Source organism: Ictalurus furcatus, chromosome 24 (assembly GCF_023375685.1).
Source record: "Ictalurus furcatus strain D&B chromosome 24, Billie_1.0, whole genome shotgun sequence".
NCBI lineage: Eukaryota > Metazoa > Chordata > Actinopteri > Siluriformes > Ictaluridae > Ictalurus > Ictalurus furcatus.
In genome coordinates this window covers 11,994,653-12,066,741 of record NC_071278.1, presented here as the reverse complement: position 1 = coordinate 12,066,741, position 72,089 = coordinate 11,994,653, and the positions used below count along the sequence as shown (strand labels likewise).

The following is a 72,089-nucleotide window of genomic DNA, read 5'->3' as shown; positions in this document are numbered from 1 at the left end:
TGACATTAAAAAAAACTTTTCTGAATTTTAATTATCTGGTGTTAGAGTCTCACATCACTACGGCCACCCCACACTTGTCCACCCCTGCCCATACCCAATAGGTAACCCCCACTGCCCACCCCATTTAAAATGCCTCTGGCAATCACTGGGAAGATTGTGATACTCTATATTGTCTACTACATAGGATCCCACTACTGGTCCAGGAGTACTCTCTACCATGCACATTTTAGTGTTTTCACTACACTCAGCACTAACAGGCTGACTTCAAGGCCTGTTAATTGGCTGATTATTTGAATCAGTAGTCTTGGATGTATGGAAAACACTACAAAATATAGGACACTGGGTACACTGGGTACTCCAGGACCAGCAATAGGATCCTATGTAGTAGATAATATACAGAGATCTTCCAAGTGATTGCCTGCTGAGAGGCCTTTAGACTGGGGTGCGCAAGGGTCAGGGCATGGAACTAGTGTGGGGTGGCCATAACACAGTGATACATTAATACTAAATCATTAAATGTCTAAATGCTATAGTTTAATGCATTTCATGTTTCAGCCTGATACAGTTCTGAAATCCTCAAGGTGTTGACTATCTAAATGGGAAGGTAAATGCATAGCCTGTTTGTTAAGGCCCCCTAGGAGTGTAGATGCCTTTGTCCACCCTTTGACAATTGTGTAAAAATAGCTTTCATATAAAGCTATACAAAAAGCTGCATGACATCTTTCAAAGTAATAAATTGTCTATCTGCATTTCAGCTTTTCCTGTCTCTTTGTTGTGGAGCACTCAATAACTGCACAGATGTGAGGCCTTGGGATTTGTTTACAGCCTGCCAGAACTCTCGACATAATGTGGCCAAGTATTTCAGATATCACAAACCAAATACTTTTACTATCAAAGAATCGTGTTCCAACAAGGCAACAATAAAATACAGCTGACAGGTAAAAACAACAGTTTTATAGTTTATTTAGTTTATTAAGGGAATTGAAATGTTTTAAAACCATGTTCTATTTTGGTACATGTCTGTCCTTTCATTTAAGTGAGCAGTCTTTGGTATGCATTTTGGGACAGTAAAACTTGCATTTAATTATCTATCTTTCTATCTGTCTGTCTGTCTGTCTGTCTATCTATCTATCTATCTGTTGGCCTGTCTGTTTGTCTATCTATCCATCTATCTGTCTGCCTGCCTGTCTGTCTGTCTATCTATCTATCTGTCTATCTGTCTCACTGTCTATCTGTATGTCTATGTATCTGTCTGTCTGTCTGTCTATCTATCTGTCTCTCTGTCTGTCTGTCTGTCTAATACTTGTCTAATGTAATTATCTAATCTATCTTATACTTCCCTAATGTTCCTCCTCACATCTTTAACAAGAGATATGTTTATGTCTTCTTTTCATTCAGATTGATTTTTATGTCATTTTCACTGTTCTATTACAGTTTTTCTCAGTTGCTTTGGTGCATTTCTCAGATCAGAACTGAAATTTTCAAAATTATTTGTTCAAACTCCACATAATCCAGACACTTGTGCACATCATAAAAGCGATTTCTCATTCTTTTAAACAAATTGCAAATGCTTTGGTACATTCAATTACAGGGTACATGCAATTGATTATGTGCAAGTTTCTGCTGTTTCCTACATTATCAAGTGCTCATGTCATGTTGATCAAAATATATTATACTGGTTCTCTGTTGAATAGTCTTACCCCAAAAACATCTAGGCTTTAGTTCACTGAATAAGTCATAAAATGCAAAACGGTTGAACCAGTTGTCATAATTTGTGAAGCAAGATTTTCTATACATTTGTATTGACTTGTTTTTGGAAATGTGTCCTGAACTGATGAATTGCTCTCAGGTGAATCTTGACCTTCCTTAATGAAAGGGGAATGTGTGAAGCATTAGATCAACCAATGATCAACCAGTTCTCTAAAATAGCTCAGAGGTGCGTCTCATGAACCTTCAATTAGCAAGTGTATATAGACAGAGCACAACAGAACGTTACAATTTTTGACAATCGAAGAACAAGGAAACGAACAGGGTCAACAACCGTGAAGAAGGAGAAGGAATAGAAGAAGAAGGAGGAGGAGGAGAAGAAGGGTAAATGGACTGCACTTATATAGCACTTTTATCCAAAGTGCTTTACACTGTGTCTCATTCACCCACACACCAATCGTAACAGAGCTGCCATGCAAGGTGCTAACTTGCCATTGGGAGCAACATGGGGTTCAGTGTCTTGCCCAAAGACACTTTGGCATGTGGAGTCATGTGGACCGGGAACCGAACCGCCAACTCTATGATTAGTGGACAACCCACGCTACCACCTGAGCCACAGTGAAGAAGAAGAAGAAGAAGAAGAAGAAGAAGGCGGCGGCGGCGGAGGCGGCGGCGGCGGCTTGTGGAAGGGTGGGGAGGCAAAACAGAGGAAGAGGTAGAAGAGGCCAAGGACATAGGCATAATAAAATAAGAGCCACTTTTGTGGACCATGTTCTTACAGGTTATTTTAATTGGTTTAATGCAATTTTCACAAGCAAGTGGTCAATTTTCAAAACTCTTAATACTAATCTCATAACAGATAATTAAAAATGCACTTTTTCAAACATTTCAGTATATTTTCAATTATGTTAGTACAAAACACAAAATCACAAAGTACATTACATTACATTTATTCATTTAGCAGACACTTTTATCCAAAGCGACTTACAGATGAGAAAATACAAGCAAAGCGATATATCAAGCAGAGAACAATACAAGTAGTGCTACCATACAAGATCCATTAATTTAGTTCCAGAAGAAGCAAAGTGTCCAGAGTAGAGGTGTAAGAGCAATTTTTCATTTATTCATTTATTTATTTATTTATTTATTTATTTATTATTTTAATGAGTTGGTTAGGTGTTTATGGACGAGGTGAGTCTTTAGCTGTTTTTTGAAGATGGTGAGAGATTCTGTGCTCCGGATTGAGGTTGGAAGTTCATTCCACCACTGAGGAACAGTTAGTTTGAAGGTGCTGGAAAGGGACCTTGTACCACACTGAGTAGGAACTACTAAGTGTCGGTTGCTAATCGAGTGCAGATTGCGTGAGGGAACGTAAGCCTTCAAGAGAGAGTTGAGGTAGGAGGGTGCTGATTCAGACAAGGTCTTGTAGGTGAGCATCAAGGCCTTGAATTTGATGCGGGCGGCTACAGGAAGCCAGTGGAGGGAGATGAAGAAGGGTGTGACATGTGTTCTCTTGGGCTGGTTGAAGATGAGGCATGCTGCAGCATTCTGAATCATCTGAAGGGGTTTGATGGAGCTGGCTGGGAGGCCCAAAAGTAGTGAGTTGCAGTAGTCCAGTTTTGAGATAACAAGAGCCTGGATTAGTATCTGTGTAGCCTGTTCGGTGAGGTAGGGTCTGATTTTCTTGATGTACAGGATGAACCTACAGGACCATGCAGTTGTTGAAATGTGGTCTGTAAAGGTCAAGCTGTTATCAAGAATCACCCCAAGGTTCCTGGCCGTCCTGGTTGGCTTGAGTGTGGTTGAGCTGAGCTGTACAGTGAGGTTGTGGTTGATTGAGGGACAGGCTGGGATGGCTCAGATTTTGCCAGGTTGAGCTTAAGATGGTGTTCCCTCAACCAGACTGAGATGTCCGATAGGCAAGCGAAGATGCGTGCAGAGACGGATGGATCGTCAGGCTGGAAGGACAAATAGAGCTGGGTGTTGTCAGCATAGCAATGATATGAGAAGCCATGCGACTCAATCACCTGCCCTAGAGATGTAGTGTAGATAGAAAAGAGGACTGGACCCAGAACTGACCCATGTGGAACGCCAGTTGTGAGTTGCTGAGTTTCAGAAATACCTCCCCTCCATGATACCTTGAAGGATCTGCCAGAGAGATAGGATTCCACACAGCGCAGAACTGTTCCAGTGATGCCCAGGCTGGAGAGAGTTGACAGGAGGATCTGATGGTTCACAGTGTCGAAAGCAGCAGAGAGGTAGAAGTATTCTTTTCACTACAAATAATAAGTGTTTCCTCTATACAGGGCTCTACAGTAACAATTTTTTTAGGAACACTTGTGCTCCTAATTACAAAAATTTAGGAACACAGTCAAAAATTTAGGAGCATGATTGAAATTCAGTTTTTGTTGTTGTTGTTGTTGTTGTTGTTTTTTAGAGATGGTAACGTTAATGTGCTACAATATAACACAAGTAGGCATGAGAAAACTTGAGCTTGTCAATTATGACAGAATTTAGGAACATAGTATGAGCCATGACCAATTAATTTACCTTCTGCTAAACTAAATTTAATATTTTCAGTTAATTTTACAGACTGTATGCAAAACAACAACCGTTAACCTGTTCCAGCTTGTAAACAAATACAATAAACCTCAATGCTCAGTATTTGAAGTCTGCTCCTCTTAAATATATTTAAAGCTACACTATTAGCAATTTTCTAAGCGATTTGCTCCGCGTACAATGTGTATATATCTGAATAATCTCACATAGGATATGATTGGGTGAGTTCATTTATCCACCAGATGCAAAGTGCTTTAGTTTAATGGTGTTCATTACTGATACTCTGATTTTTACAGCTGATTTTTACAGCTGATACCGATTTCTTGTCATATTGAGCGACCGAAACCGATCCAGATACCAATATTTTTTTGTTTAAGCTTTAATCAGGAGGTCTGTCATAAACAGTTAAATTAAGCTCTCCGCTCATGGTCACTGTTAATTGAATTTAAAAAATAGCAATGAGAAATACTGTTGGTTAATTGATAAATAAACAGCATAAAATATTTATTTTTTAAATATCTTAGAGGAATATCTTCTATAAAGAGGTCTAATTAAAAGTAGACTAACACAAACATGATCCATATTAGGAAAAAGGCTAATAGCCTTCTAAGGAAATAGTTTACTAAGCTTAATGTCAAATTGATATTAAATGCAACCCATAGTAATTAAACATTATTTCATTTCTCATTTTATTTATATTTTATGAATTTATTATAATATCCTTCTTATATTAAATGATTTATTTATAAATAAGCACATTTTCTCTCTTTACATTTTACTAGTTTTTTTGTTTATCATTTTTATATTGGTTCCCCAGTACAGTGTTGCCATGTCTGCTGATAATATTGAGTTATTTGGGGGATTAAATCAAAACATGAAAATTGGAGTTGATTTTTCTAGTGATATCTAGCAACTGTGAGTTTAAACGAAGTGAATGCGCTGTCTATTAGAGTTGGTGAAGGGAGAGAGACAGCGTACTGTATGTTTACAGTGTGAGGAATTATTTAATAAAGAAGTCTGAATTACACCCACCTTGTAGCGTTAGCATTATTATTAATTTACTGGCACCCAATGCTGCTGTGTCACAGTTGCAGGTTCAGGTCATTTTGCGGAATCAATAAAAGATGGCGATTTGTGAAATCGGCAAGTTGAGAGAAGCAAATGATGGACAGTGTTACTCGTCATCAAATGGCTTCTTTGCAGTATTTGCACACTTGTTCGGTTGACTGAGGTGTAGATGCATTTTGGAGTTGTAGATTTTATTCTGATTGTATTATTCAACTTCGAACAGGTCACTCACACCGGTGCGACTATATATTTTTTCACAGTCAAATGGTCGCACTGTAGAGGCCTGCTATATAAATGTTTCATTCACAGTAACTGTTTTTCATAATACTATTACTATCAAACAGTTAATTTGCATCTCTTCTCATTCAGTTGAATACATTTGTCTATAATTTAATCCAACTGAACTTAATGGTTAATCAGTTAATTATTTGGTATGTCTATAGATTTTCAACTGGTCTGATCATTGTGTGTTGGTGTGTTGGTAAGGTATAAACTACAAACTGCTTTAAGAGCTTTCAATCAGGATAGACCAATCATAAATCCCAATTATTACTAATTTCTTTCACCTGGTGATCACAATTTAATACCGTATAAGTAGAACTGTGTGTGAGACATGGGCCTCGACAAAGAAGTAGACATGGGCCCTGACAAAGAGGTGGGTATGGGCCCCGACAAAGAGGTGGGCATGGCCCTAGACAAAGAGGTGGGCATGGGCCTAGACAAAGGTGGTCATCAGAGGAATATAAGCAGAAGGCATCGTACTGTCATCTCAAATGAAGTCCGGGCCATGTGAAAATTTATGGCCAAATGTTGAGGACAGGCTTGATGTTAATTAATTTGAGATGATCTCCATTTACAGAAAATTGTTTACATTTATTTTTTTTCACAATGCAACCACAGTATTGTTGAGAAAATACTGTAAAATGAAATATTTTTCCTGCATAAGTGACTTTTTATTTTGTTTTATCATGTGTATTTACTTGTTGTATAAATGTTTTTATTATGGCTTTTGTCAGTTTGGTTGGATAATGTAAGTGTAACATCTATCGTGATGACTGTGTGCACTGCATTACAGTACAGTAACATTCATTCAGAACCAAGGGTGATTTGAAATGTGTATCTTGCATTGTTTTCTGTTGAATTAACTGACTGTTAAAAATATTTAATGGAAAGATCATCCTGTTGTGTTTTGGTGATTACAATAAATGTTCTCAATAATGTTAATGTTACAATAATCTTGTGTTTTGAAATAATGACTTTGTGGGGAAAAAATGTGTATAACTGTAATGAAAACATGAGATCAGGTTTTGAAAGAATAACTAGCTGTGTTACAAGTGTGATCAATTTGGAGTTTTATACTGAGTTTTGAAAAATTACTACTTACGTGTGAAAATAGTACCAAAGCAAAAAAAAAAAAAAAAAAAACCCAACTGTAATAATGTCCTTAAAATGGCCAAGGCTAGTCGAAGGCTGTGGCCGAATGTTGGGAAAACATCCGTGTTCTCAATCATTCAAACATTTTGTAGACAGAACAGGTATGTAATCCAACAATGTGCACTGTACTGTAACACTGTATACTTACTGTAATGCTTCATATCACAGAAGTCCACTTGCATTTTACAGTATACAGTAAATATACTTTATACAGATACATACTGTAACACAAACACACACACAAATGGAACTATGGAATTATGTTATGATAGAAAAGCCAAAACAATTCAAAATAATTTAATATTTTAGCATCTTCAAAGTAGACCCCTTTTGGCCTAGAATTTCCAGAAATGTATTCTTGACATTTTCTCAACCGATTTCTTGAGGAATCCACCTGAGATGCTTTCTAAACTGTATTAAAGGAGTTCCCACCTACGCTGGACACTTATTGGCTGCTTTTCAGAATATTTTGCTCCAAAATTTTTTTGTAAATAAAATGTTAGTTTTCTAATGAAAGAAATGAATACATTGGCGCAATTATATTTTTGTCTATGACACCGATTTCAAACATTTAATCATACACCTTCAGATCAAAAGCTTTTTAAGTTCATGAGAAACTTTTCAGTTGAGCGTCTCCACACTTTTGACCGGTAGTGTGTATGTGTGTGTGTGTGTGTGTGTATATATATATATATATATATATATATATATATATATATATATATATATATATATATATATATATATATATATATATATATTTGCACAGTGTCATATTTTTTGAGATCTCTTGAAAATCCTTAAATCTTAAAAATCATTATCAAAACCGTAGCCATAGTTTACATCAGGAATCATACTGATAGAGTACACTGTTACATTGGCTAAGCATTTTGACGATCTTGTTCGTGAACAATGACAGAAGGACTTGTCATTCTGATGGCACTGATATGTTCATTTGCATAAATACTTCTGAGAGATGAACTAAAGATTTTGAGTGAGTTACAGGCTTTTGCAGGTAATGTCGTTGTTACACGTTTTTACACGTTGTGTGGTGCTGTTTGTACAAATTGTTTAGAGAAATGCACATACTGGTTTGCGAATATTAACGATGATCTGAGAAATGCACCGAAGTGACTGAGAAAAACTGTAAAAATAAATAAATAAATAAATAAATAAATAAGGTAGCACAGATGGTATGGTCAGATGCGCTGCTTATATCTCTGTGTCCTTTAATCTCCCCTTGTTGTGTGTGCACTCTTTCATGGCAGGCCCAGGCTTCAGTCTTACAGCCTGAAGGGAGGAATAAACAAGCACCTCTGGGAGAGTGGGAGACAGCTCAGAAAGGGAGGGGTGAGCTGCAGAATAACAGAATAAAGATGTGGAGAAGAGTCCGAGAGGAGCTCAGCTTTGGATCGAAACCTGAGCTTGGTGCTAAGGTTTGCTATCTCTGAGTAGAAGAAATGGAGAGTAAGTGAAATATGTTTTTTTTTGTTTTTGTTTGGAGAATGTTTTACAGAGTCAGGCATTTTGTATATGCATGACACACTAGCCGTACAAACAGCTCATACTGTATATGCATACACGTACACAGTTCCTGAGGGGACAGGAACAAAAAACAACTATTGGGATGAGTTGGTTGGTTTGTTGGAATGTACGTACAAGTTTAGACTAAATATCAGACTCGAACTCCTGAGAGACAGCAGCCAAAGTGACTGTTATACTCACTTTTCTTTTTATATACACCGTCTATTTATAACTTTTCTAATCATAAGTATATACGGTGGCCAGACTTGCTCTAAGAAGAAGTATATATGAGTTCAACTCATTGTGTTTCACGTTCTATAGTAAATAAATCCAGAGGTTGCATCATATGAGAACATTCTGCTGCTGGAAATGCTTTTTGAAGTGCCGAACATTAGTAAATGAATCATTTATCAAAATAAATAAATAAATAAACAAATTAAAATCACATTTGAAAGAAATATCTTATGAATACATGAATACATTTGTTTTTCTCAGAGTTCTTAGTTGTCAAAGTCAATAAAGAAAATCTTGTTCGCCCACTTTATCCAGCCATCATGGGGTATGGACTAGACGGTAAGTTGATGCATTTGTAATGCTATGCAAGATTGATTTGGAGAACTGCGCATCCTTGTCCTTCCTTTGATTTCAAATCAATGCTGCACCATAACCTTAGAACCATTCCCCAGCCTTGGTATACCTCTTAACAAGTCGGTTTAATTCACACGATACTCAGCTGTGTTGTTGTTGTTGTCTGCTTTGAGTGAAAATGTAAATTATGTAAAAAAAAGATCCTACATACTTCCTTGTGAACAATGCGTATGTGTAAACAAAGGGAGGTGGGAAACAAACAAGTTATCTTCAATAGCCCACAGATAAATTTCAAGACAGTGCCTTTTCCGGAACCTGCACAGATTGATTAATTAGCTCTTAGATCTTTGAGGTGAAAGGAGCTGATAATGATCAGGAAACAAAGACATTTTTGAGTAATAACATTGGTTGTTGTAGACTGTGATGTGTCATTGATATTACGTGAGAACTGAATGCTTTCCCTGGAACCCCCATGTTTCCTCAGCATGCGCCAAGCTTTTCCCCCCATTTTAAAACTCCTTTGGTGTCACGTCACATTAAACCCTTGAATTTGATAAGTTATCTCCCTAGCTATCACATTTTCTGTAGAATGTTTTATCATATTAGTTTATTCCAGGTTTAGCATTTTTCTTTGCCAGAATAGGTGAGAGGCATACACACATATCAGCGATTTAATCCTCCTGATTTGGCATCTTTATGAAAATGAACGGAGTATAATTTACTTGACTGTATATTGCCTTGGTTGGGGTTATCAAAGTGATTCATGAAAGAAAAAATTATATCATTTAAGTCGATTTGTATCTTGATTTAGGTTTTAGTCATTTGTACCAGAAGTTAAACGGATAATGAGTCAAACACAAAAACAGAGTCTCGTCTCAGACCATGATTTGTGTTCGATAATAGTGGCGCGAAATGGAAAGAAAAGAAAAAAAGCTAGTAAAAGTACTCATGTAATTTTCTTTTTTGCTTGGTTCATTTTTTATGAACTTGCTTGCTTGCAACACATTGGTGCCTTGTGTTTGCTTTTAATTGCCAAGCGATTATGAAAACTGAGAGCCACATTGTCCTGGCTTTGCAAACTTGAAACAAATGAAACATAGTTTGTAAATTAGGTTTTAGATTAAGAGTATTATTTCAGATTGGATCTCTGATGATAAATAATATATATCTCATTAGAAACGATATATTTATATGAATAATAAAATAAATATTTATAAAAATATATGTTTCTAATACACATTCCTTAAATATTTTATTGACACGAGCTGTCGTACTTTAATATGTATGTTTTCTCTCTCGGCTAGTACAGAATGTCCCCACCAGCCCCCAAAACCCCAGGATCCTGACAGATGAGCCCTTAACTCCGGTGTGTGTGGTATGGAGCCACTGAGACTAGAGGCCAGCTGCTATTTTATCCAATGATTTTCCTTTTTTTCTTCTTCTTCTTTCCAATAGTCACTGTTTTTGTACACGCAGCGTGCGGGATCCTAACTGCCTCTTTGGTAGCCCTCCATCGCCAGCCAATGCGATCCTAAATGCAGCGGGACGAGTGGTCCGGCGAACAACACAAAGTGTGTATGGCGAATTTGCTTAAAGTGCGGTAGCGTCTACGCAAATGCAAGTGGCAGGCAACACCAAGGATGTTTTGAATGGAAAATCGGGCATTGTGGTAAGAGTTTGCTGCCTCTGACCCTGGCTGCTAGCAGACAAGCAAGTGTGAAATCTGTATGAAAGGTAAGCAGCTGATAACATTACCCAACAAAGGCAATATCATCTTCCCCCCTCCACATTTTTTCTTTCCACCATTCTCATCTGTCTCCGCCGATCTTTTTTTTTTTTTTACTGCTCTTTTCCTCTGTATTCGCTCTTCAGTTTCGCTTTGCCATTCTTAGTTATTTTCCATTTTAATTGAACTGCACTCTAGCAACAAATAACAAATGGAAATTGGCGTTCGGTAAACACTGTTGTAGGAAGGACCGGTGTTCTACTGGCAGTGTGCTTCTCTTTTTTTTTTCCTTCTTTTTTTCGTTTTGTTCTCCTGCTCAGGATGGACTGCACTGGCATCGCACAGCTGTCCTTTCATTTTCAAAGCTTGTTTGATTTTTCTAACCGTCGTTCCCCCTCCCGAGTCTCATCTCACACTGTGATCACATCCAGCTCTGCGTCCTAATGTTTACTGAGCAATTAGGAGCAAATTCACTTGTGCCTGTGGGGTCTGTTGCCATAGTTACAATAGGGTTTTCAAGGTCTATCATCTGGTCCTCAGCGTCCACCAATCAGCTGCGAGCGCTGAAGCTCTCAACGTAAAGTAAAGATGCACATCTTTCACCAACACAGTAGTAAGGAATTGAAACAGATCCACGAGTATTACAAAGTACTCTGAAGTGGCAAGTAGGCAACTGCGTCCAGTCATGGCGGATCTTGGAAATCACGGCGGAGGAGACACCCAGCAGGAGAGGCAGGTGAGAGCATCGTCCATTTTGAGACTTAGCTAAGACTACTCCATGAAACAAGACTGAGACTGGGCTAACAAGATTAGCATTAAGCGCCAAACACTATAATTGGGCACGGGATGATGAATTTGGTTATGGCCGCACGGACGGTGACTGTGCGAAAGAATGGACGCAAAACAAAATGAAGCTTGGCTGTACTTCAAAACAATTTGGGTCAAAGGCTTCTTAGATCGATTCGTTTTTTGGAAACCGCGATCAAAGAGCTCCAGCAGGGCTCCTGTTCAGTTCTGATACATTTTTCCCCCCCTTGTAATTTGCGAAAAATGAGGACCGATTGAGGAAATTTAATTTGATCAGTCAGAGTACATCTATGTCTTCGTCTTTTGTGTGCAGAGCTCTGTGTGTATATAAAATTGGCCTAGATTAATCATAGCACTCTAAATCTCATTACATGGAACATCTGAGAAAATGGCATCTTCAAACACCTCTTTGGATGGGAAGGGGGGAGGTGGGGCTTTAAATTCAGGCCTTCATCAGATCAAAGGCCTCAGATCGGGGATGAATTTTTGTTTTTCGCCGGATATGTTTGGAATCGAGCATGCTCAGAAAATAAGCGCCATGGTGAGGCGTAAGCAGCCAAAACTCCGCATTCACGCCGCCCTCCTATCGAGCGGCCCAGGAGCCTGTCAATACGGTGATATGATTTCAGTACGAAAAGAGGACCTCCCTTCAATAACAGTCTTAAAAGGGGGCTAGAGTTGAAAGCAGAAGAAAGAAAGGGACGATGGAGGGAAGAGGCGGATCGCCAGCTGAATCCAGCCAATATTAAAGATGGCGGCTGGGCATGCCGCAGACTGCGTAGCACTGGACCCAATCTGTGGAAAGACAATTGGAATAGTCTTGGCTTCAGTATAGGTACCACACACAGCGCTGACCCCACACGAATATGGTAGGTGCACCATTTGTGTAATATTTCACCACCACGTGTAATACCTGCTGTTACTTCTTCTCGCTCTGAAATATATTTCTTGCTTTCTCTATTTTTTTTTTACCTTTCTTCTCTTTTATTTATGGCTTAAATTTTTGTGTCAACATGTAGTCTCGCGTCTGTTACAACCCTCTTTCTTTCATTTTCTTTCTTTTTTTTAACGCTAGCACATCAATTGTTTTGACTGCTTTAAGCAGGCTACCATTTCAAACTGGAAATAAGGACAATCTTTTGTGTTTTTTTCCTCTCTGTGCTCTCTGTGCTCTCTGCGTGTTGTTCAATTTAACAATATAAATCTTTCATCCGTTTATCTGTTGCTAGATATATCTCTGTGTTCTCCAAACTAGCAAAATGGGGGAGAAAAATGCTTTTTTTTGTGCTTTTCTTTATGCATATGGTAACATTAATCACTGGTTTCAGTATTAAGTAAACTCCAGGCGGCAAATCATTTAATCCTCTGTGCCTAATCCACTTGGTGGATTGTTAGCCACGATATATTCAGCAATGACAAAAGATATCAGCAGGACTCCAAAATACACTTTGACAGGCTTTCGGTACCTCTTCTCCCAAGACTCTCGAACACTTAAAAGAGCAGCTTATCAATACACCAAAGACACCCTCTCTTTATGATGTCCCAATCACTGAAAATAGCTCCACTATTATTCAACAGACTGGGCTTTTCTCTCAGCTTCAAAGAGCTCTGAAAACTATCATCATATTTTTTTTTTCTCTTCTTTGTCTTATTCATTTCTATGTCTCACAAATCTATGTATTTTCTTTAATTATTAAAAGTGTTAGTTGTTTTGTTTCTGCTATATATTATACTGTTAATGGGACATTTAATCGACTTTGACTTGTTTGAGGGTTTGACAATTTTTTCATACATATCAAAAGAACTGCGCTCAGTTTTAACATCTAAATGGGCTTTTGTCAACTGATCATGCCCCTCGAAAGATAAGCCCGCTTTAAGCACAGACTACAAGGAGGCCTAAATCTGGACTGGCAGCTGTAACAAAAAACCAACATAGAAGGATTCTGAGAGAAGAGAATGTGTTTTCCTGTCAAGGGGAATTTTATCATGACATCAGAATGAATTCCTTAGCAGTTTTTAGTTCGGTGATATTAATTATTTATACTGAAAAGAACAGGAAAACAAAACTAAAAGATGAAAGGTGCATCATGTCTATATTATATCATATTATATTGTATTATATTATAATGCATCCAAACTTGCAGTGTGTTGCAAATGAATAAAAGTATAAGAGAAAGAAAGAAAGTAAGAAGGAAACTTGTACCACCTGACCTGTGCAACTAACTAAATGCCTATACAAATAAATATAAAACCAGTAGTGTTTCCCAATAATGTTTTTAGTTGGTCATGTTTACTGTTAATTATTATTATTATTTTTGTTGTTATTGTTATTATTATTGTTGTTGCCGTTATTATTATTGTTATTATTGTTGTTGTTATTATTATATTTGTTTTGTTGTTGTAATAGTTATTTATTGTTGTTGTTTTTGTTGTTATTATTATTAATATTGTTGTTTTGTTGTTGTAGTAGTTATTATTGTTGTTGTTTTGTTGTTATTGTACTGTTTCCCAAATGTTTTAGTTGGTCATGTTTATAAACTGTTTTTTAAAAATTATTATTATTATTATTATTATGATTATTATGATTATTATGATTATTATTATGATTATTATGATTATTATTGTGACAGCACTTGTTGCTTTAAAAAGAACCGACTGAATCAACCCAGCAAATGGCAAACTGTCTCTATGATTAGAGACCAAAGGAACACCTGCAGACCCCAGTGCTTTTCTTCAGAGTCTCATTCATCCAACATGGCTGTCATCACCTTTTTATTGAACATGTGAGGCGCATATTAATCTGTCACAGCTCCTGAAATGGTTTAAGACCGAGTCAACACGCACCAAACTCACTGACATGCTGATGAGAGATGGAAATGTGCTTCGTCTCATGTTTTTTTTTTTTTTTTTTACAGTTGACATTCTTTTATGCAACTTCATCTAGTCTTACAGTGTCAGTGTGGCAATGACGCTGTCGCAAGTGAATACATTTGCAGTAACTAATTAAGTTAATTAAAGCGGATGGAAAATAGTCATAATTAATGGTCAAAATGCATAATCAGGTAATGTGAAGCTGAAAAACAGGTTTAGACAGGATGTAATGTAGTATATCCTTACTAACATAACATAAGGACAATTAGGGAGATAGCTCTATACAGAATGTATGTTGATCATTCTGACGTGACATCAGAGTGGCATGAAGTAATGCTAAGCAATCTAACGCTGCATTCGACTAAAGGTTGTAACTCCTCATTTCTGCCCTCCGACTAGGAAAAAACAAAAAAAAAAACGCTCCATTAACTCAGAATTCCTACTCAGGACGGTTTCCTCAACCCTGAGATCAGCAAGTGACCTCAAATCAACATGGCTGGTCACAGCATCACCAGTAAACAAAGTAGCACTTCTTACCTTTAAATGAGTTCTACTGTATATACAAGTAATTTCTGTAGATCAGTGAACATACATATTCGCTATACAGTTCACTGTTCTGAGGAGGAAAATATACATCACTCATAACAGCTAGTTTGTTGGTAACAAAAGACGAACATGAAGGCGTCCATGTTTTTTTAAAATCTGACTTTATAGCTTGTCTTCACTGAGTTTCAATACAACATAAAACACAGAGTTCCCACTTTCCGATGTAAGCTGAATGCGGCATGCAGTAATTTCTGTCTTCCAAATAGCTTCTCCTATCCCATTTACATTTTACATTTACAGCATTTACAGAGGTAACATCTCACTACAGTAGTTAAATAAATAAAAATAATTAAAAAGATAGTTAAGGAACTAATTGCATGCTTATATAGTATGTGATACATGATATCGCTTACATTACTATTACTATCACTATAACTATTATATGTTGTTACACCCAAACACAGGTGATCTCAGGTGAGGAAATGCTTACCTAAAAACATATTTAGGACGTTCCATTGTGGTAATTAGGTTTTAATGAGATTTGGGTTCTGGGCATAGCAATTTTAACATTTAATATATAACCGCATGTTAACAAAAATGCTAGAGATTCAGTTGATATCTGAAAATATGACTGGGATTTAAAAGTAATTTCTAATACTGTTTTTTAATGAAAAAATCGTTGTGTTGTCTGTGTGTTTTTCTTACTATAATAACCTCCCAACAGAGTTTTAAGACGATGTAAAGTGGTATTGTTAGTCCAGGTCCTAGTGAACCAGTATCAGGATGCATTGTATTTATTGATAGAGACTTCAAAGCACTTCTGTAAATCGCTCTGGATAAGGACGTCTGCCAAATGCCGTAAATGTAAATATAAATGTACTGTTATTAACCTTTGGTCTTCATCCCAAAGCTGTAAAAATCTGATAATTTTGGTGAATCAGCAACCCTAACTTTTATCCGAGGATCGTACATATGACAGAACCTTTCCGAATCACGGAAATAAGACACATTCAGTTATGGGAATAATTAACAGCGCTAGTTAATGTGTATCCTTAAAAGTCTAAAAATAAATAAATAATAATTTCACTCTCTTTAAATCACTTGATTTCCTTCATATCCTGAAATGACTTATTTACATTTGTTCTAGTACTGGTACAAAGTCCAGTACAAAGTTAGTTTCTCAGAAACCTTTACCAGAAATGCACTTTTGTTTTTATTTTCAGTTTTGATTCCTGCTTGTGCAAGCATAACACATCACAAGTATATATAAATAATGTAATAAAGGTTATTGTAATGTGTTTAATTGCACTGTAATCGAGCAGATGACATCATAGGTAACTGAATTTATTGGCCTGCTGTCATGCCCCAGGTCACGTACCACTGCATTCCTGTTTTATGGAGCAGCCTGTCTTTGGAAAATCGCTTCTGCTGATAAAGACGTACCAAAGTGCTATAGCTGATTCATCGGACAAAACCTTTGGCATTATGTGTAATGAATTACATGTGTGGAGTGTTTATTGTTAACCCTTTACTGTCTCATTACAAATCCTTATACAGGATGTCTGAAAAGTCAGTAAAGAATGAGAGTAATGCTACATATACTTTTGTATTTATGCTCTACATGTTCACCCTTACACTTATGCATTTTCTCAGCTGATGTATGTATTTATGTTTTTGGGGGATTTTGCTCAACATATTCCCATTCCTGACTTTTCAGACACCCTGTAAATTTATGAACAATCTTTGACCTCAGCCAGGTACTATACAAAAGACACGATTCTTCTTCTTTCTCTTCCTCTTCATATTATTATTATTATTATTATTATTATTATTATTACTAGCTTTTCAGGCAGCTTATTGGTTATATGTGAGAAATTAATGTAGTTAAAAAAATTATAAGAATTACTTTCAATTTGAGTAAAGGTACATGGTTTCTCCAGTTGTTTGTGTGTAATGTTTATTTCATACACATAATTTTTGCCCATGCTTTTGAACGTGTAAATAATTATGGCATTGATTGTATATGCATATAGATTTCTATATTTCTATACATATTTAAGGACTATTTTAATATTTCAGTTGTTGGTCATAGCATTTATATCATTTGTTGTAAAATATGTAATTTAATATTTGAGATATACTGTATTATTTCCTGAGCCGTCAATATGAGTGAACCAGAATGAATGAACAGGTACTTATACTGAAATTGCACCTGCCACATCATTTGTCTAGATGTTGCAAGGCCACTCAACAGGTATCTGATTGGCAACTACAGCTGCCAGTCGTGATCTCTGTCAAATCTGCTGATAAATAGTTTCTTCTGATACTGTGGATTGGAAGAACAAAGCAAGAACAGTGTTAAATGCAACCATGTGGCTATCCTTGGGATATTCTTAAGCCAAATGACTTTCAAAGGGCATAATTCTTGCTAAGCTCCTGCCCAAAACAGTGCTTTGTAAGAGCTCCAGTGTTAAAGATTAATTTGGGTTTTGAACAATGACCAAATACTTCTCCAATCTGTGCGATCTTGCCAAACCACCGACTTTGTTCCAAATGCCTCCATTTTCTCTTTTCCCTCTTGATTGTTTCCAAGTGGTTGGTCAGAGTCCTTGCCCTGAGTTAGTATGCACTCGTGGCCATGTGTTGGCTCGCACTGGGGGGCCCAGTGATCAAAGCCAGGCCTCAGGAAGGGCAAGGATAGGGTTGTGTTTGCAGCTGCTGATGCCATCTGATTTGAATGCTGGCCGAGTGGACCTTATGCTATTCAGTGGGCCAAATATGGAAGGCCTGATACTCTGTGGAGGGTTTGCAAACCTGTCACTATCACAAGATGAGTCCTGTGTTTTGTTTTGTACGTTACATACTAGAATATAGCTTGGCATATGTGGTGCTGCTCAAGACAGAACAGTATCGTTATAGAATACATACATCAGGAAGTAATGCTGCATATAGAAAAACAAAATCACAAAATTTTGCGTATATGATTTTATGATTTTGCGTATAGGCAAGTACCCTAGAAATGCAGAAATGAGTATTCAGTGAAATATGGTGAGCATAAAGCTAATGTAGACATATGTCAAATGCATGGACATAGTACACACTGACACAATGATAAAATGGGAACGGTAAAAAAGCTATACAAAGTAAAATCAACCGTACTGGAGTGTCTCCAGATACTCCAATTTTCTATGATTTTTGAGAAACCTATATATAAGGGATGTGCATTCATTTTTTCAGCTGTACTTAAATGCTCTAGATTTATGCCCTCTGTGTTCTCTCTCTCTCTCTCTCTCTCTCTCTCTATATGTGTGTGTATATATATATATATATATATATATATATATATATATATATATATATATATATATATATATATATATATATTATGTGTGTGTGTGTGAGTGTGTGAAAACTATGGATTATTACTCTTGAGTGTTCGAGCAAACTCACTGGTCCTAGATGTGCCAAACACTTTTGTGAAACTTTACTACAGCATGCAGGAGCAGGATAGTATATATGGCTCACATCTTTAATTCATTTCTCAACACTTCTACCTCCAGCATGAAGTAAAACAAACATGTATTAGCTTTAGAATTTGCTTTTGAAACCACCATATTAACACAAGCTCAAAAATACACTCAAAAAGACAAATATTGTTATTTATTCCACAGCACTGGCTGAATTCCTGAATCTGATTGGTCAGAAGGAGTGCATTATTTTTGTATAACAGCACGGCTCTTACGTGAACGGTTTCTATTAATGGACTCGTTCTAATATGATACTGTGTCTATAGTAACAGCTCATACACAGGGACGTGTATGGCAGATGCTCCACATAATCTAAAACTAATAATAAATGGATTTTAAAAAGTACTGTTGTTTAAAGTAAAATGTATAATTATTGACGTGGAGATTTAAAAAAAATATAAAAATTTATTAGAAGACATTTATTTAACATTTATGGAAGGAGGCTCAGGTGTCAGGGCTTTATAACAATGACAGTGCTTTGTAAAGTTTCCCAGCATGGGAAAGTCTTCAGGGCAGAGAAGTTTACTGGTTTCTGGTTCCTCTGTAAAATGATAAACAGGGTTTTTTTAAAATTTGTTTTTAGAGAGAGAGAGGGGGGGAGAGAGAGAGAGAGGCTGGTGAGGGAATGATTGTTTATCAGTTCGTACAGGATTTCGCAGGGTTTTTTGTGATTGTTGCGGCCAAAATTGCTGGATTTTGCTGAGACTTTTTTTTTTTTTAAATGTGCGATGCAATTTGTTAAGTTTTATGTGCTTTTTTTTGCTGAAAACTACTTGAGTTGGTGACATTGCAATTAAAATTGGTCTTTCGCAGTGATGTTTGTTGGTAATTGAGACCTTTTTTGCTGTACTCATGTTTGACGCACATGAATTGAAGATGGCTTCGGCTGAATGCGTGTTGTGATGACGTCACATGATTATTCACGTGATCATTTTGAAAAATTACAAGCTATTCCAAATATTGTGGTGTTTGCTTGATTTTGTGTTCATTTCTACGTTAATTGCGAAATCCTGGAGGGACTGGTTTATCACAACTATAACGTAAGCGAGAACAAGAACTACCTTGTCTCTCGGACGTTCCAACCTTAACTATAAACTGTTAAAATGCGCAACTTTTCGTTAATGTCATTAATAATTTAAACATTGTAATCATTGGCAAATTGCTGTGGTATGAGTGGAATAACACATTCCAGACCGTACGGATATACAAAAATAATCCACTTTGGAATTATGTCACGCATTATGATGCGAAACGTTGCATTATAATCACACGTTCTGTTGTGTGATATTCCTTACAAAATAAAATGCTCAGATTCACTGCATTCCCCTGACCTCCTGACTACAAACTGTACAAACTAAATCATAAACAATGCTTCTACAAACTGACTTCACATAACTGACTTTAAACTAAAACACTCTCATTTTAGTGAGTAATCCTTATTCTCAATGATAAATACCCCCCTTTAGGGGGGCCTTTGCAGTAAAGCAAACCCTCTGTTGCCAGGTTATATATAGATGCTTTAACGGTTCTCCCATAAGGACAAACTCAGGACCACTTTAAGGGTGCTAGAACCTATTTTCCAAACAATATTTAACAAAATTACAAAAACATGTGCAAACGTGCTATTTAACTACTATAAGACTGTAAAATCCCCATGAGTGCACTTTATATCAGAATCCTACAGCTTCCTAGAGCTTGTCGATATACAGTATATTAATATGATAGAAAGTGTTTACTACAAAAATATGTTTGGAATAGAGAATATAACATATATATGTATTTACAATGCATGTGCGGTTATAATGAATATTCTTAAGGTATTTCACATGATCTGTTACTTTCCAGACATCAAAACACTCATTCATATCTCTGTTTCAGATACGAATGGATACAATAAACTACCAGGAATGGCACAATTCTCTGTGGACAGTAAACTTTCTAACTGGGAGAATGCAGAAGATGCCATCTTTACTGGCACTTGATCTCATCACTGGACTAGAAATGGTTTCTTTTGCCAGTGAATTTACATTCGGGGGAAGCCTGCCAATGCAAGACAGAAGCATCAACTTCCCCCAGGTGAGGTATTTTACATTCAATTTTATAGATGCAAGCTTTTAAATATCACTAGATTGCGTGAATTATGTTGTTTGAACACTACCCCAACCCTCATGTTTAGATACGGCTCTTTCGGTCACTCTTTCTACAGCTACTGTATCTAGTAATAGTTTGTTTCTAGAATTTGTGTCACTTTTATAGTAACAACTCACATATTCTTTAACCAAGACAATTGTTGGTATGGGGAAGCTTTCTGTTTATTTCCAGAAGGAGTTTCAGTGTGCTATTATCAGCGCTTTGTAACAGTCAGTAACTTTTCCGCTATGGTAGAGACTTCAGGACGGAGATTTATGTGCGTTCCTGTTTCTCTGTAACATAAAAAGCTGTTTTTTTTATTAACTTCAAGAGGGCAAAATAAAGAGGTTGGTGAGAGAAGGACTGTTTATAGCTACTCTAACATAACTGATAACAGGAACTAACTTATCTCACAGACACTTCACAACCTTAAACGTAACTATAAGCGGTTAAAAATTGCCATGCATTGTTTGTTAACAAATTAAAAATTGAACTGTTGGTAAATTACTATGGTTTATAATCTCTATATATGTGAAAACTATGGATTATTACTCTTGAAGGTTTGTTGAAAGTTACTGGTCCTGATTGGTCCACTGGACACTTTTGTGAAACAGAATAAGAGGACGGAAAGCCCAACTTGGGCATGACATTATAGGAAAATAATAGGAAAATAATCTACTACAGGGTAGTAACAGTAACTCCACTTTGTGTTAGGCCTCATCACATCACCCAGTAGTGGATTATTTTCCTAAAACAGTATGCCCTGTTGTGGTAACATCTTTGGAGCTGTCGATATTGATGTTGTGTCTTTATCTGTAGGCCAGAGAAAGTAGAAGTTTTATGCCACAAGATGCTGCCACTTAGCTAGCTCACCAATGCCACCGCTGTAAATTTTGAATGCATATATATCTTCTAAATGCGAATTTTGGGATTGTTTTGAAGCTCAATAGCTTATAGATAACCTTAAGGCTAACGTATTCGTACTAAAAGCCACAAAACTTCAATTTTGATTTCATGGGGACCTTAAGGCCAGGTTTCCCAACTTGGGGTTTGTGTTCCCCTAGAGGATTGTGCTGGAATTGCAGGGGGTTCATAAGATCAATAGAAAATTATAAGATATTTCACAAACTGAGAAGTAACAAGCTTTAACTGCCAGGTTTCGCCCTTTATTACAAAAAAAAATCACTTAATCTTAGCCTCGTTAAAGTCTCAAAGGTTACTTAAGGCAAATAATTTAGGCTGAAGGGTTTCTTCTGACAAAAACATTTGGGAATCTTTGGTTTAACTCTTCTACGCATAGTGTTCAAACTTGTCAATTTAAAGCGTTTTTTTTTTGTTTTTTTTTGTTTGTTTTTTAGGAAAATAAAAGAATTAAATCACTTCCAAATCACTTAACTGAAATGTTAAATTTAACATTTAAATCTCAGGACTCCACTGAACCTTTTTTAAAAGCTTTTTTTATTATTGAAGTTTTTAACATCTTAACTGCATCAATTTTGTGCATGTCTAGAGTATTGCTGCATTTTCTTTACAGATTATATTTTGGCCATAAACTTTAGAATTATAGTTTTGAATTGAAATAAACCAAAGTTTTAAACTAAACTTTAATAGTTTTGACTTAAATGTTCACAATTTCTGTTTATAAATACATTGGATTTTTTTTATTTTTATTTAATGTGTAATGTTTTAACATTTCTTTTTTTTAAACTCATGGTATTTCTACACTTGGGCAGTTCTTTCTTTCTTTAGTTATTAAATATGTGACATTTTAAAAAATGTCAAACTTCATATATCATGCAATTTCAAGTAATAATAATAATAATAATAATAATAATAATAATAAAGAAAGAATCTGGATATATTTTTTCATAAATTTATGAATGAAAGGGTTAAGGTGTCTAGAAATTTTTAAGGTTGTTTGTACCGTGAAAGCTGTTAGCAAGCGTGTGGCTTCCTTGTGGTAAATAACTTTCCGATTAATGAGATATGATTTTGCATGTGGCTGTTTCAGCTAAAATGGCTGTAAGGTCGATGTAGTGGACTTGGGTGATATCTAATGCCAGGAAAACTGAGGCTAACAGTTGAGAAATGCTCCAGTTGCAGACTGCAGTTTTCAGATGAGCTAATCTGTTAAAGTCATAAAGCGAAAGAACGACATTCTGCATTCCCCACGTCTTTGATCTTTTCACTATAAGGGCACGAGATTGCTTGCTTGATTATATCCAGGTGTTGAGTAATAACTTATGCAGGTTCAGAGCACACAGAAGAGAGAAGCCCTCATTCTCAAGGATCACTAAATGTTTCAAAGCACCTGAAACACTTCTAGGCTCACGGTGAACTTTGACATACATCACAGAAGACCTTAAATTACTAACTTGCAAATATGTACAAAATAAGCAAAGACCTGTTTTAGGTGTGAGCTGAAGATAATCTTTTTATTCTCTGCTCACCCATAGCTATCCTTTTTGTATGTATGGGAATAACAGATTAACAACAAATCATCTTTTATGGCAAATTACATGTTTGTGCACATATATCGTGTTTGTTGTTGTTTTAAGGTCTAAAACCAGGAAAACCCATTAAAAGACATGCAGGCGGCCTAGGCTATGATACATAGCATGAACTAATATAACAGCACTCCTAGTTCTACTTCTTTTTTTTTTTTACACTGTAGATATCCAACTGCTGGTATTAAACTTTACACATTACATCTTGAACATTAACCATTTCAATGAGTAAAAGATTAATACAACAGGTATTATGCACAGTGGGTCATACTGTCACCTCCTCACAGCTCCAGTCTCCCCGGTTTGATCCTGAACTCAGGTTTAATTTCTACATGGGTTTTTTTATGGGTTCACCGGTTTCCTCCAACCTAAATTGTTTTGCAAAATTGGCCCTAGGTGCAAATGAGTTTGCACGTGGTGCATCCCATTCACGAGTTGGTCCCCATTTCCTGTTATTTATATTCACAGCATTTGGCAGACTTATTTAGACGTATGTTTATCTCAGTAAGCAGCTGAGGGTTTGGGGCCTTGCTCAAAAGCCCAGCAGTGGCAGTGCTGCGATTTGAACTCAAAAGCTCCCAATCAGTAGACCAATGTTGAGCTACCAATGACTTACATGACCCTGATGTTGGGTGAGGAGGCCTGAGGTGCAGTCGGTGTTCCAGTTCATCCCAAAGGTGTTCAGTGGAGTTGGGGTCAGGGCTCTCGAGTTCTTCCACTCCAACCTTCTCAAACCAAGTCTTCATGGAGCTCACTTTGTGTACAGGGGCATCGTCATGCTGGAACAGCTTTGGGCTTCTTAGCATATAAAGACATCCTATATACAATACAATCATATACAATACAATTGCCTTACAAAAGGCAAGTCCGGCATACTGTATGGGTGTAAAGGGCAGTCAGCCGTCCACAAACGGTCTTATAGTATATAATATAGGCTACTTACGCTAAAGTCACAGACAGTTCTCACTTCCACTCTCAGATTCTGTCACACTGCTACACAGGTTTCATGTGAAAGGTGCATAGTGTACCTTTAAAGCTTTGTATACAGTTATATACTGTGCAGTTAATTTGTATCTTGCACTGTATAAACATTTACATGTGCAAGATACAAATTAAAGGCACAAAAGGTACAGGTTTATGCATGTATTTATTTATTTATTTATTTTAGACTGTATGTGAGCAATGGATCGTTTTTATTAGGATGAGAATACATTTGTGAATATTTGAGTGTGTTTAAAGGATGGGTTTAAACACACTCAAATATCACACACACACACACACACACACACACTTTCCTTCTTATTCCTTTTTTCTCTCTCCAGGCAGCAGTGTGATTTGTGAACGCGCGCGGCGCTACACATCACTCGCTCTTATACACACACACACACACACACACACACACGGATTGAGGCACAGGAGTGAGAGCCTGCTATGGAAAGGTGGAGAACGCACTGTTTCCTTTGTTATTTTTAAAGTCCGACGCTCGCACCTATGACACGTTTCGCATGTAGCTGCACATCGCCGCGCGGTTCCCGATGCGCTCCAACACGCAAAGTGGCTTCGCACAGGTACAGATACAGAGCACTTTTTCTTCTTCTTCTCTTTCCTTCCTTCCTTCCTCCCTCCCTCCCTGGCTCAGGAGCTCGGGGTTTTGCGCTAGCGAGAGATGAAATGTGCTGTGCTTGAATTGTATTCGAGGTTTTAATCGAGGCGTATCTTTATTTTTTTTTTATTCTGGTCGACGCGCACAGGGAACGTGAACGCAAACACGTTCATGCGTTTTTTTTTAAGACGCGCCGGATTAAATGTTGAAATCAATGTTTTAAAGTTGCACACACTTAGTCGCTCGACTGCGGAAGGGCCTGTGTGTGTGTGTGTGTGTGTGTGTGGAGAGTTTGTTTCTCCTCTTCCCCTCCCCCATCAATTACTGTGCTTGTGGAGACTCCGAGGCCAAAGACATGAATGCAGTGAATGTGGGTCTCACTTCAAAGCGACTGGGAGCTGGGAGGGGAGCGCAGGGAGTGCTGTAATGTCGTCGGGGAACAGAGCAACAAAGTATCGGGAGTCTTTTAAGGAAATAAAATAATAATAGTAATAACCCTCCTACCACCAGACGCACTGTGTGTCTGTCTGTATCTCACTCGCTCTGGAGCTGGAGTCGTGTTTTCATATTAACGCGTCCGCGTTCACGTCACTTTACACGCGAAACAAGAATCCAAAAAAGAATCATATCAAGTTAACGAGCTAGCTAGCTAACCGTGTTAGCCGGTTAGCCACATTAGCAGCCTCGGCTAAGAGCTCGAATGCTTGTAGTAGTTTGAGAGATAGCAAGCTGGTCTGTTTTTTCCATTTCCCCCTTTTCTTTCTTTAAAAAAAATAAATGATAATAAAAAAAAAATAATAAACCCGCGTTACCCAAGCTATAACCAACAGAACCGTTGAAATAACTCCTGAGATGAAGCTAGCTTGTTTTGTTTGTTGCTAATTTAGCTAGCAGTCTGGCTAGTTTCGCACCTGAAATTCAAACACGTATTGTTTGGACAGTTATAATACTATAATCTAACCGTCCACCTTAAATTTCTATATGAATACTGTACAACAGATAGAAAAAATATTATAATAATAACACGCCATTTTGTTGGGATTCTGGTGCTCTGTGTGTAAGGCTAGTTCATTTGAAGCTTTTTTTTTTGGTCCCAGGAAGTTTTATTCTCTGCCTTGATATGATCAGGTCTTCTCAGCTTGCAGGTAGTGCTGCAGTAGTTTTGAAAAGTGGTAGATCTTGAAAGGAAAGGAAAGTGTACCTAGTAGTTGCATATCAGATAGAGCTCTTTGAACCCAAGCTTCAGAGATCAGATACGGATCTAACCATCGTGAGGTGTCTGAAGACTGGTTTAAAACTTCAAATAGTCTTTTTTTTTTGTTGTTTTACAAAGCAAGGAGCAACTTCAGGATGATCACAATTGGAGCAGTTTATGACAAGGAACTTAAGGAGTGTCAGTGTGTGTGATTTCTCTGTATCTAATCTTCCCCAAGTGTAACAGTTTTGATATAAGAACACCACTTCTTTGAGGTGTGAACCTTAAATAACTACATCTGTAATCTAGACTATCGCTCACACATTGTTGTGTTCTGATTGGTCTGGATGTTGCCACGTTACACAAAAAAGGTAATCCCTGTTTACAGGCTGCTGGAGACAAGAAACCGGGTTCAAGGTGAATAAAACCAGATGATAAACGATTAATCTTGCACGCAATTGTTCGAAAGTCTTGTGTGTTTCAGTATGGCTCCCGACGTCTGTTGGCTTTGTTTAAATGGTTTTGTTATATGTTTCCTGATAACCGTCTCCGTCTTATCTCTTAACGTTTATTACGCACAGCCCATTGAATGCTTGATTAAGATACCGCGTTGCACACGTTATAAATAATGTCGTGCCATGGCTTGTCATTTTTCAAGACAATTTTAACAACTTTCTGTAAGTGGTTCGGGGGTTATTTTTACTATTGATTTTTTAAAAAAAATCTTTCTTCTGTTTTCACTTGTTTTTTTGTTTTAGGAGGAATTATTTCACAGTGGCATTAGAGGAAGTCTGGATCTGATCGTTCCGGAGCGTGGGCTGAGCTGGGAACGGGTGGTGCGTGGACGTAGTAAGGATGAGTGTGAAAGAGAAGGCTTACCTGGCGGACATTGGGGGCAGCTTCACTGAGGATGCGCCCCGTCCCCCGGTCCCGGGTGAGGAGGGTGAGCTGGTGTCTGGTGATGTGCGCCCGTACAGCTTGGGCTTCTACTCCATCAAGAGCGAGAGCCTAAGGTGTGAGGCCTCCATAGCCACGCCGAGACGACCCGACCTGGACCTGGGCTATGAGCCCGAGGGCAGCGCGTCACCCACACCACCCTATCTGAAATGGGCAGAGTCGCTGCATTCACTGCTGGACGACCAGGATGGAATCCACTTGTTTCGCACCTTCCTCAAGCAGGAGGACTGCGCCGACGTGCTGGATTTCTGGTTCGCCTGCAGCGGCTTCCGTAAGCAGGACAACGGTGAGGGGAACGAGGAGAAGAAGCTGAAGCTGGCCAAGGCCATCTACAAGAAGTACATCCTGGACAGCAACGGGATTGTGTCGCGCCAGATCAAGCCGGCCACCAAGAGCTTCATCAAGGACTGTGTAATGAAGCTGCACATCGATCCCGCCATGTTCGACCAGGCCCAGACGGAGATTCAGGCCGTGATGGAGGAGAACACGTATCCTTTGTTCCTCAAATCTGACATTTATTTGGAATACACCAGGACAGGCGGTGAGAGCCCCAAGCTGTACAGCGATCAAAGCTCGGTATCGGGGAACGGCAAGGTGCTACCCGGATACTTACCGACGCTGAACGAGGATGAAGAGTGGAGGTGCGAGCAAGAGACAGAGGAAAACAGCGAGAGCGACCCGACTCCCAGCAAGCGGCTCACCCAGAAGCTTCTCTTGGAGACGGCACCTCAACGGGCAACTAACGGCAAGAGATACCAGGACAGCCGTGAGTACAGGTAAGCACAGAAGGCTTTCAGTTCTCCAGGTCGTTTTCAAGTCGAGTCCATTTAAAAAAAAAATTTTTTTTTTACTGGCTTCTCATTTATCTGTATATCTTGCCTCCACAATCACAGCGCGTTTAGTACACAGATGATAGTCGTGATCGTAGAGTCAAGGGCGCGCCGGTTTTGTGTAAGCTTTAAAGGCCTACCGATTAGTAGCTTTCAGTTATTTGATATAACGCTGGAACCAGCGGCGAGAGTTTTTATGCAGTTCCTCAGCTGAGTGGCGAAGCGTCTTAAGAAATGATACTGCCTCGACTTAATACAACCAGACACAGGTAAGCGCTGCTTTGAGACCCTTCTTTCTCTTTCTCCCCTTCTGCCTTATCCCCAGTGAAAACACTGCCTGAGGAAGCACATGAAACGAGAGGTGGAGTTTAGCACAGCCCTCCTGAGGAGATGTGAGGAATGCACGTTCGCATGGGTAGAAAACTAAAGCCTTCTTTTTTTTTTTAATCCACTGTAACGGCAAGTGGATATCACCCGGGGCCGAATGGCTTGGTTCTGTGCTGACGTGGAATCAGTGTGTTTTTCAGGATAAGGGAAAAAGTAGCGATGAATTACGCGGATCAGTGAAAGCGTCTGTTGTATGTAGTGTTTTGCAGGAGTTGTTGCGGTCACGCTACAGTTCGATCGGAATATTGTGTTTATACATGCTAATATAAGCAGTAAAAGATGATGGATTAAGCATGGCAGAAATGTACAAGTAAAACCGATCTCCTCCAGAACCCGAATGGTTCTGCTGCGTTGAGCAGTCGTCTGAGGAACGCATGCTCAGCGGTTTCCAAGTGTTCGGTGTCAACCTGTCGGAACTGAAGACGGTGCCGGGATCGTTTCTCTGCATGCTCCGAGCCGTTGGCCGTCCAGCGGGCTACCTGTGAGCCAGGGCATCCATGCAGTGACTGGGTTGCATTGATTGCGCTGCTGCCTGCTGTGAGCGGATGCAGATGGGCGCTCTTTGTGTTCTCTCTGCCCAGGTGTCTTATGAATGGCAGCCTGTTATTCCAGAATAAAGGTTTCCCGTAGAATAGCTTGACGTGTATTCCCTTTTGGCAGCGCAAGCCAGGTTTAACGCTGGAGGAGAAAAGGAAAATGTGTCAAGGAGTGAAGTTAAAGCATGTTAAGCTTTTCCAATGCTTGTGTGTGTATCTCCTTCCCAACATTCTTCAACAGACTTACCATATATATAACGAGAGAATAAAAACACTCTGAAACTGAACACTGTGGACTCGCTGTAAAAAAAAAAATTAACATGGTCTTCAAATAATCAGCAGTCTTTAACAGTGTTTTGTCAGCCTTCCAGGATTTTCCAATCGCAGAAATTAACGCAAAATCGAACAAACTCTGCAATATTCGCTTGCAAGTTTTCAAAATTACCGCAGATTCTGGCGAAGACGCATCATGTGATGCATCGCTACGTGCGTTCAGCCAAAGCTTCGATTCACGTGCGTCGAACATGAGTGCAGCTAAAAGGTTTCATTTACCAACAAACATCACCGCGAAAGACCGTGCAATTGTAATTTCGGCAATTCAAGTAGTTTTCCAGGCAAAAGCAATAATTATTAAGAAAACCGCCACGATATCTAGCGTTTTTGGCTGTAACGATCACAAAAACAATTCAGTGAAATCCTGTACGGACTGATTTCTAAGCTTCATTTAATGGAATCGAGGTTAATGAATGCACTGCCAGACTTTTCATTTATGTTCGCCATTCTGGCACAAACCTCTCGTGTGGGCGGAGCTTAACAGAGATTTACTCTCATTGGCTAGTGAGCTACCTCACAGACTTGTCTGTCCATGTGAGCGACGTGAGATCTGCAGCAGAAAGTTGTGCGAGAGCTGTGCAGAGGAGTACAAAGCCTTTTCTACTCATGATTAAAAAAGGAGCAGGAGTTGAACTTATTTAGAGCATGACGTGGGAGGCAGGCTTGAGGCGTAAAAAAAAATTAATAATTCAAACACCAAACCCACCTACATAACTGTAGGACTAATCTTTCACTAATGCACTCAATCACTATAAAAAGTTTTCAAAAAAAGGGTTAATTTGTGTAGATATATGGATAGTTGTATACTAGTTTACTATGTAGTTTGGTTTTTTTAATTAATTATTATTTTAAATACGAGTTTTCTCATCGCGCTGCATGTATAAGAAATGTATAAGATTATGTAAGAAATCTTAGCAATAGTTTCCTGTATTCTAGCCCCAGAGGGATTAACACCCTCACAGTGTGGTAATTTTGCTGCTCCAGGACACTCGCTGGTTAAGTCCCAGTCTCTGTGTTTTTGAGCAAGAAAAGTCTGCCGGAGTTCAGCTCCTCGGCACTGCCAGTGCACCCAGCGTCCGTGAAAACAACACGCAGACAAACCCGAGCACGCACGTGATGAGAAAACTATCGTTAATCGCTCTCCAACACATCAGGACATTCTGTGTGAGGTAGCTCACACAACACATCAGGACATTCTGCTGTTCTGTGTGAGGTAGCTTTAAGAGGGTTTAAAAGCTTTGTACTTCTGGACCGTATTACTGATGTTTTGTACGACGCCACGGTTTAAAAAAAACAAACAAACCAAGAATAATGTAATTTCAGGAAGATAGTAGCAATGTTTTGAGAATAGTCTTAATTAAATATATATATATATTTTTTAAAATTGTAACATATTTCTTTACTTTCATTGCTCTGATATGCACCAGTTTGTCATATTGTTGTATTATGACTTTATTCTTGAAATATTGCAGCTTTTTTTTCTTGTAACTTTTATCACAAAAAATTCTCATATTTATTCTCATATTATGACTCTTTTTCCCCTTTATTTTTCTTAAAGTATTACCACTTTATTCTTGAAGTCCTGTATTTTTATTTTTAAATGGTGGCCCTCAAATTCACTTGTAGTTTGAAACGCCTCTGACTGTATAAGTTTATCTTGAATGGCACATTGTCATCAGAACAGGCTGATTTACTTACAGCGACGTGTAAAAAAAAAAAAAAAAAAAAAAAAAACCAACAACAAAAAACGCTACTTCTTTTGTTCAAACTATTGATCTTGGACGTTGACAAAAGTAGTTGAATATGAATTTTGTATCTTTTGAATTACTGTATATAAATGTCTAACTAATTTATTTAATAAATATACATTTGCCAATTTGTTTTTCATTTGAACTTGCTAGATTAGGGTTAGTATACTAATCCTTTTGAATGTAAGATTCATGACCAGAATCATGACGACAGTAGAAAGTTTTAAAGAGAAACTGTATACTTGTCGGTAGGGATGGGCGATATGGACTTAAAACTATATTGCGATATTTTCTGGTGTTTATTGTGATAACGATATTAGTGATGATATAAATATAGTACCGTGCGCCACTGCTTCTAGCTACAAGTGATAGCTGTGATCTTGAGAGCCTCAGAAACCCAAACATTGCTCTAAAAGTAAACCTGATTTTTTGTAACCAAACCAGATCCAGATTGCAGAGGTACAGTAGCTCCTCGTTTAGTGATAAACTCCTCCTCGGCTTCACGTCTGCCTTCTGCCGTACTTGTTTTCACTCTGCATGTGAGCTGAGAACGGGTCGCAGACCGTCGCACACAGAAATACATCTTCAACTAGGCTTTATAGTTATCACAGGAATACTCATTCTTATCGTGGGGAGAATTTCTACCGGGATATCGCCCATCCCTACTTGTCAGTATGTTTAAATATACATTTTTTCAATTTGTTTTTTCGTTCGAACTTGCTAGGGGTAAAATTGGAAAATTTGAGTTACAGTTTTAAAAATAAAAAATCAGAACCTTAAGAAGTACAAATTCAAATCACAGATATGCAGATTTTATGCAAATCAGGTGAAAAGTGACGTATCCAGCTTTCAGAGCAGATCAGCAAATGAATCAGTTTTTTGTTCTCTAATTAAAATGCTTTGTTCTTTTCACATAGCTAGTTTTCTACAGTGATGTTGAACACTCGATGCCCAGCGTAAGTTGTAATGTGTCAACATAAGGGACTCTGATATTCTTAAACCACAGAAACATGCTTTGTCTACAATGGCCTCTAGACATCGTGTTTTTAATCGGCGCGTAACGCGTGTTTGAGGTTGTTTTTCAGATGATTATTTCATTTTGCCAATGTGTTTGGCTTGAAATACAAAAAGACACCGCGTTCATTTTTAAACAGCCTTTTAGGGTCACCCATCAGGTTTTCTTATACATCTGAGCGTTTATGTGCTTGACAAGAAGCTACATGCAGCCAGTGAATAAATGAATAAACAAGCCTAATGAAACTGTGGTAACGATGCACTAGTGCGGGAGTTCCCAACCGTGGGCTTGCTTGGTTTTACAAACCGGGGTCGCGAGAGAAACTCCTGTCCAATCTCCTCTTCTGTTTCATTCATTTATTTTACAAGTTAATATTAAAATATCTAAGACTGATTTTGTGCGCAAATCTTTTGAAATTCAGAGAAGCCATATTTAAATGAAGAGTTTTAGTCTTGGCCAAATTCTCTTCCATCTTCCTCCTCTATACAAACTAGTGTTATGTCTCAAATCACTTACTTGTGTACTGTTCTAGGCTGTTGTTGAGTACTAAATACTAACAACTATTTTGAACACCTCTCATGTTGCCTTCCAATCTACCGGCATGGTCTGTGTACCTGCGGTTTGGATTTTCTAGATACTTCTGAATGTAAGGTTCATGATGACAGCAGAAAGTTTTAAAGGGAAACAGAGTTGTCAGTATGTTTTTAATGTCGCTGCGCAATCGCTGAACGGTTTACAGTTTTGACTCGGAAACATAACAGACAGGGATGTTTTGGCTCTGATGTGAAATCACGTGAATTTCGCTTTTAAATCTTGTACCAGATGTACATAACGCATGCCGTGAACATGTGAACAATGCCGCTTGTGTCATCACTGGTTGTGCGTCAAATATAAAGAGACTCCGCTATGTCGTGCCAGATCGTATCATACCACCTCCCTGTGGATTATCTTCTAGTAACCCCACAACACTCCCTGGCTCTGGTACGTCAGTTCAGGGAATGTTCCTTTGGTTTTTCATCATTTTCTTTACAAATATATACATTACTGACATAATGAAGTGTTCTCATGCAGTTCTAAATGATAAATCTGAAATAAAATAAAAAAAAAGTAGGTTGATCAAGGCAGAAAATTCATCCTGTCCACTTGGGGTCATTAACCCCCCCAAATTTTTGGAACCCCTGCTCTTGAGTGGGTTTTTACATGCTATAGTTTAGAGCTGCAACAACTAATTGCTAATAATCGATGATGAAAATCGTTGTCAGTGAATCTCATTATCGATTGGTTGGTCTGCACGTGGCACAGGATGCGTTTACTCACGTTACTTCTCTTCCGAAAACATGCTTAGGAGAGTAAATACTAAAGTTGTGTCCCAAATGAAGTACTATACACTTACACTATGCACTGTGTACGCTACCATCTAGTGTAAGGATTTTAGAAAGGTAATATAGTCTCAAAAGGAACACTAGCGGTTTTTTTACTAACCAGAAGTATAAGCCACTTCCTTGTCGATGGCGCATGACGTCATACGCACGTAATGCGATGCCGAATAATCGGCCAACTGATCAATTATGAAAATAATCGTTAGTTGCAGCCCTAGTATAGTTACAAAACAAGTGAATGTGCACATAGCATCGTTCATGCGGTCAGATTCTGCAAACCTGACGTACTTGAAGGTTCATTACGGTTTAAAGGGGTTGTGCTGAGCATTACTGCTTACTGATCTCTGCATCAGAATATTGCCAGACCTGGCTTTTATTTTCGACGTTTTTAGCTGAAAAGCGATTTCAGTATTCAAATACTGGCACCTCAGATGGTTGAGTAATGACTTTTATGTATGAACAGCAGAATAAAAAACAACCACCCAACAATGACAGATAAACGTCATCCACAGCTCAGAATACACAGCATGTTTTGGTTCACTTCTTTTCTTCAGGATCGAGTCTCTTTCTCACTGCTGTTGAACCGTGGTGGAGCTCAATTGCAACCGTATCAAGACAAGCTCATGATGATGGTCTCGGACTGGATGTTTTAATCCGCACCGAGTCAGATTGCTGTGTTCTCACCTACACATATGAACCGCAGCGAAGAGGAAAACACACCATGGTTCGATTCAAACGGGACTAACTATGTTCTAAACTTGCAAAAATCTGGATTTGTATACTTGAAAGCATGTTTAAAATCTCTTAACTGAAGCTGCAGTATATCTGTGCCACATAAAATGAAGACAGCGTTGTTGTCATGGCGTGCACGTTTGAGGTGCTGGAAAAGGCTTTGCGAGTGGGTGGATTTTACTTTAATGCTGCATTGGGAAGCGGGCAGATATGCAGCTTTTTTGGACGAGAGAGGGAGAGAGAGAGTGAGAATACTTTTACAATAACATTGAGTGTAACTATGTTAAAGTCTCCATCAGGAGTTTTTAAACTACATTAGAGATAAATCAGGTACTTTTTAGGCTTGTGAGATCGTGTGTAATATGCCATCGTCGTATCATGCGTCAGTTAACTGTAGTATCGTGTATGATTTTGAAGGGGGCGTGGCCAGACATGCGTAACGCTCGTCATGTACACGTAATGTCATTACAGCGGGGGAAAGAAAAAACAGGAAGATGGATACAAGTCAGCTGTAGTTTTTGGTAGCATTTAAATTATTATTATTTTTTTATTAATTAATTGTCTGATAACAAGGTCTTGCAAATCTGAAGTAAATAAACAAGTTATTTAGCTGTATCTAAACTGCATCAGAGACAGATTGCTTGGTGTTCTGCTCAGACAGCAGGCCAGAAAAGAGGAGAAAAGGAAGCATTATGAAATGCAACACAATTTATTTTTGTTGCTATTAAAACTGAAGGCATGGAATTTTTCCCGATTTCAATTGACTTGATGGCAGTCGCAGTAGTTAGAATTTATCAGCGATTCATGATTCTACTCGTCCCAAGCCTAGTACTTTAAGTTTGCAGAACGAGCCTATGCCTATATTGCACCACGAACGATGTGGCATGCAAGATTTTTTTTTTACCCTAGACACGGCTCGATTTAGTAAATATAATGTACGGAATCTGTACGTACCATACGTAGTGAAGGTTTTTTTTAATCAAATGAGATTTGAGCTCATATGCTCTGCACTTTCTACAAACTTAGAATTACGACCTGATGCCAGCGTGCGCACACTGCTTCAGCCTGAAACATTTAGTAAAAGCTTCAGTATTTCTGCTCATTATTTGTCTGGAAAACACAAACACGTGTGCCACAGACAAGAGGAAAGTTGATCATTCTACACTACAGACATTTCCTCTCTTTCTCTTCGAGGTTAACGGAATATCCGTTTGCTAATCCTCAGGATTAAAGTACACCTATTATGGTTTTTCAATTATTACCTTTCATGTAGTGTGTTATAGAGCTGTTTGTGAATGTAAAAACGTCTGCAAAGTTTCAAAAATCAAAGCACATGACAAACGGAGTTATTGACTCCCAAAAGAAGGAACCGATTCTGAACAGCTGAAACGAGTCGTTAGTGATTCCAGACTTTACTTCTTGTATTAACCTACATAGGTTTGTAACAAAAAGCCCTGCCTCTGGTCTTCATCGGCTGCTCACTGACAGCGGTAGACCAGTCAGAACAGACTGGGACATCTGACCAATCAGAGCAGAGTATGTTCTCTGAAAGGAGGAGTTTAGAATGAATACTTTAGAACGCATCATTTAATGAGTCGTTTGCGATGCTGGGGTTAAAAAATGTAATGCTGCAGTTTAAATGAGCAAATTAAAGTGTTTTTGACCTTGGATGCATGTAAATCTATTGTATGAAACCTTTAAAACAAAATTAGGCACGTTTCAAAACCATAATAGGTGCTCTTTAATAATAGTCAGAAGGTGCATCCCTGGTTCGTATCTACTCATCGAAATTCCATCCGAGTGTCTGATCAGAGATTCATTGGAATGTGTTCGCATATTTGACGTTTATTTGCGTTGTGCACGTGAAGAAATGGTAAATCCCCCACTGTTTAAACTTCCTGCGTTTATTTATTATTTACAGCATTAGTTGCATTTTGGGAGGGATGGGGGGAATAGTTTGTACTGCTGCAAGCCTATTTGATGAATGTTCCAGAGCTCAAGAAGGTGCAGTTCCAGTGGTGTGGTGCTCAGGTGTTCTCCAGCAGGACTCGATCAACCTTCTGAAATTTGCTGGAACGTTCAGTAATCGCGAAATCGTAATTTGAGCTGATGTAATTAGTATGAACGTTTGTCTCGTTCCTCCACCTTTTACTTTACTGTTATGCCTTCTGATAAATCGATCATCGGGAGCTCCAGAGTTGCTCACAAATTGGGAAGACAACGAGAGTATAATTAATTTCGTAGTATAAGGAGATGCAAAAAATTTTTTATAATTGTTTGGAAGATGAAGTTTGGGAAATGGATGTCTCAAATGCACGTCGAATGTCTGTCTGGTGATGCTTTGAGGTTTTTTTTTGTTTGTTTTTTTTTAAGCGCTGCCAAGGGAGCCTCCCTTAAATAATTGCAAAAAGAGAACCTAATTGATTTTTATGTGGAGACTGAGGGATGATACTGATGCTCTTGTCTGTGGGTTTTATGAGCTGCCGTTTGGTAAGGAATCGAACACAGTGGCAAGCAGCTCGATGTTGCTTAAGGCAGGGGTGCATCTCTCGACAGACTCTGTGAATATTGACATGCCTGCTGCTCAAATCATTAGAAGGCTGAGAGCTGGGAATAATCACTGGAGGCCACAGTAAACTCGACTCTGCTCTGCTCCCCTCCCCATCGCCGCCTCTCACAAGTCTCTCACAAGTCCTAGCGCAAGGCTCATAACAAATTCCTTCAATATAACGTCTACAGTTCACACGGCATGCGGCTATTCCCCTTGTACCGTGCTGGAATGGAGACAAGGTTTCATATCATCGATCAATAAAATACAAGGAGCCGAAAAACACGGGACATTCCACAGCAGCTCCTGTGATAAGACGCTTTATTAGCTATCGCGTTACAGTAATATTGATAGCAGTATTTGGTTATGAATTAGGCTTGGACAATAACGCACTGTTCTGTTATCAATAGTTACATTGTTGTTATAAATCCATTGACAGTCTGTCTTGGCTGAGCATCATGGCTAACCTACTATTAGTTAATTATTTATAAGGATCATTTTTATAATTTGATTCCTGTTAAGCCGTAATCGGCGACTACTTCAATTATATAGTAACTAGGGCAACATCTAACAATTTATAACCCTATCATATGGTTAAAAAAGCCCAGTGATAACCGATTTACTTCACACCCCCCCCCCCCCCCCCCCCCCCGGGTCAGACCCCTTGCCCCACCCACAGTGATTATCTATTGACAGCAGGGTTGTCATGGAAACCTATTTTCTCACTGATCACACCCGGTTCCTGCCCTGCGCTCGTCTTCACCTTGACCACGTTTCGAAAGTGTGTATGTCTATATCTCTATGTATATAGATGTGCGTATTATGGGGGGGAATAACCTCACAAATAACCTCAGATGAAGAAAAAAAACACAACACATTTCATTACTTAGTCATTTAATGTTTTCAAGTAAACCACCATTCACTAACAGGGTGAGGAAAAAATAAGTACATGCTATAATTCATTAACGTTAGAACCACCTGTAGCGACAATAACTTGAAGTGAACATTTTCTGTAGGAGTTTCAGTATCTTGCATTGTTTTGGAGAAATTTTGGCCCACTCTTTACAACGTTGCTTCAGTTCATTGATGTTTGAGGGCATTTGTTTGTGCAAAGCTCTCTTAAGATCCAACCACAGCATCTCAGTGGGTTGAGGTCTGGATTTTGACTTGGCCATTCCAACACCTTGATTTTTTTCTTCTTTAGCCATTCAGATGTCGATTTGTTGCTGTGCTTGGGATTATTGCCCTGTTCCATAACCCAGTTTCATCTCAGTGTAAATTGCTGGACAGATTTGTCTCAAAAATATTCTGGTATAGAGTGGAGTTCATCATTGACTAAGTTTCCCAGGTCCTTTGACTGCAAAACAAGCTCAGATCACAGTTGGTATGGGGTATTTGTGGTGATACCTTTGCGTTTGGTTTATTACACTGTACATGATGACCAAACATCTCTGCCTTGGTTTCATCAGTCCAAAGGATATTGTTCCAGAACTTTTGTGGTTGGCTCAGATGCAATTTTACAAACCTAAGCCATGCTGCCATGTTCTTTGTCCAAACCACACTTCCATGGAAGCCATACTTCAGTTCAGTCTTTTTCTGATTGTGCTGTCATGAACATAAACATTTCATATGCTTACAGAGGCTTGTAGGTCACATGATATAGGTCTTGAGGTTTTCTTTATATCTCCGAGTTGGGATGTGACTGTGAGGGTGTGTGGGGGGTGTTTTCTCCACTCGCTTATGAATGGCCATGCGCTTTTCACTTTCGAGTTAGCAGCAGTTCGGGGCGGCAATTGCTTGATTGTTTGGTGGGTTCATTATTATTGTTAATGAAAAACACAACAACTACAAAATCGTACAATGCCAAACTCGCTTATATTAAACGTAGAACTTTTGAAACCAAATTTCCCACCATCGTCTTGTCAGTCAACTCACCTCACTCCCGTCACGTGATAAATGCGATGTGACTCCTGCTGATCTGTGCTGCGACTCAGAATCATTCGGCTCATACTTAATCGAGTAGATGTGTTCAGTTTTTAATTGTAGCATCTGTTCTCTAACTGAACTAAATGATTTTTATTACTATAAAAAGATCAAATGACTTGGGGTGGTGCCGCGGTGGGCAAGTGAGGTAATCGGTGTGTGGCCCGAACAACATTTATCACAGCAAGCCTAATCTCTGAGCGTTAAACAGTCTGATTTCGGACTGAATTTGCTGGGATGCCCACTCCAGTCCGTACAGGACTGTGGGGCCAAAAATGCTTGATTTAGCTGCAGCTTTTTTTTTTCTTCCCCCCTCAAATTTTGTAATGCAATTTGTGGAGTTTTTTTTGTGGGTTTGTTTGTTTATTTATTTATTTATTTTCAGAAAGCTACTAGAATTGCGACAGTGCAATCGCACAAAAGTCTTTCACAGTGATGTTTGTTGGCAAATGAGACCTTTTAGTTGTACTCATGTTCACCACACATGAATCAATGAAGGCTTTGATTGAACATGCATTGTGATGACGTCGTGTGACGCTTCTTGGCCCAGATCTGCAGTAATTATGAAAAATCGCAAGAGTTTGCTCGATTTCGCGTTCGTTTCTGCGATTGCAAGATCCTGGAGGGACTGCCACTCTTGGGATGATTGGCAACTGTATTGAAGGCTCTCCATTTGTAATCTTTGTGAGTCGTTCTCACTGTAGAACGGTGAAGTTCACTTTGTTTGGAGATGGCCTTATAACCCTTCCCAGATTGATCAGCAACAATTGCTTCTCTGATGTCCTGGCTAATGTCCTTTCTTCTAGGCATGATGTAGACACATCCTGAGTGCTCCAGGACACCAAAGTGCCAAAAGTTCGGTTTTTATAGAGATAGGCACATGATTAACTAACCTTGTGCATTTCATTAGTAACACCTGGCTACTAATTACAGTCTTAATGATTGTGGAAGTAGGAACGGTGTACTTATTGGTTTACAAACGACTGAACACGGTCTCAAATTAGTGTGTAGTTTGCATAACCAGCAAATATTTTCTCGGTCATGAAGCCATGCGGATTTATTCTCTTCCTTTTATTTGGCTATTTGGTCATTTTAATCATAATTAGTGTCCGCTGTCAGTGTTCTGTAGTGTTGTACAGTAGAATAGGTATTTGAATCCGTTAGCCAGTAAACTATTTTCAACCCAGCAGCGTTGAGGAGAATAGCTACATCGTGAAATGTTTGTATATATGCATGCTGGGCTATGTGAAGAAAAGAATTTCACTGTGCTATAATGTATTTGTGACCAATAAAGTCTCAATCATTATTATTATTATTATTATTATTATTATTATTATTATTATTGTTGTTATAATTTTAAGGTATGCTGTGTGTAAGTCGCCATTCTGCTTTCTGTTTTCAGCGAAGGCGATGGGAGTCGATTCCGCACGTCGATAATGATTCATCATGTGCAAAAATGGCAAGCACAATGTATTCAGCATCTAATTATTTCAGTTAGTGAGACAGCCAGTGGATATTGACGTTTATGTTGAAATACGTCGAGTGGTTGGAATTGAATAAATGTCTCGCAATGAATGGATTCCATTTGGTCAAACAAACATGTGGTGTGTGCATTTGCATTAAAGGAATGCATTTTTAACAGACACGGGAGGAGAATAATAAGTACAACAATACAGCATCTTCATACAGTATGTGTGTGTAATTTAAATAGAGATGCCTGAACGTTACCAAAAACGTTGCATGTCAACCATACGTTCTTCTACTCGGACGTTGAAGTTGTTCAGTTAAATGTAAACGCAGCTCCTCGCTTAATTACTAATCAGTGTGCACAGTAAATGTAAAAATGACTAAACATCGTGCTGAAGGGTTTCTGTTGCAGTGTTGAGAGATCGATCTGCTCAGTGCAGTGGTTTATTAGTCCTTACAAAGCCAGAAAAATCTTATCAAAACACGCTCTCCAGCTCTAAAATTGCACATATACCTGACCAACTAAACCACAGATGACAACTCTGCAATGCTTATTACGATGGGAAATCCATGCAGGGTTAAAATAAAGACTTCCTGGTGCTGTAAATGATCCCAGAAATTCCTCTTGTGGTTGTTGTGAGCATCTGGGCCTACTCTGAATGATTTTATTTTGTCTTTACAGACTTTTCAAATGTGAAATTTGAATTAAGGACTTGTTATGAACTATTACACACCCACGCTTGCATAATAAATTGACAGCCATGACACGTAACAGTGATTGTTGTTAGTATGGCACAGTATACACATTTGATACCTGCTTTAATTATTGGTCTGGCTTACTGTCGAGTGTAGACATCAGTGTATTTGTGTAGTAAATAAAGTAGTAAGCCCTAGTGTCAGTAATTATTTACAAGTTGTGTATTTGCCTTAGTGCTTTATTTAATATTGGGATATTCTGCATATATAAAACCCCTGTGAGTCAATCAGTACTTAGGGTTGGGCAATATACCGATATAATATTGATCTCGTGATAAATGATGACTGATCTACTTTTCTGAGATATTCTTAGTATGGTGATGTATTTAAAAAAATTATTACAAATTAAATGGTACTAAATGGATGCCGTTAGATTGGACTCTTTTGTAGGCATTAAAGAAAAGTATCATCAAACTCAGTTTAACTTTAAAAAAAAAATTTTAGTACTGTTTTACAGACAGTTTGTTAGCTAAATCATATATCGTGATACTCATCATGTATCGCAAAAATGTCTTCACGTATCGTGGTGATATTTGTGTCTCAGCCCAGCCCTAGACCTAGGTTAAAGGTGAAGTGTAAGGGGTTTCAAACCTTTTTTTAAAAAAAAACTAAGGTAGTTGCAAATTCAAAATCCTGAATAATTTCCACTAGAGTACACGTTAAATTCAGGAGTATCTTCTGGACGTCTTAATTCCAGGTTATAGCTGAAGCTGACCTTCATTTGAGACATCGCTTGTACATGTTGTCAGACATGAATTCCATGCGTCTGCATAGTGCAGTACCAACATAACATGGCTCACGGAGGCAGTATAGCACTATGTGACACTGTGTCTCTAACTAAATAAGCAAACTAGCGTTGTGTCTCAAATCACACACTTGCATACAATTCTGGACCGTTATTAAGTACTAGCACTACAGTACTAGTAGGGCTGCAACTAATGATTATGTTCATAATCGATTAGTTGAATGATATAAAACTAACTGTTTGTCGAATTTATTTTTATATATATATATATATATATATATATATATATATAAAATATATTATATAAATAAATAACGGCCTTGTTAGTAATATAGATGCATCTCAAAAAAAAATTTATATTGTGGAAAACTTGATTTTTTTCCACCCTAATTTAATTCAGAAAGTGGAACTTTCATATTTTATGGCTTCATTACACATAAAGTGAAATATTTCAAGCCTTTTTTGTTTTAATCTTGATGATTACGGCCTACAGCTCATGGAAATCAAAAATCCAATATCTCAAAATATTAGAATAAAGAATTTGTAATACAGAAATGTCGACCTTCTGAAAAGCATGTTCATTTATGCACTCAATACTCGGTTAGTAAATAAAGCTAGTGTTCCATTTGAGACGATATTAGCTTTCTTAAATTCATACACTAGACAGTAGAGTACATAGTGCATCGTATAAGTGTATAGTACTTCATTTGGGACACAGCTTTAGTATTTCCTCTCCGATGTGTTTGGAAAATTAATCGGTTTTTGCTGCTCATTGCATCTTGGGAGCCCTGGTTAATCTGTGCAACTTTAAAATAGATGAACACGTGGTGTTAATATTCTCAGCAAATAATGTAGACTTTTATGAACTAATCATAATGTATGTTTATAGCCGTAGTGTTTTCAGGTTGATGTCAGGTCGAACGTTTGTGGGAATTATCATTGTAACCGGCAGATGAACTGGTTTAGCTTTTGGAATGGATCCAAACAGGAGCAAGGTCACAGCAAGGTCGAGTGTCCTGAAGTAGTTTTTCTTCAATGACTTCCCTCCTGTTTTGAATAATATTTTCAGGGTATTTCAGGTTTACAAATGACAAACTAGAAGGACTAGGCTTTGACACCGTTGCCATGAAGTTCTACACATTTTTATAGTTTTTATTGAGTTCCTTCCCAGTATTTCATTGGAAGTGGAAATCTTTTCCAAACTGAGGATTTAATCCTAACAAACATTCCAGACGTATTCTACCTTGATCTGAAATTGCTTTGTGTGCATGACTGTAAAGCTGTAGGTTTTTCCGAAAACTCATCATCTCTTCTCTCTGTTCCATCTTGTAGACACGGGCCGTGGAGGGAGCCGTTCAACCCTTACTACGTCAACACCGGCTATGCGATGGCACCCGCCACCAGTGCCAATGACAGCGAGCAGCAGAGCATGTCCAGTGACGCAGACACCCTCTCCCTAACAGACAGCAGTGTGTATGTAAACACACACACACATACACGCAGAGTCATCCTCACAAGTACACGAGCATAGAGCTGTAAATTAGTCAGATCGTCTGGGTTTCCCTTCCTCTCGGAGCGGTATTGCTTGGAGTGCCACAAGAATCGCAATACCCCTCATCAACCGTAGCGAATTTCCCACGATGGCCATTTGAAGCTGCGGCCGATCTCGAAGCAGCATCTCCGGCACTTCTGTGGGACCAGGAACGATGCAGGCTTCCTCTGAGGTGGCCCCCGTCTGCTCATTACCCACCCTAGAGAAAGCCTCAAAATGTCATTACTTATGCTAATTATAGAGCTTACAGTTGAGCTGCAACTCAGCTTCTGTAGTCTATAATTTGAAGGCATTCCTTTAAATGATCTTTCCTGAACTTAAAAGGTCGGTCCCCTACATTGTATGGAACATGTGGAGATTTGTGAAAGGACTGAAAATGAAATCCTGACATCAGATCAGTCTTTAAAGGGATCCTGACCACATGCAAATAATGTAGGTTGATTATATTTGCCTCGGCAGTATGATGGTGAATTTGGGGGGCAATTAAATGCAACACAGCAATTTTTTTTCCATTATCAATCTGTATTGTAACTTTAAAAAAAAATAATAAAAAATTTTACCCTTTGAACCTAACCAATCAGCTAGTTTTTTGTAACCACGGGCCTTCATTGCAGAACATATGCTATCGTTTAGCGCTCCTGATTTCCTCCATCTAGGCAGGAAGTATGTTTCCATTTAGGGAGGTGAGCGAGGACATGGAAATGCAGCCGGAGAATTGCATAGACACAGGGAATGCGATAAGTTCAGAGATAGCACCGGGAAACCGTGTTAACAGAAACATGAAAAGCAGGGAAGAAACGTGTGTCTGAAGTGGGTTAGATTAGAGGCTGTAGAGGTGCGGAGACACAGCAGGACACAGTGTACCCAGTGGGATTAAAGCTTCCCCACGGCCATGGCACAGAGGGTCCCATATCCACTCAGCTAAAGGAATGGCAAGGTGCTGCTTTCACGATTCAGACAGGCGTGCTCTCGTCACAGGGGGAAAAAATCATTCTGACTCTGCTTTGTGCACGCCTGTCGAATTTGAATGTATTCTTAGCATTAAAATGTGTGCAAGACTTGCTTTGCTTTCACAGTTTGTATTCGAATGTGTGACGCGTGATTGAGGTGTACTACTTGGTCAACTGATTTCCGTTAACTGTGTTTTTTGTTTTCAGTTGCTTTAAATTGTTTGCTTGTTTATGTATTTATTTATTTATTTATGAGGAAGCAGTTCCGGCTGTGGTGGTGATGTAGTATTAGTTGTAGTGGTAATAGTAGTAGTAGTAATAGAAGTAGTAGTAATAGTAATGGTAGTGGTGGTGGTGGTGGTAATAATAGTAGTAGTGGTGGTGGTGGTAGTAGTAGTAATATTGGTGATAGTAGTAATAGTGGTGATAGTAGTAGTGGTAGTAATAGTGGTGGTAGTAGTAGTGGTAATAGTAGTAGTAGTAATATTGGTGATAGTAGTGGTAATAGTAGTAATAATAGTGGTGATAGTAGTGGTGGTAATAATAGTGGTGGTGGTGGTGGTAGTAGTAGTAATATTGGTGATAGTAGTAGTAATAGTGGTGATAGTAGTAATGGTAGTGGTAGTAATAGTGGTAGTAGTAGTGATATTGGTGATAGTAGTAGTAATATTGGTGATGGTAATAGTAATAGTGGTGATAGTAGTGGTAATAGTAGTAGTAGTAGTAATATTGGTGATAGTAATAGTGGTGATAGTAGTGGTAATAGTAGTAATAATAGTGGTGATAGTAGTGGTGGTAATAATAATAGTAGTGGTGGTGGTGGTAGTAGTAGTAATAGTGGTGATGGTAGTGGTAGTAATAGTGGTAGTAGTAGTGATAATAGTAGTAGTAGTAATATTGGTGATAGTAGTAATATTGGTTTTGGTAATAGTAATAGTGGTGATAGTAGTGGTAATAGTAGTAATAATAGTGGTGATAGTAGTGGTGGTAATAGTAGTAGTAGTAATATTGGTGATGGTAATAGTAATAGTGGTGGTGGTAGTAGTAGTAATAGTGGTGATAGTAGTAATGGTAGTGGTAATAGTAGTAGTAGTAGTAGTAGTAGTAATATTGGTTATAGTAGTGATAGTAGTGGTAATAGTAGTAATAGTAGTGATAGTGGTAGTAGTAGTAGTAGTAATATTGGTGATAGTGGTAGTAATAGTGGTTATAGTAGTGGTAATAGTAATAATAGTGGTGATAGTAGTGGTGGTAGTGGTAATAGTAGTAGTAGTAATATTGGTTATAGTAGTGATAGTAGTGGTAATAGTAGTAATAATAGTGGTGATAGTGGTAGTAGTAGTGGTAATAGTAGTAGTAGTAATAGTAATAGTGGTGATAGTAGTGGTGGTGGTGGTGGTAGTAGTAGTAATATTGGTGATAGTAGTGGTAATAGTAGTAATAATAGTGGTGATAGTGGTAGTAGTAGTGGTAATAGTAGTAGTAATATTGGTGATAGTAGTAGTAGTAATAGTGGTGATAGTAGTGGTAATAGTAGTAATAATAGTGGTGATAGTAGTAGTAATAATAGTGGTGGTAGTAGTAGTACTAGTGATAGTGGTAGTAATAGTAGTAGTAGTATATTAATCCTACTGTATTTCTGTGTCAGGGTGTAGTGCAATATTAATAGTATTAATAGTGCTTATTAATATTTTATAGACTAACTCAAAACTCCTTGTTTGTCCCTCGTTAGAGACGGAGTCCCTCCCTATAGATACCGTAAACAGTCTCGACGTGAAATGCACGAAAGTGCCAAAGCTAACGGGCGAGTGCCACTACCTCATATTCCTGTAAGTACCCTTTAAACATGACTCTCCATACACTGCAGCCATTTTACCTTTTGCTCTCCCTCCACCTGTCTGTCTCTCCCATGCACAAACACCTCTTTCCTTTCTTACTTTCTTTTTTTTTTTTTTTAAACTGCGCCTCTGCCTATCATTTTGTGGTGTGCCTCCCCCCCCCCCCTCATTTTTCTTGACATTCTCCTTTCTGTCTTCTCCCTGCCTCTCCTGAAATGAATGTGCATTCTTAAGATGCACAGTGGTGTCTAGTGGGTGCCTTTGATCATGTGCTGGCGAATAGCTGATGGAGCGAGAGAGAGAATGTGTGTATGTGAGCGTGAGCGCTGTCTGATGCGCTCTTCAGCTTATTCCTGCCTATGAAGCCTGTGCTGTGAAGCCTGGGCTTCCTCATTGCACTGACTGCACCCTAATTGGAGCCTCTGAGATGGAGCTCACCTGATTTTCCTCCCGTCAGGAGATTTCACCCAAAATATAAAGAGCAAGGGGACATTTGCAGTACATCTTAAGTTTTAACCAAACATTGTAAATATGTTGTAAGGATGTACTCGATGAAGAACAAGCTCCAGTGTTGCATGTTGTCTTATGTTAAGTTGAAACACCCGTCAGTAACCGGTAGATAACTAGGACTATAGTGTAAATGTTCATAATGTACATCAGAATAGGATTTTTTAATTCTTTTTTTGCATGTGTGCATATTTTTGTTTCAGCTTAGTGGAGGTGGACTGAATTTGATTCATCGCAAAACCTATGCTAAAAACCAACCACTCTTCATTTTCCTCCACCATAAGTGCACATTTTATGGCCAAAAGTTTCTAGACACCTGTCCATTACATCCATGTGAGCTTGTTGAACATCCCATTCCAGATGTATTTCCTCTTTGCCATTATAATAAGCTCCAATCTTCTGGGAGGGCTTTCCACTAGATTTTGGGTCGTGGCTGTGGGGATCTGTGTTCATTCTGCTACAAGCAACCTTAGTGGGGTTGAGGTCAGGCACTGCTGGATGAGGAGGCTCCAATTCCAGTTCACCCCAAAGGTGTTCAGTTGGGTCGCGGTGCAGGACTCAGGACTCTTCCACTCCGACCTTCTCAACCCATGTCTTCATGGAGCTCACTTTGTGCACAGGGGCATCTTCGTGCTGGAACAGGTCTTCACCTCTTAGTTCCAGTGAAGGGAAAGTGTATTGTAATGCTACAGCTTTCAAAGACATTCTAGACGATTCTGTGCTTCTAACTTTGTGGCAACAGTTTAGGTAAGGTGTATATATGGCTGTGATGGTCATTCATCTCCAGTAATCACTGTGTTTAGATTTTGAGAAATAGAGCCATCTAGGTTTGCTGGAGTATATAGCGTGGGCAGATACAATCAAAAGTAGGAACTGTAGGAGTGGGTGGGATTGGTCAAACTTTCTGTGGGAGCAGGCTTGTGTGGGATTTTTTTTTTCTTCTCCAAAAGATGGTGTCCACGTTGCTAGTCCATGTGATGCATCACAGCCAACAAAATATAAGTAGTTGAAATTGTCTTCTTTATAACCGCTAAGCTAATCATTAATGGTTTAACAATAACTCTTTTCACTATTCAGTCTGGTGAGTTGCTTATCCAGACCTTGTGTAAGCAAGGAATTTTATGTACTGGACCAAATTTTACTTGAATCCCCTTAATACAGAGAGATGCTAATCAAATAAAGTTGCTCTCCAGACTCAAATAATATCTTTTACACACGGTGCGATGAGAGCAGCTGAAACATTGTTGGAAGAGGATAAGGATTATGGCTACACTGTTGACCTCTACAAGGGACGTTTACACATTTTGTTTCTCTGTCTGTATAAATGATTTGTTCACCCTGGAGTTCTGTGATGAAAAAGCCTCAGTGGTGCTGCATGTGGAACATTTACGCAAGATAAAGAGTCATATCTTGAAGTTTCTTTGGCAGTGAACAAGCAGACACGGATGCAAAAACAGCCCTCATGGAAACAATCCGAGAATGCAAAAGCCCATCCTTGATCAACCAGTGTATATACTCGACAAATGGCAGGTGGAATGGAAAAAATGTGGAAATAACAAATTATTCGAAATAAACCCCGTAGTAGGAAAAATATGTACTTACCCTTTTAAAACTAGACATGATCAAGTGGTGTACACAAGGTGCCGTATAGGTCACACCACACTTACACATGGATATTTATTGAAAGATGAATAATTACTAGAGATCCACTGATGTATCAGCCGATAAAGGCAATTTTTCACGCTATGGGCGATCAGCCGATAATATAAAAACCTCCGATGATCAGGGCCGATTATCTCCCTCAATCAAAAGAGTGTGGGAAAACACATTGAATTCGTATTGTGTGTAAAGATGTCTATTGTGTGGAATGATGACAAAACTGCAGTTTGTAATCTCTGTAAACTCTGCACTGCTAAAATTTTACACTGGAAGTGAGCAGCAGTGAAGCGGGAGTTTCGTCATCGAGTCTAATATTTTTTTCCACGCGCTGCTCGCGCTGAATTAAAGGGCCAGTACACTGTCGAAAGATTTAAATGAAGATGGGTTGACAAAAAAGTATATATTGCACAGCAAAATATATTTGTGGAGTAGTATATTTCATATCCAGTTAATGTTAATATCATAAAAAAAAGTTTAGATTATATATTACCAGTTTGATGTTCAATGATGAAGTAGAAATGCTTTTGTTTGTGGTGAGTGTGAAGCCTAACAGGAGGTTATGAATTAATATGAATAAATAACATTCAGTAAGTTAAGAAATCTTAGTTTAATCCTCAGAATTTAATTAACGTGTTAATGTTAAAGTTTTTATTTGCATTTCCTTCAGAATTGTGGAATATTAATTATTATTAATTTAAAAGAAGGCATAAAAGGCAGAACTATCGGTATCGGCCGATGTGACTGAATAATCGGTTATCGGTATCGGCCGATATGACTCTGAATAATCGGGTATCGGCTGAGAAATTTAGTATCGGTGCACCTCTAATAATTAGCAATGTGCCAAAATTGCCACGCTCCCTTGACCTTTTTTTTTTGTTTTGATTTGGTTTTCTTTTTCAAGACTTTGCAGTACTTAAACGATTTGTGACCATTTCTAATTAAGGCATTAAGAATGCCGTAATGCCTGTCGCTTTGAGGCGAGAAAATTCTGTTCTTCAGGAGATTTATCATGCTTTGTCTCACAGAAGAGGGAGATAATTAATAAATAAATAAATAAATAAACTTTTATGGTGGTCTGCAGAGGGAAGCTTCAGTCAGTAGCTACATCTTGTCAAGGCTTGACAGATACTGCTGCTTCACTGGGCGTGTAGCCATATGAGCCGGGAATGAGACTGACACATCTGAAGTGAGTCAAGACTTGGAACAAAGAGAGCCAAAATGCAGAGTCCAAAACAAATTTGACCCTGTAATAAAAAATTTAAGTGCTCCTATAAGGTTTTGCTGGATGCCGGCCAGGACCTGCCTGAGTCTTGTTGATTCGTTCGTCCCTCGTTTATGGATTAATGCACATTCTGGACATATATGGATTAGAGTTAGACAAAAAGAAAATCAAAACCAGAAAAGAAAACCTTAATCTGTTTATTAGCACTTGTTTAATGCACCAGGATAGAGTTGTTTTTGGTAAGTGCACACTCCCATGGCACACCTCCTTGCCTAACATCAGTGCCTGACCTCACTAATGTGCTAAAATAGTGGTAAGCCTTCCCAGAAGAGTGGAGCTGCTTATAACCTCAAAGTGGGGATTAAATATGGAACGGGATGTACGAGATGGTCGGGTGCCCACAAACTTTTAGCCGTATTGGTCATTGAGGATTTCCTTAAGTACATAACTAATCACTCTTTTGTGTTGACCTTGCACACTCATCCTCTAACCAAGATTATGTAAGTAGGGCACTGTAATTTCCTGCACATGCCCTGGGCTGCCCTGTTCTAACATTTCTGACTTTTTTTTTTCCTTTCTTTTTTTTCTAATCATGATGTTTTGGTTCTGTTCATCACTCTGTTCATCTGCCAGCAGTGGGTTTCTTTTCCCTTAAAAAAAAATTGTTTATTGTATGTGCACTATTTGTGTACTGCCGTTCAACTCTGATTGGTCATGTTTCTGTGCAGCGCACAAACCGGATGCCAAAGGATATCCACGTGGAGCCAGAGAAGTTTGCGGCAGAACTAATTAGCCGGCTAGAGGCGGTCCTGAGAGAGCGCGAGGCCCAGGAGAAACTAGAAGAGCGCCTCAAGAGGGTGCGGCTGGTGAGTCTGCTTCCAAAATGGAGGGGGGTGAAGGGGGGGAATCTCAATTTCCCTGCTGTGAGGCTAATATTTGATGTGCAATTCCATTTTCTTTATCTGAAAACTATGCTCAAGGAACTAAGCATGTGGCAGAATGCATCGTGCGTAGGCTTATCAGATATTCCTATTCATTTCTGTTCTCTCTTTGTCTTCAGTGTCAGGTGAAACACCTGTGCTGGCTGAGACGCTTGCTAGTCTGGCTCTGAGTAATGACTTTGTTTGAAGTGAACTGTGGCGTGAAAAATTTTAACGCTCTCCACAAATCGGTATATCCCCCCCTTTATCTAACACACACGCACAAAGCCAGGTGTTAAGTCTCAAGACAGATAATTTGCGTAGTTTGGCTGCCCGTAAGATGCATTGCCGTCACGTCCCAGTAACTCTCAGTTATTAAGAGCTTGAAGTAGGAATTTCGTTGTCTTTTAATTGATATTCTTCCCACTTGCCGCCCTTCTACTGAGATTAGCACGGTTCTGCACTTTGAGGCAAGAAGAGTTGAGCTCATTTCAAGGTTTTTCCCTGTCTGAGGAATGCAACAAGTGTAAATTTGGTTTTACCAGAGTTTTAAGGATTTCTTAAGATGCTGCACAGACTTTCCACATTAATTGTAAAAATCTGAGTTCAGTTTCTGCAGGTGCTGCCAAATGAATAACTTGTTGGTTTTTGCTTTGCACTTGCGACCAGTCATTCATTTGATTAAAATCAAGTTGCTATGAATATCCTCGCTCGTAAGCCTTCCCTGTACGAGGTCTTTTTGAGGGGTTCAAGCTGTCTCTGTTCAGCAGATCAGAGATTGGAATGCATTAAGAATGAGGCTGAGTCCGACCTAATGACTTAAGAACAAACGTGTTTCGTATCGGAGGTCAGGTTGGGCCTCTTATTCTAAACTATTTGACATGTTCTTGGGCTACTGTGCACCATGACTATATAAGTCAAGGTCAATGAAGATCATTAATCTAATCATAAATTTCCTTAAAACCAGACCAAAAGGTCTGGAAGTCATCAGCAAAGTGTGTTCGCTGTCCCTGCAGGAGGAAGAAGGAGATGATGCGGATGTGTCCACAGCGCCTTCTTTGGCTAGCCACAGGTTGCCCCCTGCTGTGCATGTGCAGCACTACACGGCACGCTACTCAGACACGGCCTACAGTGGGTTGGGGCTGCGCGATGCGCACGAGGAGAACCCCGAGAGCATCCTGGACGAGCACGTACAGCGAGTCATGAAGACGCCTGGCTGCCAGTCACCCAAGTCTCGGTCACCTGATGGCCTTCCTGCCACCAAGATTCCTGGGCATATTGCCCCGCTGCCCAGTGGCCAAGGAAAACACCAAGCAAGGCTGGGACCCAAGGGTGAGCTGGGACATGTTTACCACCACAAACATACACATCACACACACCACGCTGAAGGAGAAGGCATGAGGCCGTGGAACGTGGAGCAGCACCATTATGGCTCCAAGACGAGGAATTACTCCGATGGCACCAGCGCAGTGGAACCCATTGGATATAGGTAAGCTCCCACCACTCATATAAAACTGATCAAAGCTCATGTTAGTCAGCATGCAATGAATGAAACGTATGGTTATATTTTAGCAGTAAAGGCGCCACGCTGTCAAAACGGCCGTACAAGAAAGGCGAGGACATGCGGAACTTTGAGATGCGAGAAACTGCTCCAGAAGAGTTGGACCGAAACCAGAAGATCCTGCAGTGGATGATGGAGGGAGAGAAGGAGGCAGGGCGCTACAAGAAGAGCCCCTATGGGTGAGTAGGTCACACTGGTCTTGCACGATGCTAGGGCTAAGCTACTGACTGTAGATAACGTAAACTTTTACACACTATTTTGGTTTTCATAATATGAGACTTGAACAGTGTTTACATTCCACCAGTCAGTGCGGTGACCTTGATGGCAATGGTCCAGCGTGTTTAAAAAATTTGAATCTTTTACCTGAAGATAATTCTTTCTTTTGTTTAAAGACAAACACTTATTTATTCCGCAAGTAGACCTTGGGGTGTCCCTGCTTATTTGGAAACCGAAACCACCCTGGCTGTTTGCGGATAAATTTTCCTAATCCTGAATACATGTCAGTATGTGAACGTGTTCGGCATCAGTAGAGAATGAAGGGGTGGTTGTTTATGATGGTATGTACTTTTGTAATCACTTCAGACTGCCGGACAATATGCTTTTCTGCAGTAAAACCAAAGATTAAGGTGCTTTCACACATGGCATTTTAGTATACCTGATTTACACCGTGAATAAACTGTAATAAACCTGTGACTGTTGATGTGGAAAACGTGTAGTTTCTAATGTAACCTTGTTTGCAAAGCTGATTTGCTTCAAAAAGGGGTGACGTATAAAAAATAAATAAAAGTGAGCAGTTGTGTAAAAAAAAAAAAAAAAAAAAAACCCCAAGAAAACAGAGAACTGAAACTAGAAACAGATACTATAAGGCTATCTTCAAAGAGTACCTTCAAAGCTTTCTGGCTCTGGCATTAAGAAGCTTTTCTGATTCTCTGATCTGTTCCTTAGGAGCCTCTCGGGCTCTAAGAAGGCGCAAGGTCACGAGTCGGGCAGGCCGAGCTCAGTAGAGCGGCCGGGGGCCGTGCACCCGTGGGTGAGTGCGCAGCTCCGCAACAACGTGCTGCCCTCACACCCCTTCATCCAGGATCCCACCATGCCCCCGAACCCAGCACCTAACCCCCTTACACAGCTGGAAGAGGCCCGCAGACGACTTGAAGAGGAAAAGAAAAAGTCCGGAACCCTGCAGACCAAACAGAGGTGAGCTACTCTTCTGTCTCTCTCATAAGAGAATACCAGCTTTTCCTCCTTCAAGCATATTTGTTGTTTTATCTTTTTCTTCCTTCGGGTGTGTACATCGTTCAACTAACTTTTTTGGTTTGTTTTGCGAATTGTATTGCAAGTAAAGAGAAGTGGCAAAGCACCATGACTTATTGTGGAGTGCCATGTGCACAGTGGTCAGGTCCGCTTTAATCATTCCCTTGCATCCCTGCATGCATGTAGTTGAGGCTGGATATCGGTGGTGTTTTCTAATGTAGGAGTTGTTTCTCAGGTATGTGATGGAGGTGATCCAGAGAGGACGCACCGTGGTCCGGCCCGCCATTTTCCCTACCCTCAACGTGGTGCCCGCCGTGTCTGACACGGAGCTCTCCGAGGCCCAGTATGTCACACTGGCCCAGTTTCCCATCATGCCTTTCTTAGTGTGTCATCAGTCCTGTGGTTGACTCTGTGAGAGTGTACACCATCCTGCATCTACCGCTGCAAGCATATTCCCTGCCTGGGTTGCACATGTCCTATTAACACATTCCAGCTTGTCCAAGCTCATTACCCCAGCCTTTCCCTTCTCATGTAGTTTTGTAGCCATGTGGTGTAGTTAGCAAGTAGCCACCGTCATCTTATTAGTGTGTTCTAACCTGTTGTTGGAAATGTCAAGCGCGTCATAATTACGATTATTTATTTATTTATTTATTTATTTATTTATTTATTTATTTTTGTTTTTAAGAAACAAGGGATGTCTGGGAAGCTGGGATTGGGATTGAGGTCACGCTGAATGCGAACGTGTTAACACCATGTTCATGTCATCAGAGCCTGACTACTGCAAGTAGCAGATCTTTTAGATGGTTGTTTTTCCACTCAAAAAGATCTGCTATGCAGTCTATGCAGATTTTAATCCTTTTATGATCCTTTAAATGCTTTAATCAGACTTTTTTTTTATACTCGCCACTGATTTTATTTTTTTCTCCCTTCCCTTTCTTCTACAGACACAAAGGCATGAAAAAGCAACAGTGTGAGAACATTATTGTGGCGTATTACTTCTGTGGCGAGCCCATCCCATACAGAACCTCGGTCAAAGGAAGGATCGTCACTCTGGGACAGTTCAAGGAGCTGCTTACCAAGAAAGGGAGTTATAGGTAAAATTACACAAGTGTCTTTTGGCTTTAAAAGCAATAATTTGCAAAATGTAATTGTCAGGAAGTCGTCCCCCCCCCCCCCCCCCAAAATATTTTAAGGGGAAAAAAGCATGCTTCCTGTCACAGAGAAACAATACAATTCACATTCTTTTTGTGTCTGTGTGTGTGTGTGTGTGTGTGTGTGTATATATATATGTGTGTATATATATATATATATATGTGTGTGTGTGTGTGTATATGTGTGTATATGTGTGTGTGTGTATATATATATATATATATATATATATATATAAAATGTGTGTGTGTGTGTGTGTGTGTGTGTGTATATGTATATATATCTATATACATACACACACACTTAAGTATGACACGACCAGTCCAGATAAATGTACTTCTGTTCACGTCCCCTTCACAGGTATTATTTCAAGAAAGTGAGCGATGAGTTTGACTGTGGTGTGGTGTTTGAGGAGATACGTGAGGACGACGCTATTCTTCCCATCTTCGAGGAGAAGATCATCGGCAAAGTGGAGAAGATCGACTGAAGATGAGGGAGGATGAGGAGGAGGAGGCGGCAGCGCAGAGAGATAGCATGGCCTTTTAGGAGGATCTACTTAGCAGCCAGTAAGGGAAGGGAGCTTGGAGGAGGTGCTGATAGATGGTACTGAGTATGTGTGGAGGGTGGGAGAGGGTTGAGGGGTGAGTGAATGAGAGAGAGAGTAGGGGAGAGTGGAAGCACTGTGGGATGTATGCTATTGACTCAAAGGCTTCTACCTCTGCATTAGAGCCTTCTCTGGTTCCCCACAAGGGCCCTGTGCTATTGGTCACCGTGGTATGCAGCCTTTGGACTTCAGGACAAGGCAGCACACTCTCACCATTTTGGTGTATTTCTAACTTTGAAATGTAATGTAGCAGTGTAAAGTTTGGCTAGAAAAAAAAAAAAGACTTGCTAAGAAATGTTTACTAAAGCTGCATATTTTTGATACAACATATCAGAAGGAAGGTATCCTTTCTAATGTAACATCCTCTTGTAATTTTATATGTACCGGTACCATGTGTACAGTCTGTTTAAAACAACAGAGAAAAAAAAAAAGGAAAAAAAAAAGGTTTTATAACTATTTAAATATTTAAAAGGAATAAACCTATTGGTATGATTTTAACGTTTTTGGCAGATCCAGTTTGAGATGATCGTAGCTCACAAGGCCCTTTTCGCGCAGGTGGCTAGATGAAAACCAGGAACCGTAGTCCACGCTCTGTTAAATGCTTTTTTTTTTTTTTTCTTTCTTTATTTTAAAAAAAAAAAAACTTTTCAACCCGATCTTAAGCGTTCTCCACTCAGTGACACCAGGTCGTGCTGCACTTTCTCTGAGGGGAGTGGATGGTAGCTTACTTAAAAGACGTCGTTGAACGATCATGCCTTTTCGTTGAGGGGTCAGGAGGCGGTGTCAGACCCAGGATTTGTATGTGAGCAATTCAATGGTCTATTTATCTACAGCTGCTTCCCATATGGAAAATAAATTAATTTTATATATATATATATATATATATATATATATATATATATATATATATATATATATATATATATATATATTTTCACCAATACTCCCATCATCTATCTGGTCCCAAGAAAACGTCTGTCAGCATTAGATGTATTCACAGTGTATAATTAACTATATGGAAAATAGCACATCTGCAATTTGTAAAAGAGCTATTTTTATACATACTATATATCCATAATCAGAACAGGAGGATTTACTCAGCTGTCCAAGTGCTTGCATATTTTCATATTTAGAGTGCTTTGGATCACCGGGGGCATCAGTAAGTGAATGTGTGTGGCTGTGTGGAGCGCTGCTGTGTACCACATACCACCAGCCTATATAATGATCATGTTTACACTTACCTTTAATGTATTACAAAAGGATCACTGAGTAACGAATTGTAGCCTTTTAGTGTCACATGGCTGAATTTGGTGCCTGTCAGGAATTATTATTACTATTATTATTATTATTATAAAATTCTATTCTTGGTCACATTACACCAAAGAACAGTATACTGTAGGAATTACAAATGCTTTGTCCATTTCCATCCATGTTTTTTTTTTTTTCTTCTTTTTTTTTTGTCATTTCCATCCACTTGACCCTGTTTTCACTGATTTACCCAAAAGCTTTTGTATCACAAGATAGTGAGAGAGAGATCGAGAGAGAGAGAGCGCTCTTGCACAGTCTGCGTATTATTAGGGAATTCTTCTTGTCGGGATGACGCGCAGGATGACTCTTGTTTTAGCGTTTGCCGCTGGGAAGAGGCAAGCGCTGAATGGTGCTGCAAGTCTATGAGTAATGTCCTGGTCTCCCTTAAGAGGATCTCGTCTTCCTGTGTTAAATGTTTTAGGATCCCTGTCTGTGTCACTTTGTCCTTTCTCCCTCCCATCAAAACTCTATTATTCCTTAATTAGTTTGAACTAAATGGGTACTTTGCTACTATGGAACCTTTTTTTCCTTTCAAGTTTTTATTTTTATTTTTTTTATAAATCTGACTCATTGTAATTACAGTGTAATTGTCATCATGCTTGGGCTTTTTCAGTGGGCATGTAAAAAGGTTCATAATTACTGTGAAAAGCCTGAAAGTGAGCACTTCTCACTTAAGATGGATTAACTGTATATAGTACATTAGAGTGCCTTGATGAGCATGCTCACGCTCTGCAGTCTCATCCCTTCTGCTCTTTTCTGACGGCATACCAGCGACTAGAATCATTGCTTTTTATTTCTAGCCTTACGTTTTTATTTTTGCTTCTGTACATGAACCTGTTTTTTGTTTCATTTTTTTCATGTGGTGTTGTCACACATTTGAATAAGCCTTTTCTATGTAAATATGTACATTTTTCTGTGTTTTCAGCCAGCAAACTGATTTGGATATTTAGTGCCCTGGTTCTGCTTAAGTGTGCTGAGTTGTACAGTTATCATTTTATGGTACTTTGGACAATAAAGACATGTAATAAAACATCCTATTCATTTCTTCGTTATGCCTCTTACTCCTTAAATGTCTGTCTGGTTAGAGCTGCTGGACATAAGATGTATTGAAAGTTACTTAAGGTGGGTTGTGATGTCATTTTTCATCATGCAGATTAATCTCATACATTCAGGCAGAATTTAGTTCAGTGTCTGAAAGTGGAAATAGTAATGACACCAATGGTGTTCTCAAACTATTCAGTGCAGTAGTTAGTTAGTTAGTTACATTTGTATAGCTGTTTTCTAGACACTCCAAGTGCTTTACACAGTATGGGGTTGGGGGGTGGGGATCTCCTCAACCACCACCAGTGTGTAGCATCCACCTGGATGATGCAATAGTGAAGCCAGAGTCTATGGATAGGAGAGAGTGATGTAGCCAATTCAGGGAGGGTGACTATTAGTTGGCCATGATAGATAAGGGCCAGTGGGGGAGGGTTACCTGGACATGTGGGTTATACCCCTACTCTTAGTAGAAGTGTCCTGGAATTTTTAATGACCACAGAGTCAGCACCTGGGTTTAAGGTCTCATCTGAAAGACTAATTTTTTTTTTTAAATAAAGTTTTACAATATAGTGTCCCAGTAACTATACTGGGGCATTAGAACTCACACAGACTACAGAGTGAGCACCCCCTGCTGGCCTTTTTAATACTATTTCCATGAGCCACCTTAGCTTTCCCCAGGAGGTCTCCCATCCAAGTACTGGCCAGGCTCAACCCTGCTTAGCTTCAGAGAGATATCAGGTGAGCTCTGTAGGTTGATATATGGCTTTGGCAATTATTTTTATTGTGCTGTATGGAGATGCTTCCCAAGAAACATCAGCTTCTAAAGTTTCCATGACACCTACGATCCTTTGTGACCTTCCAGCCAACAAGAAATGTGAAAATTGACCAATTTATTATAATTTTTATGAGTTCAGCCTACCAGAGATTTTGGGGAGGGTCTCTGTATCTATGAAGTAATTTTATACCGTATATATTTACCTTTTAATACAATTCCCTTATCTGTATCTGTTTATGGTATGCTATGGTAGAAATATGGTTTTCATCTCTCATTCACTTAATGCTAATGAGCTTGGTATTTGTTGCGCGACCATGTATAATGTCCGTGTATTGCAGCTATACACTCAACGTCCGCCTGTACACCTGCACGTTCATGCAGTTATGTAATCAGCCATTCATGTAGCTTGGCAGCAGCACAATGCATACAATCATGCAGATACAGGTCAAGAGCTTCAGTTAATGTTCACATCAAACATCAGAACGGGGAGAAAAATGTGATTTCTATGTATTTAACCGTGGCGTGTTTGTTGGTGACAGAAGGGCTGGTTTGAGTATTTCAGAAACTGCTGATCTCCTGGGATTTTCACACACAGCAGTCACTAGAGTTGACACAGAATGGTTAGAAAACCAAAAAGCACTGAGTGAGCAACAGTTCTGTGGGTGGAAACGCCTTGTTTATGAGAGAGGTCGGCGGAAAATTGCCAAACTGGTTTGAGCTGCCATATAGTCACTCATATAATCACTTTTTACAAACGTGCTGAGCAGAAAAGCATCACAACGTGCACCAAACCTCGAACCTTGAGGTGGATGGGATACAACAGTTCCACTCCTGTCAGCCAAGAACAGGAATCTGAGGCAATGATGGGCACAGACTCACCCAAACTTGACAGGTGAAGATTAGGCTCAAGAAATCACCTGGTCTTTTTCCAGTCTTCAGCTATTCAGTCTGCATGCTGAGATGCTTTTCTGCTCAGCACGGTTGTAAAGAGTGCTTATTGTGAGTTATTATATATTTCCTGGCAACTCAGACCAGTCTGGATAGTCTCCTCTGATCTCTCTCATCAACAAAGTATTTCAGCCTGCACACCCTCCACTCACAGGATGTTTTTTTGTTTTTCGCACCATTCTGTGCAAACTCTAGTGACTGTTGTGTGTGAAAATCCCAGGAGATCAGCAGTTTCTGAAATACTCAAACCAGCCAGATCTAGCACCAACATCCATGCCACGTTTCGTCACAGAGATCCCACTTTCCCCCCATTCTAATCATTTGATGTGAACATTAACTGAAGCTCTTGACGTGTATCTGCATGAGGTGTACAGGTGTTCCTAATAAAGTGAACGGTGAGTATATACTGCAAATCGCAAACGCACACCGTTATTAACCTGTCCGCCACACGTCCTGCAGGATCCTGATGCACACACACATTCTGGGGGGAAAAAACCTGCATACTGTTCTTCATCTACTATTCAGATCTCCATTAATATTCATTTAGGATACATTATCTGTTCAATGAGAACGATTTGTATTCATATTCAGTTACACCCCTAGTACTTATACACAGTGTAGTAAAGTAGTTCCGATTAAGAAACATTTCATGAAGGTTTAAACAGTATTTTCAAGAACAAATACAACTGTTGTCCGTTTTTATGATTCGGAAATCTGACCATGAGTAACGAATGCAGTCATTCCAAATGGTTCACAAACTTTTTATTGCTACTATTAATGAATGTGTGGTGAGTTCAGACCAGGGTTAGGTGAAGAAAGGTCAACTAATGTTCATTCTGCACATTGTAGAAACAGTATTTAGTTTTTGTTTTTTTTTAAAAAAGCATTTACAGTATAAACTTATTATCATTGGATAAATTGCACTGCGTACTGCACAGAGCATCATATTATATTTTGGGTCATACATAGGACTATAAATGACATATACACTCACTGTCCAATTTATTAGGAATACCTACACATGGATGCAATTATACAATCGATACAATTCCTAATATCATACAGACACAGGTCAAGAAAAAAAAAAGTGATTTCAGTGACTTTGACCATGGTGTGTGCCAGATTTGGTTTGAGTATTTCAGAGTATTTTTTAGTCATTAACACTTTTATCATGCTTTAGGAGTAATTCTGAAAAACCTGATTATGGGTTGAACAATCAGTGTGTCCGGAATGAAGAAACCAATCAGAAGCTATAAAGGGAGTTCCTTTATATGGACGGCGACACCTCCTGGAAAATTACGCGTTCAGGTCCTTCTCTCGTTGTAACCACGTCCAAGAGTATGCCTTAGAGCTATGATGGAAAGGCATTTTAGAGTGGCACTGATTAAAGTGAAATGCAATTCAGTGGTTAATTACATTCACTTCTGGGACAAATTCAGTGTTTAAGTCTTTAACAAGCAATGCCCTGCTGATTGTTTTTCAATGAAGAGATGCAAAACAATGCAATGAAAGTGTTGGTTTTAGTACATAAAGTTTTCGGAATGAAAATCAATATAGTTTGGTTACCGTGTTTCACTTATTTTACCGGTATGATTTATGTCTTAAACGGATCTGCACAGCGAAATGCAATGCAGTGGGTTTGGAATGCTTTTAAAGGTAGATAAATAAAGTTCATTATGGTTTTTACATGAAGTGTGTTTGTTGAACTGTTCACTGTTCATTAAAGGAGACCTGAGTGCAAAATTGTACATGGTAATTGCAGTCCTAAGGCCATAGCAGCAACCGTAGTCCCAGCATCCACAGCGAGAATGTCCATGTGTAATTGAGGTCTAAAACCATTTCCATGGTACCATCTTCAGCAGTCTCCAGTCTGTAGCCTCCAGTTGATGAGAGCTCCATCCAGAGGTAGGCCATCAGGATGGATCAGGCCAGTCCGGAGAGCAGAAAAGGTCAGGATCACTGGCATCTCCATAAAATCATGTCTGGCTCAACAGAAGGAGAGAGAGAGAGGGAGGTAGAGAGAGGGAGAGGCTGTTAGGTATGCTTATTATCCCATAATGGATAAGACTGTGTACTTTGCGTAAAAGAGATTGCATTTTTTTTTCTAGGGTGGAATTTTCTCCGTATAACAGTTCAGATGAATGAACGTCTAAATTGTAAAGAAAAATAAAACCCTTTGCGTTGCCTTACCATGTGACCTGCAAGCTTGACTGTTTTTAACTACAGTCCAGAAAAATGCTAAATTAGGCTGATTTCTTGACCTTTTCTGACATTGTTGTTAAATGCACACATGAAGTGGGCCATGATTATTATGTTTAAAATATTACATATTATGTTCTTATTCAAATAGCATCATTAAGACTCAAGATGAAGGTAACGTTGGTGCAGAACGTGAGCTACAGAGCAGTCTAGGGAAAGTTTGATATATGGATATATACAGTGAGTGCGTTTGACAGAACGTCGATCCTGCTAAGAAGTTGTACGTGAACATTTTTTCTATGGGTTGGAAATTACTATTATTGGATTGTGAGGATCAATCATAGAAGCTCAGAAACCTCACTGTTTTTTGTTACCTGACTTAATAATTACAAGGTTACAAATAAACACAAGGTTCTTTCAGCTTTTTAGAATGTGTACTGTTTCTCCTTGTTTGCCTTTTTTAACTTTTAAATTAAAAAAAAAAAAAAAAAAATGTCCTGAACCATGCGGATGAGCTCTATGGCACTATGTTCGCCTCTTCACTGTCACATACTTTACAGATGATGGCACTGTTGGTCTCCAATACTGGTTTCTTAACTTTAATTAAGAAGGTTGTAAAGGTTTCAAACTTAGTCACTAGGGAGAAAAATGTAATTATACCCAGCCATTAAACCCCCATTTCTAGGGTATGCAATCCGCTTCATACCGACATTCATTAATTGTTTAATAGCTTTATTAATCATTTTGTCATTGTTCTTGTGGAACTTGTTGCTCCTCAGCTGGCATTTTTGTTTTGAACAGGAAAAAAACAAACAAAAAAAAAACATGTCCTGCACATTTGATCTCCTAACCTAGCCTGGTTAAAATTCTCATGAAGGCTTGGATTAGCTGAATCTGTTTGATTAAAGTTGTTCTCTAGGAGAAGGGATAAGTACTATATGCTCAAGTATTAAGTCTATAAGTTATGACCTTAAACACAAGCCCATTGTATGTATGGAAAATGTACTGATTTATCATACATTGACACTGACTGATCAAATAGGAAGTCAAATATTTTGACAGTGTACTCAAACAATTATGATTTTATAACTATAAAATAATGGTTTCCTGGTGCTTTATTACTATTGATCTTAAAGTCATCTTAAAGTCAGCTGTACTTCTAAGATAATTAAAAAATCATATAGATATACATATATCTAGCCAGACAGGCTGTGTTCATAAAACACATGCAAGTGAAGTAATGGTATGGATATTAATATATGGAAATAAAGAGTATAAATAAATGTCTGTTATATGAGTCCAGGAGAAACTACAAAAGGAATGTAAAATACCAACTGCTAACTGTACAATTTATAGGATTAGCCAGATTATGTAAGCATATACAGTCCCCTCCTAAAGTATTGGAACAGCAAGCTTTTATTTCCTGATATTTACATATAGATGTGTAAAACATTTTACATTTACATTTATTCATTTAGCAGATGCTTTTATCCAAACTTACACATGAGGAAATAAAGGCAAAGCGATATATCAAGCGGAGAACAATACAATTAGTGCTACCATACAAGATTTATAATTGAGTTCTAGAGAAGCAAAGTGTGCAGAGTAGAGGTGTAAGAGCCAGAGTAAGTTTTTATTTGTTTTTGTAAGATAATGTGGGGTTGGTATTTTAGGGGTTAGTTAAGTGCTCATGGAAGAGGTGGGTCTTTAGCTGTTTTTTGAAGATAGTGACAGATTCTGTGGTTCGGATTGAAGTTGGAAGTTCATTCCACCACTGAGGGACAGATAGTGTGAAGGTTCTGGAAAGGGACTTTGAGCCACGTTGAGTAGGCACTACTAAGCATCGGTTGTTAACCGATCGCAGATTGCTTGAGGGAACGTAAACCTCAAGGAGAGAGTTGGGGTAGGAGTGTGCTGTTTCAGACAAGGTCTTGTACGTGAGCATCAAGGTCTTGAATTTAATACGGGCGGCTACAGGAAGCCAGTGGAGGGGGGTGAAGAGGGGTGTGACATGGGTCCTTTTAGACTGGTTGAAGATGAGGCATGCTGCTGAATTCTGAATCACTTGAAGGGGTTTGATGGAGCTGGCTGGGAGGCCTGAGAGTAGTGCATTGCAAACAACTTAGAACATGGCACCTCTGAGGGCAGACCACACAATTTTTTAGATGAACAAGAATATATGAACACAATATTTAGTTGCATATCTCTTGCTTGCAATAACTGCATCAAACCGGTGACCCACAGAAATCACCAAACTGCTGCAATCTTCTTTTGTGGTGCTTTTCCTGGCTTGTAGCGCAGATTCTTTCAGTTGTTTTTTTTTTGTTTTGGTGGGTTTCTTCCTTCAGTCTCCTCTTCAGGAGGTGAAATGCTGCTCAGTGTGCCGTCTCCACACTTTGGTAGATGTTAATCTTGGTTCCAGATTAACTTGTGTGGCTCGTCTCTGTAGTTCTTTGCGGATTCCAATCTAGCTTTCCGATTCTGACTGCTGCTGAGTGGTTTGCATCTGGTGGTCACTGACTGTTGTTTTTGGGTTTTTCTTCACAGCCCTCAAAATGTCATCAACTGCTGTTGTTCTCCTTGGCTGACCTGTTCAATGTCTGGTTGCTAGTACACCACATCAGATTTAAAACACTGATGGTTGCCTACAAAGACTAAAACTGAGCAGTACCCACCTACCTTAAAGCACTTATCACACCTCACTTTGCACTTTACTTCCTCTAATCATCAAGCACAGCTTAATGTGACCCACCATCTCTTAGAGTACAAGATATGCATCAAGACTCTTCTCTCAGGTGGTGGAACAAACTTCCCCTTGTAGTCTGAAGAGCTGAGTCTTCAAATGAAGACTAAACACCTACTGTACCTCTTCACCAAACACATCATTTAGCGCTTTGTTATCTATTTATAAATATCATTGTCTTGTGTTTGTGGGTTTGTTTTTTTGTTTTTTTTTACTGTACTGTAGTAACTTCCCCAAAATTGTTTTTAACTTGATGGTATTTTCAGTCCCTGACCTAGTGAAACAGCATGAGGATTTGTTTTTGATAGAGATTACAAAGCAAATCTGTAAGTAGCTAATGCGGATTTGAATTCCTTGGCTCTTTTGTGTTAGATGTGTGTCACTGATTGCCTGTTGTTATGCAATGAATTATGTGCAAGTTCAACTCAATGGAAAGGCAAACTGAGTGGGCTCTCTGGATGGTGAAGAATAGCATTCTCCTCTGACCTGTCTATCAGATCGACACTAGCTTATGACGGGCATGTGTGACTTTACAGTATGTGTATGGAAGACAGGGTTTGGTCTGAATAATTGATTGCTGAATACCGAATACATTGTAATTGTAAAGTGCATTTACCATGTTCTATTTAAGCAATGTCTAACGTAGTTAATGTGAATATGAATTCATATAATATGAATTCCTGAGTTAGAATTGCATGCTACCATTTCAAATGAGATATGTTGAACTGATTATAGTGCTTCAGAATAATGGTGCAATAGCGGAATAGTTGCTAATCTTTAGAAAAAAAAATAAAAACAAATATGCAGGAAAATAAAATCATGTGAACGTTTTCTAAAAATATATATTCTATGGTTCCGTTGGTTGATTTTATTTGAACCAAAGTAGCTAGCACTTCATGCAGCTTTGAACCCACTGTCCATATGCATGACAATAGATGAGGTTCCAAGATATATATGGATATACACCCAGACTTGGAGCACTGCACTTGCATTTAATCTTCATGTAGTTTGTGAATTTCAAAATTTAACAATTGGTCATTTACATTTGGCAGACATTCTTACCCAGAGCAACTTACATTTATCTCATTTTTACAGTTGAGCAGTTGAGGATTAAGGGCCTTGCTCAAAGGCCCAAAAGTGGCAGGTTGGCAGTGCTGGGATATAAACTCATGACCTTCTGATCAGAATTCCATTATGTCTTAAACATTAAGCTACCACTGCCCTAGTTTTGCCCTATATTGGCAGTGAAATGGTTTTCATAACAACTCAAGGTTCTTTGATTTCCTTTCATTTTGAAATGCAGTTCTTTATTTCTGAAACAATCAAGCAACAACAACGAAATCAATGGAGAGTAAAATATAATTATACAAGTCTTACCACAAAATTTGAAGTTTGGTTAAAATTCACAATAATTATTGCTTTTTTTAACAATTTATTTTTTGTTTTGACAATAAAATCCTCACACTGATATGCATATTCATTTCAAAGCTGAAAATATTTTATTTTAGAATTAAAATTCTCCTTATTATGAATTTTGCAGAGAATACAGCATATCAATTTTATATTTTATAATAGGCTTATTCTTTAACTAATGCCATTTCATGATGCACCTAGAGGATAGTGGCTTGCCGAGACTTTCATATTGGATTTTTAATTAGTTCTGATAAACAACATTGGTGTGGGTTCAGAAAACTAAGCAACTTAATTGAAAAGGGAAGATTATTAGCATGTTCTGCTACAGAGCCTGCAGCAAGCCATAAGGATCTAATCAAAATAAAAGTACCTTCATTATTGCATGGCACGTATCCAGTACAAACATTTTTCCATATTTATTTGTTTTAAAACTTTGCCCTATGGAATCAAACCTGGTCTGGTCCTTGGAGTTTACCCTGATGATGAAACAATAATCCAATTCTGCGGGTCACACCTCTGATTAAATATATCTAGAGTTACTTCAGACTCAGTGTAAACCTGCATAATCTCAGCCTTAGAAGTTCCACTAACTCAACCGAATGCTCAAGTGTATGTGGAGCAGCCAGCTCTCAATAACAGTCTACAAAGGGAGAAAAAGCAGTGATGTAGGCATGCCCGTCTCACTAGCAGATGAGTTCAACATGTTCTATGCTCGCTTTGAGATGAATAATACCTGTTCAGCTGTAAGGCTTTCTGTGGACCAGAACAGCTACACAATAGTTCTGTCTGTGCCTGATGCGTTCAAGACGGTAAAGCCATGCAAGGCACCAGGACCTGATGGCATCCATGGCTGGGTCCTTAGAGTATCTGCCACCTAGTTAGCAGATGTCTTCAGAGATATCTTTAATCTGTCCCCAAGCCTGTCAGCTATTCCAATAGGTTACAAGAGGACCATCATGAAGTGCTTCAATTGGCTAGTTAAAACACACATCTGCTCATCCCTAATTACAATCATGGACCCTCTCCAGTTTGCATACCACTCCAACAGACTACAGACAATGCCATTGCTCTAATGACGCACACTGCTCTCATGCAAAACACCTATGTGAGAATGTTGTTTATTGATTATGTAGTATTGGCATTTAATACCATCGTTCCCACCAAGCTTGTCATAAAGATCAAAGATCTGGGTCTTAACACCACCATGTACATCTAGATAATGGACTTCCTGACAGGCAAACCCCAAGTGGTGAGAATCTACAACTCGACCTCTTCCACACTGACTCTGAACACAAGTGCCCAACAGGGATGTGTACTCAGCCCCCTCCTGCAGCTCCTGTTCATGCATGACTGAGTTACCAAACACAGCTCCAACATCATTTTCAAGTTTGTTGATGACACAACCATTCTGGGCCTCATCACAACAGCGATGAGACAGCCTACAGAGAGGAGATCAGAGGTGTGTCACAATGGTGCCAAGACAATGACCTGTCTCTTAACATCAGCAAAACGAAAGACATGATCGTGGACTAGCACGGTGGCTTAGTGGTTAGTTGGTTTGGGGGTGTGATTCCCTACATGGAATACGTGTTCCCTACGTGTGTGCGGAGTTTGTTATCCCTGTGCTGCGGGGGTTTCCGCTGGGTATTCCAGATTCCTCCCCCAGTCCAAAGACATACATGGTAGGCTGGTTGGTGTGTCCGTAGTGAATGAATGGGTGTGTGAATGTGTATGTGATTGTGCCCCGCAATGGATTGGCACCCTGTCCAGGGTGTACCCCGCCTTGTGCTCCCTGGGATAGGCTCCAGGTTCCCCATGACCCTGTAGGATAAGCGGTACAGAAAATGGATGGATGGATGATAGTTTACTACAGGAAGTCCCAGAGCGGAGTACACATCAATGAAGTACTACACATCAATGGTGCTGCTGTGGAATGAATCAAGAACTTCAAGCTTCTCGGTATCCACATCATTGACGATCTCACCTGGAGCTCTACCTCCTGCAGAAGCTGAAGAGGTTTGGAGTGAACCCAAAAACCCTCACCCATACTATGGTACCATAAAGAGCATCCTGACTGGGTGCATCGCTGTAATGGTATGCGCTACACATAACCACAAGGTGTGAGAACAGCAAAACTCATCACAGGACAAACTCCCAGTCATACAGGACATGTATTGCTTTGCTTGTATTTTCTCATTTGTAAGTCGCTTTGGATAAAAGCATCTGCTAAATGAATAAATGTAAATGTAAATGTATTGGCCTGAGGAAAGTACACAAAATCACATCATACCTCAGTCACTCAGCACAGTTTATTCTCTGAATTGTTTTAGGAACATCCAGTCATGAACAAGCCGACTTAAGAACAGTTTTGCCCTGCAGGCTATCGGGTTCCTAAACATCATGCAGACAGGATGTTTAGGCGGTCATATGCGTCCTAAATATCACCAAGTCACCTGACACACTTTTCACTTCTGACTCTTACACTTGGACACTTACACTTGGACACTCGGTCACTTTACACAACTTAGAGTAATAATATGTGCGGTATTTCTTTCTCACTATGTTGTAGTGCATACAATGGTGCTTGAAAGTCTATGAACTGTAGAATTTTCTATATATGTGCATATATATGACCTAAAACATTATCAGATTTTCACAAGTCCTAAAAGTAGACAAAGAGATCCCAGTTAAACAAATGAGACAAAAATATTATACTTGGTCATATATTTATTGACGAAAATGATGAACTATTTCATATCTGTGAGTGGCAAAGGTATGTGAACCTCTAGAATTAATTAAGCATTTAATTTGAAGGTGAAATTAGAGTCAAATGTTGTAAATCAATGGGATGGCAATCAGGTGTGAGTGAGCACCCTGTTTTATTTAAAGAACAGGGATCTATCAGCATATGCTCTTCACAATACGTTTGTGGAAGTGTATCATGGCAAAAACAATGGAGATTTTTGAGGACCTCCAAAAAGGAGTCCTCTTCAGGCTGGATAAAGTTACAAAACCATCTCTAAAGAGTTTGGACTTCACAATCCACAGTCAGACAGATTGTGTACAAATGGAGAAAATTTAAGACCTTTGTTACCCTCCCCAGTAGTGGTCGACCAACAAAGATCACTCCAAGAGCAAATTGTGTAATAGCACATGAGGTCAAAAAGGAAACCAGGGAAACTTCTAAGCAACTAAAGGCCTCTCTGTGCATGTATGTATCATGTTCTGTTATGTGACCAGCTTACTCTAACCTCACCAAATGCATTTCCATGTAAATTTGTCCTGGTATACTGTTGAAAATAATAAATAGACTTGACTTGACTTGACTTGACATGAGCAGTACATTTCAAGTCACCACCCAATAACCTCCAGAGAACTCCTCTTACTTTCATGGGTAGATTTTATGCGATGGGAAGTGGCACATGCACTCGGCCAGGATACAGGCAGTCTTGGGTTTGCATTTTTCTACTGAGTTATGCCAAGCTGTGCTGTTCAGTGGAGAAGTAAAGAGCTACTCCCATGTTTCCTGACAGGCTGCAGGACAAGGTCTGTAGTTGGACATCTGCCATGTCAGTCAAACTGCATCTTTCTGTAAAGTAGAAAGTTTTTGCCATATTCTTAGTGAACAAAATGTACCAGACACATTGGCGAAGCTAGACTTGCAAGACTATAGCCTGCATGGTGCTGTATTTTTCATAAGCACTGATGACTAGCCCACTTTGGCAGATCTTAATTTTTCTCAGACCAGCTCTGGCCCCTGTGGTGTCTGGGGTTATATTCTGATTCTATGACAGCCATATTCATGGGGATCTGGTAGCTCAGGGTCACCAAGACAAAAAAAAAAAGAAACTGTAAATGTAAATGCATCCAGAATACAGATTTAAACCAGACATGGATGTGGACTGTGCAGGTATTTTTTACTTGTTTGTTTATTTTCTTTTCTTTCTTTTTTTATTTATTTTTTTTAATAAATTTTAACCAATATGCCCTAGAAACAGTTAAAAACACTGAAGAAACAGGGCTGCTGGAAAAAGAAGTCACTTTTCATTCACTAATTATAACAATTTTATATTATATTAATTTATTTGTATTTTTATTATTATTACTTTATTCTATTCCTTAACTAGATATCTGGCAAGCTTTCTATCTTTCATATAATGTGACTGAGTAAGTAAGCAAACTATACTCCAATCAACAATGTCTTTCCCAAATCGGGGAACTGTCATTTACAGTAGTAACCTACTAATATTTTATTGGACTTACTTTAGCTTTTGGTTTTGTTACATTCCAGAAGGATAAAATAAAAGTTCACTGGACATGTTTTAAGAATCGTCTATAAAACTGAATGCACTCTGTGCATTTCTGGGTTCCGTTCAACAGCGCTTCATTATAATGCATGTTTTTCCAGGACGATGGAAAATGATCATTTAACAATGACATAAAAAATGCGCAATAAATGTACAAGTTAATATTTTTAAATTCAACAATGATCTTTGAAGGCCCCAGCTGAGATTTGCAACTCTATGCACAGTGTGTGATCTTTGTGGGCGATATAGATCAGTGGCTCTATAAATAAATGCATTTCTATTGTTTGTTTATATCAGGCTAATGGAGCGAACCACTGATGAAAAAAATAATAGTGCCTCTCCACTTGTATAAGGTTAATGAACTTGATGTTTGTTCCTCAAGCACGGTTACCATGCTTTGCCTATAAAGTTCATATATTGCAAATAGGTACTGTACTTCAAATTATGTGCACCACTGTTAACCTGTGTTAACCTTGTACCTCACATTACTTTTTTTGTTTCATTCTGTGGGGTCCTGTTTCGCACACCTATTCTGAAGATAACAAGCTCTCTACAAAAACAAAAAAAAACAAAACACAAATAATTCATGTACAGTTCAGATCGTATTTGTGTATATCACCTACATAGTGGTGGACTGTCCAAGGATATATCCTGCAATGGTCCTGCAACTACTGGGCTCCCTGGACTATACTTCCCAAAACACACAAACTCTGTCAAATTCATCTGTTCACAATCACACCTGCACTGACAGTCCCAATCAAAAACTATTGTAACAGAAAATGCCATTCAATTTCTTTTTGCTGTAGACTGAAGACATTTGGTTTTGAGATCAAATGATGAATATGAGAAGAGAGTTTTGAATTTCAGCTTTTATTTCCCGGTATTTATATGAAGATGTGATAAAAGACATAGACTATAGTACAATTTGTATGAGACCACCCAATTTGTAGGCGAGCAAAAATTGGAACATGTGACTGACAGGTGTTTTTTGTTCTTGTCTTGAACATCTACTCTTGGTTTTAATCTTCAGTTTCACCTGTGAAGAATGCATTTGTTGTTAAAAAAGTATAAGTCAACATGAAGATCAGAGAGCTGTCTATTGGAGAAAAGCAAGCCATTTTGGAGCTTAGTAAAGAGGGAAAATCAATCAGAGGCATTACACAAACAATGGGCGTAGCCAATACAACAATTTGGAATGTCCTGAAAAAAGAAGAAACCTCTAGTGTACTGAGTAACAGACACTGAATGAGTCAGCCAAGGAAAACAGCAACACCTGATGACAGAAACATTTTGAGAGCTGTGAAGAAAACCTAAAGCAATTGTCTGTGATGTCACCAACAGCCTCCACAGGGCATGGGTGAAGGTCTCACAATCCAACTTTCAAAGAAGTAGCCAGAAATATGATGGCCATACCACAAGATGCAAACCACTCATCAGCAGTACGAATCGGAAAGCCAGATTGGAATTCAGAAATGAAATACAGAGATGTAACTCTGAGTCTCTACCTGATCTTACCAAGCCATTTACTTGTGTATAGTTTCTCTGATTTTTTTTACATTGTTCTCTACCTGGTTTTTGGATTTGCCCTTTCACTGTGCTTTGTAAATCTCCTGAACTTGCCTGTTTTGTGATTCAGTTTTTGCCTATTTATTCAAAATAAACTCTCTCTGCAATTGCACACATTTCTGCTTACATTACCTGACAGTAGTGTAAAACCCGATGCAGAATGGATAGAGTTCCAAGCATGCTCAGCTCAGGGACAAAACAAGTTACCCTGCCAGTCCCCACAATGGCTTTGTGGAAACAGGCCAAGCTCCTGAATTAGTTTTTTCCACCTGACTGTTGGATTCTGGATGGTGGTCTTCATCCAGATAATTTCATACAGCAATAAATACAAATGTCCTACAACACCTGAAACAACAGGGTCTCCATCATCTAAAGCAAGGATTTGACAGTGGAAGAAAACAACATATTTTAGAAGCAATCACTACCAAGATATGGTATTTCCATTAGGATCCGAAAAAAAATCTGTCACAATTTGAGACCAGGGATGTCCTGGATCTGGAAGGAGTCCCAGAGTGCCTGTGCATAGCTGATAAGGGCTTTTGGGCTGTGGATACACAGAGCAAGATGAAATATACCTCTCAACATCAGCATGTAATGAGGGCAGGCAATATTTAGAATTGACACACCACTCTTTGAGGGCTACAACTAAGCTGGGATCAGTTTGATTTAAAATTGATGCTGTGGCAAAGTGCTGTTTGGAGAGATGTGTTAACGTTATTGATGAACCACCTGGTATAAATTTCCAAATCTCCGGAATCATGGGAGCTCTCAAACGATCTTGGGCCAATCCAGTACCACTTCAAATTCTGTATGTATACCCCCTGGACCCAAGACATACTATGGTTTCATTTCCCCAGGGAATTGCAGCATGACCTAACAGCTGTTGAAGACTTTGCTGTTGTTGTTCCAGGATCCACTGTTGTTGCTGACCCTTTCACACTATGTTAATTTATTTGTTGTGGTAGATGTAGAGGTGTACACACTGCACAATCACTTGCAGAAAGGGAACACACTACACAATCTTTCACCACACCAGGTCTAATCCCCAAATTCCACTTTCTCATGAAAATAAACACAAGAGCTATCTATCATGTGACTTTGTGAATTCAAGAACAACATAGAAAAACAGGAAAAAGAACAAATAAACAATAAAATAAGAGAAAATGTGGAGGAAACATTGGTTGGGGAGATTTGAGAAACATACAGTATAACAAAAAGGAACATAATTTTATTTCATATACAGTTTCCTCGAAACTATTGGAACGGCAAGGCCAATTCATTTATTTATTTGTGCTATACACCAAAGACATTTGGGTTTGAGATGAAAAGATGGATAAGAGATGAGAGTATAGGATTTCAGCTTTTATT

At 38.9% G+C, this 72,089-nt stretch overlaps 1 protein-coding gene across 4 annotated transcripts; it reads left to right on the top strand.

The window, feature by feature from the left end:
• The first annotated feature begins 24,361 nt into the window (after positions 1 to 24,361).
• On the top strand, positions 24,362 to 55,261 carry axin1 (axin 1). 4 transcript variants are annotated; one of them, XM_053612838.1, is made up of 10 exons: positions 24,362 to 24,562; positions 26,551 to 27,525; positions 42,541 to 42,681; positions 45,443 to 45,539; positions 49,665 to 49,802; positions 50,873 to 51,345; positions 51,432 to 51,596; positions 52,363 to 52,611; positions 53,613 to 53,762; positions 54,178 to 55,261. In XM_053612838.1, the coding sequence occupies exons 2-10, from the start codon at positions 26,648 to 26,650 to the stop codon at positions 54,302 to 54,304; spliced, it is 2,418 nt and encodes an 805-aa protein (XP_053468813.1). In that variant the 5' UTR covers positions 24,362 to 24,562; positions 26,551 to 26,647; the 3' UTR covers positions 54,305 to 55,261. The 4 variants fall into 4 exon arrangements, with proteins under 4 accessions (XP_053468813.1, XP_053468811.1, XP_053468812.1 ...); XM_053612836.1 differs by having other exon boundaries at positions 51,429 to 51,596; XM_053612837.1 differs by lacking the exon at positions 24,362 to 24,562 and adding an exon at positions 24,614 to 26,209 and having other exon boundaries at positions 51,429 to 51,596.
• Positions 55,262 to 72,089: the final 16,828 nt, after the last annotated feature.

Bases quoted from the DNA above. Each gene is read 5' to 3' on its own strand.
- axin1 (XM_053612839.1), top strand. From the start codon at position 26,648: ATGAGTGTGAAAGAGAAGGCTTACCTGGCGGACATTGGGGGCAGCTTC. The intron at 53,012-53,612 runs GTATGTCACACT...TTTCTTCTACAG, and splicing joins ACGGAGCTCTCCGAGGCCCA to ACACAAAGGCATGAAAAAGC. The intron at 53,763-54,177 runs GTAAAATTACAC...TCCCCTTCACAG, and splicing joins ACCAAGAAAGGGAGTTATAG to GTATTATTTCAAGAAAGTGA.